Source organism: Eublepharis macularius, chromosome 14 (genome assembly GCF_028583425.1).
Source record: "Eublepharis macularius isolate TG4126 chromosome 14, MPM_Emac_v1.0, whole genome shotgun sequence".
Lineage (NCBI taxonomy): Eukaryota > Metazoa > Chordata > Lepidosauria > Squamata > Eublepharidae > Eublepharis > Eublepharis macularius.
Window position 1 is genome coordinate 38,392,658 of NC_072803.1, and position 71,261 is coordinate 38,463,918.

Sequence of the window (71,261 nt, forward strand, 5' to 3'; positions counted from 1 at the left end):
TCCCTCTGGTCACACGGCCGCTCGAAAACCGCTTTTTTGGGCAGGACCTTTTTTTCCCGCCCATTTTTTTAAAAAATTTTTAGCGTACTTTTCCGTTATTTCGATCTTGCCTTATAAAGAAACATCATTGAAGATAATGATGCCTCTCTTTCCCCCACTGACAGCACTGATGGCTCTCTCCCGTTTCTTTTTTGGAAATTTGGAAGCATGTGGGAAGCTTTCGTGGGCATTTCCTATGCAGGACAGTTCAGTGCCTGAATTTTACTGAAGTTTCACTTCCTTGGAGTGTCATTATTTCGATATTTCATAATTTCGATATTACAGTAATATAAAATTAAAAAAATAAAAAACAGTTAAAAAGGAAGTTTCGTGAGTCCGTTCTAAGGATGGATTCACCCCAAAATGATTTTTCAAACTACCAGATTTGATTCAGAAACAGCATAATCAATAAATCCAATGCTATGAAGTCAAAAACAGTCTTTTGCAGACTACGGAGCACTTGCAAGTTGAATCAGCCAATAGGAACTCTCGGAACGGCCGGAGAGACAGGAAGGGGGTGGTTTTTAAAAAAACCACGTAAATTGCGCATTGGCCCGTTCACGGCCACCGTGAAACTCCCGTTGAAAACTTGTGACCACATATTCGGGAGAAATGCGAATGAAATGCATCTGTTTAATGAGGTAATGTGACCGGCACTCGGGATTGCGTGGGGAATGCGGGGAACATGCGACTTAGAATGAGTAATGTGGATTCGACCTAGATTAGTTCCCCTGGAGAAAATGTCTGCTATGGAGGCCAGACTGTACGGCCACTGAAGCTCCTCCTTTCCCCTCCTCTCCCCAGGTTCCACCCCCAAATCTCCAGGGGGCTGACAACCCTAGGCCTTCAGGTTTAATGAGGACATACTAGTTTCTATGAGCTGACTGAACCAGCAACACTCTCTCAACTTCCTAGGGCTGAAGTATCCTGAAAGGAAAAGAAGCCCCACCTGTTCCGGGGTATTATGCAGCTAGGATTTGGTTGCAGTCTAATCCTGCAAGGAACTGTATGCAACAGAGCAGAGATCAGGCACACAGCAGCAGAAGCACGGACTGCGAGCCTGGCACGTCTTCACAGTTGTGCTGCCTCTCCGTGGGCTCGCTGTCTTTGCTACTCCCACCAGTGAGAAGAGAACCTGAAGGTCTGTCTTCAGTACACTTTGTCCTAAATCTTCTTTCCTCCAAACTTAACAAAAATAATGCACTTTCAGCACATTAGCTTGCCATTTGGTGTGCATTTTCTTGCCTTGCAAAGGTCCCACCCACATCACAGCCATTCTTCCAGTCAGCCCCTCGTGGCCACCATTTTTTGTCCTGCTCTGCCACTGCGAATCAGCAGTCGAGGTAATACAGGGATGGCAGCAGAACAGACAAGGAAGCATACAGAATGACTTGGCCTGTCTACCTTGCTGGTTCTTCCCTCCACCCCTGTACAGCTGTACTCGCAGACAAGAGATGCTGCATTGCCCTTCCCTTCCAACAGTTCTTCCTTTTTCCAGAGCTGGCACAGAAAACAGGAAGTTCTGGCCTCCAACACAGAACCTTTCAAAGTCAGTGGAGACCCAGAACTGGCCCTACCTCCCGCTCTGCTGCTCTTAGAGGCCCTCACACAAGTCTTGGAAGCATCAGCCTAGTACCTATTGCAACAATCTGAGAAGCTGAATTTGTTACACAGCTTGAGGGATAAATAGGGTTCCCATTCTCCTGCATGGGGCGGGGGATCCCCCCGATCTCACCCATTCCCCCTGTGCCCACTTACTTGGCCGGTGGGGGGGGCATGCTCCCTGGGGCGCCCCTTCCCCAGGTGGTGCAGCGTGCCCCCAGTCGAGGGGATTGCACTCCCGTGCCACGAGAGCAGGCAGCGGTGGCGCTGGGAGCGGGCAGCAGCAACAAGAGCGGCCTGCTTTCGCCACCGCCGCTGCCACCCGCTCTCACTGCCACCGCCACCACAGCCCCTTTGCACCAAATGAGTGGGACACAGCCGCCGCGGCAAGAACAGACCACACTGGCGAGGACAAGGGCCCCTTTGACCCGGGGCGCCCTTTGACCCCCACATGATGACGTCACTTCAGAAAGTGATGTCATCACACGGGGGGGAAGCCGGGGTAAGTGCCAGCTTCCAATCCCCCGCTGGGAGAGCCCAGGGACCTGGGGATCTCCCATCGAGGGACTCCAAGTCCCTGGCAACCCTAGGGATGAATGAAGAGCTTTTGTGGGCCCAAGCTACCCTCCCGGGCCACAATTTCGTATCCACTTCTGCTGCTGGCCTTAGCCCAGGGATCTCCAACCTCTTTGATCCTGTGCACAGATTTGGAATTCTGACACAGGGTGGTGGGCACAAACACAAAATGGCTACCATAGGAGGTGAAGCCAAACACACAAACACAGAGGAAGCCCAAGAGCAGGGAACCTGGCACTTAACTGGGAGTTTTTTCTTCATGGGCATAAAGTATGCATTGGACTCCTGGTGCTCCAGGAAGTGACATCATCATGTCAGCAACAGGAGTGCTCCCATGTATCATGCAGGGCCGATTCAGCTTATTTAGGGCCAAACTTGGCCCCAGAAAAGCAAGAGAGCATGCCTGCGGCCAGCATAATGATTTCACTTTGGGAAGTAACGCTGACATGCCCCACTGGGAGCATGTCTGGTGCATGCTTTCCCAGGTTGCCTGCTGCAGGCGATCACCAGGGCGTTTGCAACAGGCAAATCCCCAGGAGATTACTCACCACCAGCAGGCAACTTGGAAGCCTAGGCCAAAAAGAGTAATTTTTTAAAAAATTCACTGGGGAAAAGGAGTGAGAGAACAAAACCTACACTGTGGTGGCAGCTGCCACTTAAACTTTATTTTAATCTGCATAGCCAATCAGATTGCTAATGACCAACCAGAAGCCCTGCTTCCAATTCTAAAAACACTTGGTGAGGACCAAGAAAGGCGTTGACGGGCACCACAGTGCCCACAGGCACTACATTGGGGACCCCTGCCTTAGCCAAAGCGGAGCTCTGTTAGAGGAGTGAAGGGCCATGGGTCAAGTGCAACAACCACCCCAATACAGCGTACTCTTCCTCTACAGGTAAGGTTGCCAGCCTCCAGCTGGTGGCTGGAAATCTCCCGGAATTACCAGTGATCTCCAGCCAACAGAGATCAGTCCCCCGGAGAAAATGGTTGCTTTTGAGGGTGGACTCTATGGCATTACACCCTGCTGAGGCCCCTCTCTTCCCAAACCTCAACCACTTCAACCTCCACCCCCCCCCCCAAATCTCCAGGAATTTCCCAACCCAGAGCTGGCAACCCTATCTACAGGTGATCACAAAGAAAATTCTCCCTTTTCCTATGACTGCAGGAATCCACACATCTAATTAAGCAGACGTGGCTATGTTATATGCTTCGGTTTTCTATGCTGTGTGGGTGATCAAATGTTGGAGTGTCTGGCAAATTCCAACTCATAAATAAGGAAATAAGCTGATTTAAAATTTATATTCTAAGTTCAGAAGAAAAAGCAGAAAATTAGTTACACTTCAGAAGCTGCCTGTTTCTGCCTTTTCCTCTTACTCAGACATTTTCCTGCTCCACTAACATTTTATGTTCAAAACTCCTGATCCCAAACCTCAGTCTCAGGTCAAATCTCTTTAGTAAAATGCACTTGGAAACACTCCCATCAGAACATTTCTTTCCAGACTCAAGTCCCCCAATGCATGCTGTTATGTAATTTACAAATGAATGTATGAAGATTTTCCTATAATTAATTATATGAGAAAACGGGACCTTAAGAAGGCAGAGCTGGTTGTTGAATTGATCCATATTACAAAAAAGGCTTCTAATTTCAAAAGCAGCAGTAGAACACATTTATTAGAGCCAAGCTTTCAAGTTCATCAGAACTCATATTTATATGGCAGTTTAAAAAATTAAGCACAGGGGAGATGTTGCTGGGCAAAATGGAAAGCTCAATTCTACATATTTTAAGATGCAGCAGAGGAGGCAAGATAAAAACATTTTTAAGCATTATAGTGGGGATGGAGGGGAGGCTGCATGGTATAGCCCGATCTTGTCAAATTTTGGAAGCTAAGTTGGGTTGGTACTTGGAAGCCGGGCCATATTAACCCATGGCCGGGACCCTAGGCTTTCAGGTATTTTGGGCCCCCTCCCGCGCTTCAATCTTTCACCCCACTACAGCTGACAGCATGGCCCTGGTACAGTAGGTACTAGACCGCAGTACATAGCCCTATATCCATTTTGAGGGTCTCCTGAAGAATTCTATTCACAATTTTAAAAATATTTTTATTGAGTAGAACTCTTCAGGAAAGCACATTTGGGGGGTATAATTGTTCAATACTGTAATATTTTGAAGTGAATAATTTTCTTATTATTTATAATTTATGGATAATTGTTTTACTATAATAGACCATTTATTTCACTTCAATAAGGAAGCAGTTAATTATCTTATGAGCAGAGGTTATATAAGAGAAACAATTAATTGTAATTTATGAGGGAGGGGTGCCTCAGCAAAAAAAATTTGATGGGCCCCTAGTCCCTGCAGGGCCCCTCGGCTTCAGCCTAGTCAGCCTTATGAATAATAAGGCCCTGCTTGGATGGGTGACCACCAAGGAAGATTCTGCAGAGGAAGGCAATGGCAAACCACTTCTGCTTCTCACTTGCCTTGAAAGCCCCTTCCTGGGGTCACCATAAGTTGACTGCGACTTGACGGCACATACGCAGGCATGCTGGAGGCAAAAAAAATCTCAAGGGGGCATAGCTCATATAGAAGGTACCAGGATCAATCCCAGCACGCAGTTAAAAGGTTTAGGCTGTATGTGAAATGAAAGATTTCTAGCTGATGCCAGTTAGAATAGATCATACTGACCTTGATATACCAATTGTGTGACTCAGTATAAGGCAGTTTTATGACCAGATTTCATTTTGGGAGGCAGACTATATTCTATGCAGAGGGTTTAACCCCTGGCATCTCTAGTTAAAAGTAGCAGGTTGTAAATGACGAGAAAGATGTTGCCCTGAGACCCTGGAGAACTTCTACCGATCGCAGAAGGCCATTTTGAGCTTGATAGTCCCAGTACTAATCGGCTGTGTGTGTTCAAAGGCTAGTGGGACTAAGAAGCAGCAGCTGCTTTTCCTCTGAAAATATAAAAAGCCAGCAGTAGTTCAGATCTGTCTGGTGTCAACTGGATTATTGGAGTCCTTTGTCAGGCAACAACAGAAATATGCAGTGATTCCTATATTAACAGAGCCATAGATAGTGGTGAACTAGGTAAGGAGTAAATAGAAGAGTAGTGGCACCTTAAAAATAACACATGTATTGTGACAGAAGCTATTTTTCAAATTTCTGCTATGCGTACCCTATTGTGCTGTTTATTGAATGTCCCAGCTCTTGATCACATGAACTTACACTGTGTAATCCACCCTGGGTTTCAGTGAGAAAGGTGGAATATTAATCAATTAATTAATTAAATTGTGAGCCACAAGCCTCTCTGTTGCTTTGGCTGCAACATAACTCCATCTCCCTGAAAATTAGGCAGAGCTTCCTAATGTTTCTGTCATAAGCAACATCTCAGCATTAGATAGCACAAGGCCATTGCCCTACAGTTCCAGGATCCCCTTCCCAGATGGCTCCTCAGAAGTCTGAGGAGACAAAAAACGCATGAGGCCAAAAAAGAAGAAAAAGCAACCGTAAGTAATATTTTAATAGGCCCAACTGAAATATCATGAAGTAGGGAGAAACTTTTCCATTTACTGTTGGAGACAGATCCAAACTACCACTAGCATTTATGTTTTCAAAGGGACTGCAGCCAATGAATCTGTATCACAGTAACCTTTGCTGCAACGTTTTTTCTTTTGTCCTTCCTTAGCATGGTCTAAATTGACAGCGCCATCTTAAACAGAGTTACACCCTTCTAAGCCTATCGACTTCAATGGACTTAGAAGAATGTAACTTTGTTCAGGATTGCACAGTAAATATATGACACTGTCTCTGGTCCTGTTGTGCTGCTGTTCTGTTTGCATGATATAATTTTTTTTTAATAAGCAGCCGCACTGGAAACTAAAATGCCTTCCCTTGCAGTGGTATGCAGCGCATTTTCTCATCCATGTTTTTCTACCCCCTCCTCCCGTGCTGCAACCTGGACAAAGCACCTAGGCTTGTTCAGTTAGCAAAACAGGCGCAGTGGTTAGGGGTCTCCACCGTGCGCAATGAAGGCGTGCGGGCTGCAGCCGCAGTTTAAAGACGACAGCGGGTTACCGGTCTCACAAGCCCTTCTCCGACTCCTTCAAAGGCTGCCACGAAGGCTTCCTCCTGCCTACTCAGGACCGGAGCTCCTGCGGCCTTTCGGGAGGAGGCTCTTTCGAGGGTCCCCCGGTCTCCTGGGCGCACCTCGATGGAGTTACAAGCGAGCCTTTATTTTAATGTACACATTTGTATCGCGCTTTGCCTCCCCGCGCCGGAATCCCTGAACTAGAGCGCTGAACCCGCAACCTCTTCGCGCCTCCAGCCACGCGGCGGCAGCGTTTCCCCAGCCAGCCGGCAAAGGCGGCTTGGGGCGCCCCTTCCCGCTCCCCCCCCCCCAGGCCCTCCCCAGCGCCCTGAGCCCGACGTCTTTTGGAGCTCCGGGTCCCAGCGATGCGAGGAGGGCGGCGGAGGCGAGGTGAATAAATAACAGGAAATAAAACTTCATGAAGCAGAAAATAAAAGGCAGATTATACAGATGTGGCAATTTGAAGGATCATTGCCTCTGTCCTCTTTTTAACTGCTGCATCTGGAGTTTCCAAGCTGCAGCCAAATAAGTACGGCGGGGAGGGGGGAGGCGAAGCGCCCCCTTGGCGGCGAGGGCTCAAGCAAGGCTCTGCGCCCCGGCCGGTGCCGCCTGCAGGTCTTTGCCGCTGGTTCTCCTCCTGGCCCAGCCCCGAGAGCTTCGCCAGGGAGGGGCCGGCTTCCTTCCGCGAACGCCCCGCCGCCCGCTTCTTGCCCGAAGGCCGGACCGTTCCGGCAGCCTTGGAAACGACGCTCCAGCAGAGACGGAGACGGGGCGCCTGAGACTTCGGCCGCCTCCTCTCCTTCCCCGGGGAAGGGTCGCTCCGGGCGCCTCAGTTGCGTTCTGCCCGCGTAGGCCAAACGAGTAAGGGCGCCACTTTGGTTTCCGAAGTCCCTGCCCAGCGCCTTTGCTCCAAGGCGAGCTAGCCCCGGATCGGCCGCCACCAGGCGGGACTCGTGTCTGCATGAGCGCTCTAGCGAGGCACGTGTGAAGACAAACAGGGGCGAAGAGGTGCTGCTGGCCGTTAGGCACCCAGCCTTGTTCCAATGTGGCCATTTGCCCATCGGAAACTTGCCTAGAAGGCTGGGTGATGCCTCGAGCTCATTGTGGGAAGGTTGGCTAAGGGAAGCACTCTACATAAGCTCAGCCTCTTTTTACAGGTAGCCTGTAAATGCCCCTTTTTTGGTTCCTTTCTGCCTCTCTCTAGTAGTTCCCCTAGTTCTTCTCCCTCCAGCCCCTTGAGATGCTGCAACTCTGGGTCTGTGCTCATTGACCAACCTAAAACTATCAGGTGATTGGAGCAGAGAATAGGGCAGATCCTGTGTATGCATGGGGGAGGGAGGGGTCACTTGTTCACACATGGCATGTTTTTTGGCATTGAAAGCATTTTGAAATAGGCTGGCTGCAGTGTAAACCTGGGTTCTGGTCCCCTTGAGCTGGGGCACCCTTGCTCCTTCCTGGTGTGACCTTCCCTAGCACCAGCATTCCAGCAGCATACGCGCAGCGGCACCTGCTGATGCGGTCTATTCGGAATTCTTTTGCTTTCACCTCCCCAAAGTCCAGGGCAGCAATAGTCATGTAGCCAGCTCCAGCAGAGTCACCCATAGGTATCTTCCATTCCATCTGATACAGTGAGAAGCAGAGACCCGGGTCATGCTTACATCCAGTGCAACACTGGTGGGACACATCTATGGGGCTAGTTTTCACTAGTGCCACAGCGTGCAGCTCAGAAAGTAGGGCTTCTGCGATACCCAGGCCCAATGTAAACACAAGGTTGGCAAGATAAAAGTGTTTCCCTGTGCAACTTCATACTGGTGTGGAGTCTCGTTCGAAGTCACACAGGGAAATTTCAGCCTCCAGGTTAAATCAGGCCTTAGCTTAATCTCGCCAAGAGTGATCTGCTTGTGATAGAATTCTTTTTAGTCAAACCTGTAAAATGGAAATCAAGGGAGACATGAGGAAAAGCCACTGTCAGCAGCTGGGAAGCAGAAGACCTCCCCCCCCCACCCCCAGTGCTTCCATTTTCTCAAACCCCATCTTGCCACAGGCTTTTGCCGGGGTCAGGCCCTCTCTCCAGTTTTATCACTTGCCCAAGATCCAGAGGGAGGCTGACTGTTGATATGAGAAAGCTCTCCTGCTCTTTAGCTGCAGCTCTGTTGCCCAGGGACTTGGTAGCACAAAAGCCCAGCCTCACAGCTGTCAGGTTTCAGAGGTAGAGGAAAGAGCAGGACCTGAGTTCAGGAGCACCCAAGTCAGGCTGTTCTTGTTCTAACAGCCTGCTGGCTCCAGTTACAGTCCTTCCAAAGAGGGCTCTTGGAGCAGTTCTCCAAAACTCTGCCAGAGAGTTACTTGGTGGAACACGCCAAACTTTAAAACAGGACCTGAAGGCATGGTGGTGCTCAGACTGAAACAGGGACAACCATCTCACTCTGCTTTTGGGGCCATTCAACTGGCAAAAACACACAAGCAGGACCAGGGACAGTCCCTTGGTGCAGGAGGCACCATCCTCTGCGCTGCGTCTTCCATCCACATCCGCGTATTGCTCCCAGAGCTGCCCACCCTGGTTCTGTGAGCCCAGATGAATCACAAGAGAAGCTAGAAACCCACCCACCCACCCCCAACATCCACTGGCTGCCTCAGAAAAACCCTGCTCTGCCCAAGCAGCTCCAGATCCAGGGGACAGAGGAAGCCAGGTTGTTGGTAGCCCCGCTGAGCTTGAAATGGGTTCTGGTCGCCCCCCCCAACATCTAGTCCAGACACATGCCTGTTTACATTTATTGCACCAAGGTCCCGTCTGCCCCTACAGCAACTGAGAAACAAAGAAGTGATATGAAGCTCGGGATGAGGAATAAAGAATGCAGAGAAGGGCTTTTCCCCTCCCCGCAAGCGGGGCACTTTCCCTGAGTACAGCATCTCTACAACTTACAGGCTTAAGAAGGGCCAATGCTTTAAACTTGATCAGAGACAACCCACAGGGAGCATTCACACTGTATGGGAGGGGGCCTGCCACCCCACCACCAGTCTTATGAGTCTCTGCCAGTCTCCGTTTCCTGTGGTGCAGCACCATCTGGTGGCCAAATACTGGAAGTGCGGATATGCCTTGGTTTGAAAGCAGCGGTTCCCCTTTGTACCATTTAATGTTCCTGCCCCGAGCAGGAACCACGCCCAGAAGTCTGTGTGAAACAAGTGCTCAGGCAGGGCAGCTTTGGGGGAAGGGGGGGGGGGTCACAGCAAATGCTTGTTGCGCCTGGGGATGATTTTCCGCACTGTCCTGCGCTCTGAGATATTTCTCTTCACCTTGATCTCGGTGGGTGGCCCATCTGCATTCAGGGAGGGGCTGGAGTGTGACTTCTTCAGGCTGGGATTCTCATCGTCGGCCACGCTGGCTGCTTGCAGCTGCGCCTCCCACTGGTCAAGATCCTCACTGGCACTGGTGAGCTTCACCTCCAACAGCCTCACATAGGTTTCGTACCTTCGTTTCTGCACAAGACAAAGAGGGCAAAGTGCTGTGGCCGGAATCAATTAGACACCCCAGATGGAGCAGGAACTTAAGAGAGGGCTCTTCCCAGCACTGAGATGCACAGACCCTCGCAGCCAACCAACACTTCTTTCTCTCCAACTACACCTCTCCATTATCTCTCCGCCCCAGCAAGATGCAATGCATAAAGCAAGTTGCTTTTTATGTTTGGGGGTGTTAAAACAGGATATTCAGAATTCCAGATCAGAACCCTGAAAACAGTCAGTTCTCTGGGCAGAAAAAGTGCTGAACTGTTGCACTGTGCTTGGTGTACAATAGTCTGTTACTGGGGATGCCAAAAAGGGAAAGGACCAGAGGCCAAATGTCAGGGGCCCTGGTCATCCTGGGATCCCATGGAGCTAGGCAGGTCACATGATTTGTTTCCATATAATGTTGAGGTTGAATCTGGGCAGTGACTTTTAGTAGCTCTGCAAACAGCAAGCCATTCAGCCTGGGGAGAGGGGAGAGGAAATTCACCTCCATGGACAAGCCAGTTAATTAGCACACACACCCCGCCCCAACCAGTGATTTGGAAACGCTGACTTTGTGGCAGCTGCCTCTTCACTTTGGCAATGAACTCGTCTCTACGAGCAATGTCACCTTTCAGCAAGGTGGAATTTTACCCTGAAATAACCCTGGCAGGTTTCATGGAGCCTACTGAAGGCTCCCTTCAGGCAGTTGTGGGGCAAGAGCAAGGGGGACATGTGTGATGAGAGTAGGCAACCACGTCCCATATTAAAGAACAGCTTCCCGATGCTCTGCTATGGATAACTAGGAAGCGCTCTCCTGCCTTGGCTCTCACACACCTCATACAGCAAATACTCCTTCTTGAGTTGATACTCCTCCAGGTCCCGGCTACGCCCACGCTTGTCTGGGAGGTTTCGCTGATGCTCTAGGAGCTCATCTGAGATTTTGTCCATCCAGTCCTCGTGGGCCAGGTGCTGATCCTCCTACAGGAACAGAAATGGATTGTGATGCTGTCTCACCCTGGTGATCTGGTTCTCTCTCTACCCCAGATGAACAGAGGTGCTAGCTGGGGGAGGATATTCGTGGAGGTGCTGAGCCACCATCCGACCTCTTAGGCAGCTGGAACAACGTCATGGAACTCCAAGGAATAGCCCAGTGCGGCATGCAAGGGTACCTGCTTGATAGTATCTCCTGGTCTGGATTCTCTTCCTCCTCCTCCCATTTCTGGTTTGCAAGTTGGGCTATCACATATTTATCCCTTCCTTTCTCCCAAGGGGGCATACATGGTTCTCCCCCCACCCAACCTTGTGAAGAAGGTTAGATTAACATAAAATGACTGACCCAAGATGATCCAGTAAGTTGCATAGTTAAATGGGAATTTGAAACTGCATCTCCCAGGTCCTAATCTAACCACTACACATCACTGACTCTCAATAAACACATATGTACCCCTGCCCCCCCACCCCCACCCCCCCTGCCCTTCAGCTCACCAGGGAGTTCTTGCAGGTGGCAGTTGGGAGGATTGGTCGCACAAATTTCCGTTGAGAGCCTACCGCCGCTGGGAACGGTGGGGAGGAGAACATGGCAGCCACAAGATTGATGCGGGAAATCCATGAATTCATTTCCTCTGGAGTCCTGGAGGAAAAGAAACAGGCACCTCAACTCTGTATTAAAACCTCAATACATTTATTTAGGTATTTATTCATTTATTGTCTGCCTTTGAGAACTCGAAGCGAATTACACAGTGCCAGTCAACAGACCAGCTGCTGGGACATTCAATAAACAATACAGCAGAGAATGGACTGCAGAAATTTGAAAACAAGCAAATTTGAAACGACACATTAAATAACAAGGAAGCTACCCAGTAGGAGCATATCTACATCAACAGACAGTATCCAGTAATACAGTCTACAGTCCCTGACCTTTTGCCAAAGCATCTCCCTGAGCCATTTTTTACATGCAGCGCTATTACCTGAGTAAAAAGCCTGAGTATTTGGTGATATGTGGCTATTCTCTCTCTAGAAGAGCCCCAGTGGCCTTGGCATTCAGGCCATGGTACTTTCCTACAGAGGTGACAGTGGACATCTAGGGGGATTCAAAGTTACATCAACAGTGCAACTTACTGCAGACAGACATCCGCAAGAAGGAGACAACTTTGCCCCAACCAGCAACTCAACGGTTGTATTCTTGCAGACACAATCGTTACAGTGTGACTTAATCTCAAACTGTGATAATCTAAAGTAAAAGATGCCAAAATAGTGTATTGGGTGTCAAAAAGTGCAGTCCACTTTGTGTATGTTGATGGCTTGAAAACTGATAAAGTGGGACTTCGGTATGGCAGCTCACGACCTCCCTTGGCTCTGCAAGGAGTTAATTTAAGCCAACCCACAGCTTCTCCATCTGTGAAATGGGAACAACAGGGAGTCACTACAAGGACAAAGTCAGCAAAGACTGTGAAGTGCTCCACATGTTAATCTGCAGCAGAATCATTAATAGGAATAAAAGAGTGATGACTAGCTGACTTTTAAAGTCTCTCGCCCACTTTGGGTTTCTCATTTAGTCTTTTCTTCCCCCAAGTTTAATACAATATTCCAGTGTTGTTATGAGCCTAACATCAAACATTCAACTCTCTCTGACAACCATTAGATACTTGGGAGTGAAGAACGAAGAGATGAAACCCATCAGACTTTTGTATCCATTCTGAGGCAGTAAAAAGACCAAGTTTGATTGAAAATTATTTAGTCTATGATTGTAGAACCAGCAACATCTAATTTAGAAGAGGGGGGAAGGTGGGAATAACAGTATTTACCACTGTAGTGCCCCAAAATTATTATTTTTTTCTGTGACAAAAAGCTCTCTGCAGGACTGAGAGGAGGAGCTATACAGAGCAGAAATTGGGAAAGCGCTGCCACCTTTTGACCTGGAGACATACTTATTCCTGCATGAAGGCTTCCTGCCCCAGAGATGGTGGGAGGTGACATCTGCATGGAGGAGGACGCATAATTTGCTGAGCCCCTAGCAATGCCTAAGGTGCACCAAGGTCAGGGGATACCCACGGTGCTTGGAAGAGGAAGATGTGCCAGTCAGCCGTCTGGAGCCGAAAGACGTTGGGCCGCTTGGTGTATTTGCTGGCTCTCTCCGCCAGGGCATGATGCACCCCAATGGGATCCTCTGAGCTCAGCGTATCCAGCCGGTTCTCATCCTGTATGGAAAGCGGAAGCAAGAACCAGTGCTCATATGTCAGGCTCGATCCTGTCAGCATTAAAACTTTTGTGGAGGAGTGCAGAGAATGTCCCAGGTTTAGTGCCCCAGATTTCCCATTATCAAGGCTGGGAAAGGTCCAAGACCCTACTGCAGGAGATGGCTCTAGGCTAGGGACATGGTTTCAGTATAAGGAAGTTCCCAGTACTTATATACATTTAGGCAAGAAGATGCCATGAGAACCTCTATTAAATGTGTGCCAACAGCATTCCAGCTAATGACTGGCTACTCAGTTAGCCCGGAAGACAACTCCTGGCCACAGCATCTTTGGAAGGTGTGATATTCCCAGTATTTCGTGTGGACAAAGGGAAAACACTTCCTAATAACTCCTTCCCAGGAACAGTCCGGAGCTAAGGAAGCCAGGGAAAATGCAACCTCAGGCACTGAGCAAGACTTGTGAACTGCCACGTTGTGGCTGAGGTGGCCAATGCAACAGACAGACCCTACCATGGCCCTTGTGGAGGACATCCCTCTTCCATGGCCCTGAAATGTGCCACGCTTGTTCCTTGTGGGCCTCATCTGTGAATCCCACGTGGCTTCTCACCAGGTCTCTGGGATACACTAGGACAGGCACGTCATGGTTCTGGACCACAAGTGGCCATGATGTGGGGGGAATCACAAGGGCTCTGAGCTCACATGTCCTCCACATCTGGTGGCTGCCCAGCGAGTCATTTCTTACCTTGAAGAAATAGAGAACCATCCCTTTCAGCACAGTGTGGAATGTCTTCCAGCCTCTCTTCCCCCATGGTGCTGCAAAGGAGCAAACAGGGGTTGGATCAGGTCCCTGCCATCTCTGAAGCTCTGGCCTTCCCCCCATCTCCTGGGGCCAATCTACACAGCGCTGAGAATATGTGACTGGATTCCCCTAAACTATAATTTAATCTCAAAAAGTAGCTAGCAAGGGAGTGCAGGGGGAGGGGGGAGAGATGGATCAGGGCTGCTGCACTACAGAGGCTCTGTGAGTGTGTGTTTGTTTCTTTGCCCTGATCAAAAATACCATTCCTACCTACCCCCACCCCGCAAGCTGCTATGAGGTTAGAAAAGACAAGCATGCAGTCTTTCTTAATGGGGGGTTTAAGCATCTGGGAAGGTTTCGTTTGTGGAGAAAGAATGAATCCCTCCACCTTTCTCCAGCACTGTAGTCCCAGTCCATACCTCTGGCATCATGGGGGGGGCAGCTAAACTACTGATCAGGGAATCCAGTCACAGATTCCCAGCATCACATGAACATTCGGGCACTTGACAAAGGAGAGCCCCTCAACTTGAGGAGTTTTATGGAGTGGTGAGAAGAAGAGGAGATAAAGATATCAGGCCCGAAGTCCCCAAGATATCTTGCTCCAGGCAGTTGGGGTCAGGGAATCACTGTCAGAGACTAGAAGCCCTCACCCCACAATCTTGACTATTGTCCTGGAATGCAACCTCATGGCTCTTCACGGCCCCTGGTCCAGGTAAACTTACAAGGGGCTGATATGTCTAGCGGAAATACACATTGCGAATTACCTGGGGATGCTCAAGTGCAGGATTTTATGTGTGGTCCTCAGTTCATGTGCAGGCTCTCTCTTGCTTGGCACATGTAAATGCCACTTTCATGGGAGCTCCCTTTGTGTGACTGCAATTGCAAGTGAGTACGAACGCCAAGTCAGGAGCGCAGAGCTCCAATTCAGCTCTGTTTTTGCAGCAAAAACACTCAGGAATGGACACTGTAGAGCAAGTACTTTAGGCTCCTCTGACTTGTCCATTTGCATTTCTTTAAGGTGTGAGAAAGTCAAGATCTACATTTCAATGAATGGATGTGGGAGGTGGGGGAAGCTGGGAATTTGGAAGTTGTGTCTGGGATACTTATAGCAGTTGAGGAGGAACTGATTTTGGACACGTGAATGTACTCACACGGAGCAAACTGAAGTGGGACTGTGCGAGCGAGTGCAGGAGAAGTTGGAGAAGGGACACATAAAATGAGGTTCACTTGAGCATCCCTAGTTACTTCGTAATGTGTACTTCAACCCTGCGAGGGCCTGGCGCTCACCTTTTTTGCCATCAGCTTCAGCGTGCACCTTGCGAGTGAGGAAACCCTGATGGTACACTTTAGCACCAGGATCATGGTTGAGAGTCAGGAAAGGATTGCTTTTCTTCCGGATGGATCCGGTGGGTGGAGGTATCAGGGTGCTGGACTGCTCTTCCTCATCCCTACAGGGAAAACATGAAGACTTTTTATTTTTTAAAAAAGAAAAGAAATAGGAGTAAGCAGGGCTTTTTTTCAGCGGGAACACGGTGGAACGGAGTTCCGGCACCTCTTGAAAATGGCCATATGGCCAGTGGCAGCGCGGAGGGCAATCTAAACTCCTCTCTGTCTGGAGATCAGGAGGTGGGGCCACCAGCCATGTGACCATTTTCACTGAGGGCAATTTAAACTTTAAAAAACTCCCCCCCTTGTTCCAGTTGACCCAAAGTGACGTTATTCTGCGGTCCTGAGTTCCACTACCTCTTTTCCCAGAAACAAAGCCCTGGGAGTAAGCACAAGTTCAACAATAAACGTCAGCATTAAAACTACTTTTCTGGCATTTCTGGTCCATCCGATGGAATTCTAGCTGAGGAATTACATTCGCAAATTAAAGAGGAGCACATCTTCATATGCCTCTCAAGCCTCTGGGGATTTTCTCAACATCCATGCATCTATTTCTACCGCCAATGCTGATAGTCCCAGTGGAGGATTTGGGAGGGATTGGATTGTTGATTTAGATATTTATAACTAGCATTTCTCCTCAATGGGGACCCAAAATGGTTTATGGCAATGTTCTTCCCTCCTCCATTTTATCTTCACAACAACCCTGTGAAGTGGGTTAGGGTGAGAAAGACTAGCCTAAGACTGACCCAACGGCTTTCTGTGACAGAATAGAGATCTGAATCTATTGACAACCTGGAGGACAGTGGGAAAATATCTGAAAATTCGGAAACAAAGCAGGGACAGCATATAAATGGACTGGTGGGAAGAATGTCAACATTTGAGACTAACAGTACAATCCTTAGAACGCTTTCCTGGAAGTAAGCTCCATTGAATAGACCTTAGTAGGTTTCTGAGCAAAATTAAGGATTGCTTCCTAAATCACAGAAGAAAGAAAGAGATTAAGTAGAACCTGCGTGGAAACTAGACAAGGATAAAGATGAATCAGTGGGCAGGTAGCAGATAAAATGCTTTAGGAGAGGCAGCAACTGATGCCCGCAGGCCTGCCAACCCCTCAAGGAGAAGCTCAGGCACCCGCTCCCTTCCTGCCCAGAACTGTTTTGTTTCCAGGCACTTTTTCTGCTTCCAGCCTTCATGTGGCCTGGAAGATTTTCTGTCTCCGTGTCATATGAGAATCTACACCTATGTTCAAAAACGACTAGAGGGTCTAAATAAAGACCATGCAAGGAACTACTTTTTGTAAGGAAATCTCATCTCACTGGCAGTGGGGCTCGGAAGCAGCAGATGGACAAATCCGTTCCCTTTCACTCATCCATCTCTTTGCCACATCTCCCTTAGGAAGGGTCCACATGGTGTTGAACTTAAGCAGCCAGATTTTTGGGGAGCCAGAGAGGCCTTTCCATGCAAGATCAAGACTTTTCCTCCTTTTCTTTGTTTATCATAAAAGGACAGACCAGAGTCTTGGTCTCCCTCCCTGACCCCGCTGCCCTCCTTTGACCTAGATCCCCCCTACTGTCATGCACAGCTTACTTACACAGCCCATTCCAGTTTTTCATTGCGGATGGAATAATACAGGGCCTGGAGAGAGAGTGGAAAAAGTCTGGATGTTAGATTCCCCCCCCCCCCCCACATCCAGGCCTGCACGCCCAATATTTTTTCCCTTAAAGAGTCGCAAATAGTTAGACTGGCAGCTCCTGGAAGTCCATGATCAGTCCTCATTACCTGTTCCCAGGGCAGTGCAGGCTTCTGCCTCTAAGAAACCCTCCCCATTGTTTACCATTTCTTTTACAGGGAAAAAAAAGATTCAAGCCCTCATGGGCTCCAGCAAAATATCTGACCACCTTTGGAAAACGAGGACTCGGAAATTTAGAGAGGCTTTGGACTTTGACTTGTGGTTCTGAGTCCCTATCTTCCACCAGGACACTGCTTCCCCTCCCCAAACACGGGATATGTACTGCTTGAGGTGCATGTACCTTTAATTGTTCTTTGTGGAAGTTGCTGCCATTGTTCATGCCATTAAGGTTGGCCACAAAATCTTGACAGGTCATGCTCCGGCCAATATTCTGTTCTCACAAGCAGGCAACAGCAGGGAGGTATCCAGGCAAGGAAAAGAGAAAGGGACGTGTCAGGCTGAACGGACGCTGGCACCTATGTCAAGCTACCCAAAGAAGCAAGTTGCAACCCTCTTCCCCTTCCCTGCACACAGAGCTGACATGGGCTTGAAAGCCATCAGCCAGCACTGCCTCAATATGTGTTCTTTGCCCCACTCAGTATAGTCCCCTTCCACAATATGGCCATCAGCTAAAACCTGAACCTCCCACGAAGGCAGCCTCAATTTCAGGGTAATAAAGCCTTTCTCACAAAGCACACGGTTGTGGCTGAATTCCAGAGCTAGACACACGCCCTGTCCCTCTCCCTTGACCTTACCTGCCCATGTAAATCAGTATTGAGGAGCATGATGGCACAGGTGAGGGTGTGCACAGCATCTGTGGGAAACAGGGCAGTGTTCAGAGAAAGGTGTGGGAGACAACTCCAGGTGCCTCCTGCAGCAGCAAAAGGAGCTCTGTTTCCAGTCCATTCTAGGTAACAACTACACATGTATGGACAGAAGGCAGAGCAGGAGGCCGTGGGGTTCCCTCTGTGCCAACACTTCAAACAAACCAACCTTCTGCAGTTTAAACTCCCTCTCCCCCTCCCTCCATTTTCATTGGTTGCTGTAAGCAGCAGTGGGTACCACACATTATCCTATGAACCCAAAAGACAAGATGGGATGAGCAGAATAATGGGACCCCTTTTGGGAAGGCTCCTATTAGCTAGGTCTGGGTGCATTTTGTTCCACCCTAAAATGTACAACCAGTAGGACCAACCTATCAGGCATTTCCCTGCACCAACTTCCTCCTGCCTTTCACTGCAAACTGCTAATTTCCCCTCCAAACTTTTATTGGTTTAGGACTTTTGACTCCTTCTACACACTATGGGTGGGCCAAAGTCAAATTCACTGGAGGGTGGAAAGTGAGTGAGATGTGGGCTCACTTGCAGCACCTGTGGGAAAAGAGCTAGGCTGAAAGACTGAGCATCTTGGCAATGCATGTCAGCGAGGGGGTGCCACTGCACAAAACTTCTGTATGTCGTTTTTTACAAACAGTGAGCAGTTAGAGCTCCTGGCACATCCCACCTGCTGCATGGCACTCACAAGAACACCATGCAATCTAGGGGAAACCAGGGGGGACTGCAAAAAATGTGCACACATTGCCCCACCTGCTTATGCGCCTAAAGGTGGACAGCGAGCTTCAAGACAACACAAGAGTTTGTGCCAAGGCTCCCCACTCACTGCTGCACCCCAGGCTCTTGGGGTCCTGCTTTAGAGCTTTGCAGATAAACCCAAGCAATAAGACATGACCTGGAGTCAGATCCAAGCCTCCTAACCAAGAACTGCTACCATATCACCGAGAACACAGTGCAGTGCACAAACTCCCGCATGGGCATAGCAGATCTAGTCCATGGTTCATGTCACTTGACGGTTGTCTAAGTCTGCAGGTGCCTCACCAGGTGTGAGGAAAGCTTCAGGGTTGCAACAGTGATAACGCTGGGAGAAGTGCCTGAGGATCCTCTCCCGTTCCTGAGTCTCCCCTGTAAGCACAAAAGCCTTCAGGAACAACCTGTTGACAGGAAAAGACGATGAGAGCTCAAGAATGAGTATAGACAGATGTGAGAGGTGGAAAAAGGAGGGAGACCAAGTATTTTCCCCATGGAATTTGTTCACACGAGCAGTTAATCCTCTTGAACTAATAACCTCTCAGTATGCTTCAGTCTCTGATTGCTTTACATGACTAGGAAGGCATTCCAAGGCAAACCAAAACCCAGAGGTAACGTGCCAGTTCCCTTCTCACAATTGTCTGGGCCCAGTACAGAGCTGCTGTAGCATAGTAGTTAAGTGTTTGGACTACGAGTCAGCAGTCTGCTGGTTCGAATCCCACTACTGCCAAGAGCTCAGCAGGTGGCCTTGGCTAAGCCACTCCTTTCAGCCCCAGCTGTATTGTGGAGATAATAATGACACTGACTTTGTTCACCACACTGAGTGGTGTCTAGAAGAGCAATATATAACCACTGTTATGGTTGTTGTTATTATTCTGCACATTGCATTTGGTATGTCATGAGTGGGGTGAAGCTCCGGATATTGGGACCACAACCGTTTCAAGACCGACAGACAAAGAACAGGGCTGTTAACCCACTTTCTGATCTTCTAACAGGGCCCTGCTCTCTCCTCTATCACTCCCCTCAGCATATTACATTTGTAGCCCACATTTCTTCCAAGGAGCTCAAGCTTCCAAGGAATACATGGTTCTGGCCTCTATTCACAGCATCCATATGAGGTAGGTTAGGCTTGGGAAGAGAAAGACTGGTCCAAGGTGTGGGGGATCAGATCAAATTGCCCTAAAGAAACAATGCTCCGGTATCTGCAAACCCCAGGATTAACTGGCCCTTGACTCAAGAAGCGCAACTCTGCTCAGAATCCAAGTTTGGTTACTGCTGGCTGCTGCCCTCCTGCTGCTGCTGCTTGGCTCCACTGCCTGTGATGTCTCATCAAGGTTTTGGGACTCTCATTTGTTTTTCCTTGTTTTCGGCCACTCCCCCTGCCTCGCCAACTCCAGCCATTTCTTACTCCTCTCTCTTCTCAACCCAAAAGAAAGAACTTGCTATGGAACAGGAGCTGTAACTGCCCCACAGCACCCCACCATCATTACCTCTCCAGTCTGCTGTCACAAGATAGTTCCACGGTTAAGGCATAAACGCAGTCCCAAGGGAAGAAACATTACCTCAGAGCTTTGTCCACAGTCAGTCCACCAAACTGAAAGAACGAGAGGTAGGCCTCGGTTACCATCCTGCTGAATTCATTGCTGTGGACAAACACATGGAAAGATTGGAAAGAGCCAGGAAAAATCTGTCACCTATTCCAGCTGCAGACTTTGCTAGCTCTGCAGTTCCAGCACTGCCCACCACTCTCCATGAGCAGTAACAATGCTCTCAGCTCCTTGGGAAGTTTTTAATCCAGCTCCTTTAGGCCTACCACTCCCTTAAACACAGAGCCAAGCTACAAGTGACGCCTGACACAGGTTGGACACTTGCCAGCTCCGCTCAGGTTTTGATGGGAAATGTAGGCATCCTGGTCTTGCAGCCATAATGGAGAGCCAAGCTGTAAAACCAGGACACCTACATTTCCCATCAAAACTTGAGGGAAGCTGACAAGTGTCCAACCTGTGTCAGGCGTCACTTGTAGCTTGGCTCACAGAGGCCCTCCCAAAGTGTTCCTCCTTCACTCGGCTGTGTAGATTCTAGTTAGAAGGATGGTAAAGTTTGCCTCTGAAGGACAAAAAAGTCACTCCTCATTTACAGACTCTAATCCACTTTATTTGTTCAGTTATTTACCATTGTTTTATATATCCATCCCATCCAAAGCCTCCCAAGGTGGTTTTACAGATTAAAATCAAACATTAAGCCATAAAACCCCATAACTGCAGTTTTCAAAAGCTGACAGCAGCAAAACAGCTGAGAAGATCAGAAGCACCGCTCTAAAACTGCAGTACTGAAAGCCTTGCGGGATAGAAATGTCTTCACTTGCCTCTCGAAAGAGCAAGAGAGGGAGAGGGGGCAAGCCTCCAGGGAAGCATATTCCACAGCACAGGAATGACCACAGAAAAGGGATAAGCCAGTCTGGCCTCCACCTGCGATGGGATTCTGATCAGTGCAGAATGTAATAAGTGGAGCCATCTCCAGCACAGGAAATTCCTGGAGATTTGGAGGTGGTGCCTCGGGAAGGTGGAGTTCCGGGAGGGAAGGGAGCAACACCATACAGTCTTCCCTCCAAAGCTGCCAGTTCCTCCGGGGAATTAAACTCTATAGTCTGGGGATGATTTGTAACTCTGGGAGAATGCCAGGCTCTGTCTTGCAATTGGTCATCCAAGAGGGCTCATGTGGGAGCAGGTGGTCTCATAGATCTGCTGGACCCTGAACTGAGCTTGGAAACTCCTAGACAGACAGCAGAGTTGTTGGGACACCACTGCTCTGTAGTTGCCAGACAGCCCTCAAAGACAGCCCCATACAGAGAACATTACAGCAGTCTAACCTATACATCTCCAAGACATGAACCAAAATGGCAGTATCTTTTTGTGAATAGATCAAAGTGCTATAATCTGCCCCTGCTGACAACTGTTATTTGACGTTCCCGCAGCAATGGTTAATCCAGGAGAACCCTCAAGCTATAAACCTATTCCTTCAAGCTGTGTATGATCTCACCAAAAATAAGCACTGGACAAAAGTGAACCATGAAGCAGTGAAAGCCCCTGAGAGGTCTCAGAGCAGCAACAAAGTCACGCTGCCCATTCTATTCTCTCCTGGTTTAGGTCATCCACCAAGGCAATTTGACTTCCATAATTCTCTCTGAACTCAGACTAAAATGGATTGGGTTAGTCTGTTTCTTCCAGGGCAAACCAAAAATGGGAAATTGGAGACAGATCTATAATTATCTGGGTGGGTACAGCCCCCAATTGATTTTTTTCCCCGGCAAGGGGAAAAACTAACTACTGCCTCCTCCAGGGCAGATAGTACGTGCATTACCATCAGAATATTGAGCACTAAATTGGTTAGCCAGAGCCTCATAGATTGCAACCAGCCACAAACTACAAAACACAAAACAACCAGCCACAAAGGGCTGGGATCAAGAGGGCATGCAGAGGCCTGGACTTTTTGCAACTCTTTTCCCATGACAAGAGATAGAAAGGAGTAAGTGCACTGTAAATTCTTCCAGGCGCTCCACTGCAAGCCATTTGAATAAGCCAGCCTTCAAGAACCACAAACAATTTAAGGCCTTACTTCTTCCGGAGAAAGGATGCCACCTGCGACCTCTTGAACCCATCCAAGTGGTAGAGTCGTGCTGCTAGCCGCTGTGCCGCAGCCCGGTCTCCAGAAGTGCCATTTGTGAGGAGAAAACCATTGGGTTCTGCTGGCTCCTTGGCGTGTGGCATCTCCCCTGTTTGGCTGGGTACTCCAGCAGGTTCTTCAGAGCAACTGCAGAGAAAGAGACAGAATGGTATCAGCAGCAGTGGCAGAGCAGAGAGATTCCACGACCACCTTAGTGGTCTGCAGCTGCAAAAACACAAGACCATCATCTCTGGGGCTCCCATTATTTCTGGAGGAGCTTTCCCACCCACGCTGTTGACAGCCATCAGGTCATCCACTGAGCAGTACTGATGCTAAGCATTAATACCGAGCTGCTCAGCAATCCAAACCCAGACCAAAGATTCCTCCTCTTTAAGGAGGTCAGGGATGACCTGGGAATGCAGGGGAACATCACAGCAATCTGCTGAAGGGACGGTTGCTGAAAGCCAGCTTCCAAATCCTCTTCCACCAGTGCTGCTGCCCTGCCTCCCCAGCGAAAGGGCACCCCCACGGCTGCTAGTTTTACCCTGCCTGACAGTGCCGTGTTTCCCCTGAAGGCTTGCCTGCTGCTGCTCTCGCTGGACCAGTAGGACTCGTTCTTTGTTGGTTCCTCAGGGATGGAGCGCTGAAGGTATACACTCACTCGCAAATGCATAAGGGTTACATTCACAGAGCTCTTCCCTTCTTTGTCTGGGGGCCAAGCTAGAAATGATGAATTACACTTGAATGGCAAGTGAACAGACTCACAGGTATTCCTCCCTGTTCACTTGTGCTCCACTTGCATTCCACTCGATCGAGTGTAAGTGGAACGCAAGTGAACAGGGAGGAATACATGCGAGTCTGTTCACTTGCCATTCAAGTGTAATTCATCACTTCTAGCTTGGCCCTGAGAGGCAGTGATGGGCACAAGCCATGTCCAAATATACGTTTTTTTACACATTAATTTTTAAAAAAAATTGTTTAAAAACTTGGTTTTTGTCCCCATTGCTTGAAATTTTCTCAAAACATCAGCATCTAAATGAACTCCTCTATGAACTCAAGGGAGGAAGAAAACAATGAACAGATTGAAAGCTTTCGGATTTAATGCAAACAAATACGTTAGGGTTAAGGAAGAAAGTCCCAATAAACATTAGCCGTTTGATGGTCACAAGCCTGTCAGTTGAAACACTACAATCATGTGCACAAACACATGCACCGTGTGCAGCTTTTCCTCTCTAATTACAGGCTCCTGGCAGGCAGCAAAGAGAGGGGTTAGCCCAAGGAAATGGAGTCTGATCCTTAGAAACCACAAGGATACGCACCAGCAGAAGAGTATTAGCAGAAAGAGGAAAGCGGAAGCAAAGCGGTGGAGGAAAACTGAGGGCAACACAAAACTCTTAAGAAAGTAGCAGTTGCCTAGTCAAAAGCCTTCCGCCAAATGGCTGCTCTGTTGGCCCAAGCGCAGCCTCTAACCACAACTGGAGGATACTGAACCGAAAGTGGCCGAGGGAGACGACAGACCTGGGCTGAGAAACATTACCGTGGGGTTGCTTCAGTCTTCTCCTCTTCCTCCTCCTCTTCCAAGATCTCATCACCATGCACAGTGGGCACTTCCACCATCTCAAGCCCCTCCGCTGGGTTTTCTAGCTTCCTGTCTACACCTCCAAACGAGACCAAGTGCAAATCTGATGAAGCGACTTCCTCCTGCAGACAGGAAGTTCTTTCAGGCTCCTCCACCCTTGCGCAGGAAGAGGCCAGAGGGCTGCAGGATTGAGCTTGCGGCTTGAATTTCTCCTGCCACAGACTTGACTCTGCATCAGGGAGTGAGAAGACCTGGGTGGCAGGAGGAGTCCCTCTGATCTCCACAGGAGATGGGGGCTGGTGGTTCTCATTGGGCTCCTGCAGCAACACTGACAGAAGGGAGGTATTGGAGGCAGAAAACAGCAGGCCTTCACCTGAGGAATCTGCAGCATGGTTGGCACCTGAAGAACGGATAATGGACAAGTCAGATATACAACCTCCTCTGCTCCACGTACTCCTCACCAGTTCTGCTGTATAGCCTTGCCCTCTAGGGCAGCATGGAAGATCAGGTTAGATGGCCTATGCACCATGCTTGGTTTCTGCAATAGCATGAACGCCACCTGGCCCAGCCTCTCCCATAGAAGCCTTAAACGAGGGCTTACAGATGCTGAGGCTAAGCCAAGTAGGCTCCACTATACCCCAAGAGTCTGTGCTTGGGGTGGGAACTAGTTCATAATACAGTTTGCTGCCACATGTGGAGTTACGAGTTTAAACTCATCTGAATCTGGGGTCACATACATTTCACACTTCTGGGAGCGATTCTCAGATTTCCTGCCCTGAAATTAGAAGACGAATTGCTTCTTCTTCTTTTTTTCTTTTTTCTTTTTACTTCTAATGAGGAGCTCGGAATACGGCAATACATTTTGCATTTTTACATCCCATATCATCACCCGATTGATTTGCAAAAAAAGAGTGGTGCTGGCAGGACTCACCTGCAGGTGAAACACTTCCAGGGTGAGAATTGGCCTGTTGGTCTGCAAAGCATCCTTGGACCTAGAAGACAGAGAAGGAGAAGATGGGGGCAGCCCACGCCTTGCAAGACAACTCTAGACCCCTTGGCCCACTCTGTCTCTGCCCATTAAGATTTCTGAATGCCACTACAAGAGTTTGCCAGTATGTGCAGAAGGCTTGTTCCCACGCAACAGGGTGGATGCATACAAGCATCTGGAAAAGAGGGAGGCAGCCCATGCAGGCAGAGTTTCAAGCACTTTTTTTACAGGCCCAGCATTTGTGACTTGACCCTCACAGCCCATTCCTTCATGTGTTCGCTCAACAGTACAACCCCATCTCAGCAGATATCAGACTCATGGGTAGTTGACATTAAAGCCAGGCTTACATAAGGCCAGCATTAACCAGCCTTTAGAAAGGTGCATTGCAGAAGCAAGACTGTGAAAGTGGGCCTCTGCTGGACTCTGAACTTACCTCTATGTTCTCTTCTGTGGGGCAATCGCTTTCCAAATCCCCTTCTGTAATCACCAAAGGAGAGAAGGAGCGGTAATGAGGCATATAGGCTGGGATGGGGCATGAGGTCAGGTCAGGTAGAGAGGGAGTGTCCAGGGCCTCAGGGCTTGTTGTAACACTAGTTTGGTAAAATAGGACATTATCCTGTTTTTTAGAAACCAGCCCACTGCCCAGTATTCCCTCCTCATCTTCGACGGAAGTCCTTCCCTCTGGATGGCCCCACAAGGTTTGTCCTTCAAAACTGGTGGTTCTGGTTGGGTGAGGATTCTCCTGAAAGAGTGGATTGTCGTAAAACAAGTATTCCACCTCTTCGTCTTCGTCTTCCCCTTCGGAGGAGCCTTCCTGTTCCTCCAACCTCTCCGATAACCCCTCTGACTCCTCACTCTCACTGTCCAGGTGCAAAGGCTCATGAGAGTCCATCAAGTCCTGGGATACAGGTGTTGCTGGAACCTTCTCGGGACTAAGATAGGCAATTTTCTCTGGCTCCTTCTGCCTGTCAATCTCTCCTTGAAGGTCCATGACACACATCTGGGCTTGAAGGATACTGGCCCAGAACAGTGCCTGCGTGGTATCATCGCTGCTTTTGTCCTGATTTTTCAAGTTTTCTGAGTGAAAATCTTCTCTCTGAGGTTGCTCCATTTTCTCACAGGAGAGAGCCATACACTGGGAAGGCCCTGCAGTGCAAGTAGGAGCCAATGCTGAAAAGGGTTTCTCAGCAGGCGTTTCAGGATTGCTCCTGGCTCCCTCCAAGCTCTCCTGCATGAAATCTAAGTTCTCAATATATGAGAGGGAAGGGGGAGGCCTCACTTCACTTTGGAAAGTTTCAGAAGGCACAGGCAGGTCCTGGGCCTCCCCCAAGCTACCTCCAGTTTCACAGCTCAGCTCTCCACTTCCATAATTCGCCAGGAAGTTCATAAGGTCTGAGCTATGGGGTGGTCCAGAGTGCTCCATTCTAGCATTCACCATGGAAACTTCCAGGAATGGTCCAACTAGGCTGAGCCCTGCCCGCATCTTGTTTGCGAAGGATTAAGCAACGCAGGTTCCATGGCTCTCCTGCTTACTCTGGAAAAGAGAAAGCAAACACGAGCATGTGAGTTAACGTTTAATTAAATCCAGAGGAGTTAGCCGTGTTAGTCTGTAGCAGCAAAATAAAAAAGAGTCCAGTAGCACATTAAGACTAACCAACTTTACTGTCGCATAAGCTTTCGAGAATCACAGTTCTCTTCGTCAGATGCAAGATGCATCTGACGAAGAGAACTGTGATTCTCGAAAGCTTATGCGACAGTAAAGTTGGTTAGTCTTAAAGGTGCAACTGAACTCTTTTCCATTTAATTAAAGGAAAGCCAAAAAGCCACTGCATCTGGACTTTCTGAAAAGCCCAACCACCTGGGGAAAAACCTGCAAATGCTTGCTTTTGCAATGTAAGGGATTCAGATAATCACCGGGACAGACACAACCGAGATAGTCCAGATCCTCGGATCTGTTCTGTAACTTATACTGGCAAATCTATATAGTCAAATGCAGTAACTGCACAAAACACGATACTAGGAAAAGAGGGAGTTTTCAGCATTGTTTCAGATTTCTGTTTGTTTTCAAATTTCTACAGTCCTCAACCTATTGTATTGTTTACTGAATGTTTGTAAATGTCCCAGCCTTTGATTGTATTGACCTACACTGTATAATCCACCTTAAATCTCAGTGAAAAAAGGTGGACTATAAATAGAATAAATAAATTTTAAAAATAGTTTTGCAAACTACAGATAGAACATTAATCTGTTGCAGCTGCTTATAGCCCATTCCTCCTCGCTACAACCAACAATTTCTTAGCCAATGGGAACTGAACACCTTGAATCCAAAGTTCCATCTTAAATGGAGGTAAATTGGAGACTTGACAATCAGCCTCCATCACGACTTGGATACACTTTCCGTTTGCTAAAAGGAAAGTGCAGCTCCTCCCTTCTTTCAAGCTGCATCAAAAGAGAAATGAAAGAGCTGAAGTACCATTGACCAGACAGGTGCAAAGGAGGCTTTCATTCCTTCTATTTTTTCATCTCTATATATTCCCAAAGCATGTTGACAGTGCAGTCTCGAGTAGAGTTACAATGAGCTTAGAAGGGTGTAACTTTTTTTTTAAGGATTGCAGTGTTAATGAATTTTGCCTCTGTACATAATGGGCACCAGAACACCACTATACTCTTATCATAGGAGTAGGGGTGGATCTTGCAAAGTAGTTTTCTGCAGTGACAAGGAAACCAAAGGTCAGTGTGAATATCAGCCACAAATTCAAGCACAGAAACCAAGAGGATGAAACTGTGTGCATCAAGGCCTTGTTTGTGTTCCTAAAAGAGTTAACTATTCACAGTGAAACAGGATTTCAAAATCGAATTTGCTTCTGACCTCTGTGTAAAGAGCACTGCATAGATAGTAGCTGGGTAGCTGCCTGCCAAGTACAAGGCAAATGCTTGTTTGCAATAATATCCCTTGAAAGGAAATGCCATATGCAGAGGTATTTGCAGTTATCATAGCAAAGGTGGCTTCAACTGATCCCCGTATTTCTTCAGCAAGTATCCCAAAATCAATTATACATGTTTTTTTAAAAAAATTAGAGGACACAGATCTCATTTCCTTGCAATGTCAATATTATACAAGCAGCTATATTAGATCAGACCAAGGGATCATCTAGTTCTGCATCCTTTTACGTACACTGTATGCAGTACTGTACACAGAATTGCAAAAGCAGCCTTTCCAGAGATCTGTTCAAGGTCTTTACGATACTGGGCATTTTGTTTTTTCACTGGTGCTATGCATTAACTGTTTCCATACAGGTAATTATCTGACCCAAGTTCAATGCTGTTAGGGAGCGAGTTTTTCCCCGTTTCCCTGTAGCATTATGGTACATTCAGGTTCCTCCCAGGGTCTCTCCAGCTTTTCTACAATCTGTCTCAAACCTCCTTTGATGAGAAGGTTTTGGGGGAAATCACAGTAATATAAGGTGGTTGCCATGTGGGTGGGAAAGTTTGGATGTTCTTGCTCTCATAGTAGCCATTTCCCTTGACCCTGTCCCTACAGTGGTGATTTCTTCTCCTTGTCACTGGCAGGATTTTTTTTTTCTAAATTGGCAATTGAATATTGTTATTGCGATATGATGTTATATTGATAAGTGTAACTGGTTTTTTCAATACCTACCTTTCATTTTTTTAAAACTAAGTTTCTAGGCCTTTCCATTGCAGAGATATAAGAGGAAATGCATATCTCTGCAAGGACAAGGGCTAGAGACTTACTTTTACAAAAATGAAATCAGGAAATTCACAGAGCTCCAATATTGTTGTAAGATTATATCAAAATAATGATATTCAGTTGCTGGGTTTAAGACCCAGTGGCTGGGGAAGGGGAGGATGGCTGCTGCTGGAGGACTGGGACCGGGACAAAGGAACTGCAGGAAAATCTGCCATACAGAAGCCTCATTGTCACTGCACTGCATCAGCAGCCATGCCAGCAACAGCAAAACTACACAAGCCTGTTCCTATGGGCCAGGCTTGAGCCAATGTTCATCACTTGTTGTTAATATGAACCTCATATGTCATGTTGATGCCCACTCACCCTGTTTGTAGATTCCTATGGAGTTTTTTTGCAATCTTCCTTGCTTCTCACCAACCTGCATAACTTTGGTGCCATCTGCACCCCATGAAAGCTCATACTCTTCCACAAATTTTGTTAGTCTTATAGGTGCTACTGGACTCTTGCTCTTTTCTACTTAAAAACAGTGGCTCCGATGTGGGTAACTGCCCCACATTCTCTATAAAGAAAACCAATACAAATAATTTGTTCAGTTTCTCTGCAATCTCTTCTTCCTTTAGCTATCCTTTCACCCCCTTTGTCAACCAAGGGCCCCACCACCTCTCTAGCCAGTTTCCTTCTTCTGATATATTTAAAGAAATTGTTTGTCTTAGTGGTTTTAGCATTACAGTCCTCATATTTTCTTTTCGCCTGCCTTAACATTAAGTTACATTTGTTTGGCAGAGTCCGTGGTCCTTCTTGTTCGCCTCATTCGATCAAGACTGACTTTTTATAGGAAACCTTGCTTTTTACAGCTTCCTTCACTTTGCTCATTAACCACACCAGCATCCTCTTAGACAGTAGCTTTCCTAATCAGAGATATATGTTCTCTCTGAGCTCCCATTATTGTGTATCTAAATATTTTCCCAGCAACTTAAAGGAATCTGACCCTCCTTACCCACCCTTTCAGTTTCCTGTTGACTAACCCACTCATTCTTCAGAAGTTTCTGCTTCTGTAATCAAATACAGTCCTGCTAGACTTTTAAGGCGAGCTTTCATTCACATAAATGCTGACTCCTGTGACAACTGTTCCCTAGTATAAACTCACAGCTTATGATAGGTCTCGAGCACCACTCAGGACCAAGTACAGCATTGCCTCCCCTCAATTGCTGCTGTAGCATAGTGCTTATGTGGTTGGGCTGCAAATCAGCACTCTGCTGGTTCAAATCCGACTACTGCCATGAGCTCAGCAGGTGGTCTTGGGTAAGCTACTGCTCTCAAGCCCAGCACCCCAGCCATATTGTGCTGAGCACACTGACTTTGTTCACTGCTCTGAGTGGGGCACTGATCTGTCTTGAACAGTGGTATATAAGCACAATGTTATTACTGCTATTATTAGTTGGATCCATGTCCAAATCCTCCAAGGCCCAACCATTGTTGGCACCTAGAAATTCTGTCTCTGTCCCATTATCTGAACACATATTTAATCAGTTAATGTGATGACAGCTGAAGTCTCCCATTATTATTCCACTTTCTCCCCTGTGTGGTTTATTTCCTGTTCCATTTTAAGATCACCCTCAGAGTTCCTTAATATTAAATTACTTTTCCAGCCTGACAGTTTCACTTGTAAAATACATGCATGTGGGTTGTTGAACTATATATATTCCATTTAACGTGGAAAGGAGCCCGTTCACCTTAGGTAAACATAGGGAAGGGATTCACAGATAAACTGAATACCTTACAGAAAAACAGCAACTGAATCTGTTGGCCCCAACATGAGTCTCTGCTCAGCTGTGTGCCCCAGCCCTTTATTAATGCAAAAGTGCTATTTATTATTTTATTGATTTACATTTTAACTCATCCTTTCCCAAGGGTTTATGGTAGATCTCTATGAATGTATTGACATACAAGATACATAGCAACATGCATCGCCCCAGTTGATGCCCACCGGCCTTAAAACCCCACAACATCAGAACATGAAAACGAAGGACATCAGAGCTGAAATACTTCTCTAAAAAGCTAGAACACGAGAGAAGCCCTCTGTTCAAGGTCTGAGGACAGAAAAACTCATCAGCCCTGTATCTTCAGATAGGAGCTGATGCAGTTATCCTGTAGTGCAAAGCAGGTGTCCTCTTGCAAAGACTTCATATCCTTGTCAAGTAAAGAAGTCTAAGCAATGCTTTCTTCTAGCTTGGCACATAAGCATGCCATAAGAAGTCCTTTCCGTCATGTTCCACTTGAAGTCAATGGCTATCTTGGATAAAGTAAACACAGGCAAGCTAATACTAAGTTAGCTCATTGGTCAATCGGGCTCAGTATTATCTACCCAACAGGCAGTAGCTCTCAGGTAGAGAAAAGTCTTTCCCAATACCCGCTACCCAAAAATTTTTAAATGGAGGCGCCAGGGATTAAATCTGGAATACTGAACTATAGCTCATCTACAAAAAAAAATTCTACATGTATGGGAGACAGCTTGGAGATGTTACCAGTAGAAAATATTCTCACCAAGGCTGATTCCACATGTGGACAACTCTCCCCCTTATACTCACTGCTGCTACAAATGCAGAGTCATTCAAAGTGGAGTGTCCATACAGGAGTATTCTCCGTAACATCCCCTTGTGCCTGCAGGTTCTCCTTCCACCCTGCAGTGCTTTTTAAAAAATCAGTAATAGGCATATGACACTATAGCTATATACCTATGAGTGATTTTACAACACAATGGCAAAAAGTCCACCAATGGTGAGGGAAAGGGGATCCGGAGGGATTACAATGGATGTGGGTGAGATTCAGAAATCCCCATCTTCTTGCCCACACACTGGGCAAACCCACTTTGACTCCTATCTTTCTGGAATAATCAGAGCAAGTATGTCTGGGAAACATCAGGGGAAACCAGATACATTAGAAGGTTTGGGAGACAATGTCACGTGGGTGCTCCAGAACAACAACAACAAACTGGACCTCTTTTACAGCAGAAGGGGAACAAGAGATGGTGTTAGGATGCTGATGAAAGAAATAAAGCAATTCTATAACCTGCATTTGCTGTAGACAGGGATGGCACTAGATGTCTCAGTTTGCAAGTATGTTGGGCTTCAGTAAATCAGAGGGAGATTTGGCTGGCGGCGGCAGCTCCATTATCAGCTGGACTTTGAAAATCCAGCACAATCTGATGTCCTGATTACTCCCCTTGCTTCCACTGGTGGTGATCAGAGACAGGGCCATTTTCAGTGATGGCATCCTTATTTGGGCACTGGCTATTTTGCTTTGGGGGAGAAACTCCACCCAAGAAACCTCATTTGCCAAATATACACGGTCGTCATAACCTGCCCTGAGTTAGATTATCAAAGCAGAAACTTTTAAATCTCCAAATTTTAGGAATACATAACAGATTTTCACCAAAGCAATGAAGGGCAAGAGCCAGGCAATATTGTGGATTTTTTGGAGAAGAGTTACTCTCAAAGCCACCAAAAGGAGAAAATGAATAGAGTGTGGATCAGCACAAAAATGGTTGCAAACACAAAAGACTGTCCTTCAAAGCAAAACTGTACAAATTCTGTAACTCAGCCATTATTCATAGGATTTTTGGCCTGCGTATACTCTTCACAAGGTGATTCTCTGTGCTAAGTTCTCTAGTAAACGGCCAATCATCTTGATTGTGGAATTGTTGAACATCCCTTCTGTCTTAACTGTTTAGGAAAACTCTATCATCTAATAGTCTAGTGGCTGGGCCCTGTGCCATGTCAATCACAAAAGCAGGAAAACCAGGCCACCCACAGACAAGGCCAGGGCCTCCACATGCCTGGGGAGATGCCACCAGTATGCAGGCAAATTTCACCTTGTAAATTAGCTAAAAATAAATCAAACATGGTCAGAGGCTTGAATACAGTCCAGGAGGCACAGAATAATGAGACCAGCTGGGAATCAAAAGGGTCGGTGGGTGGGTGGAATCAGGGATCAATCCTAAACAGGTCCCACTTTCTTCAGTGGGGCTTATCCACAGGGAAGTATTTTTAGGCTTGCACTGTCACGCCTGGGAAAGATTCTGAAGGGAGAGATACTGAGGAGATGGTACACTTTCCAAATGATTTACCAATCTCAGGACCCCATGAAACCTCCATGTTCAGGAGCAGGCGACTTCTAAACGCCAGCGAGAAGGGAGACAAGCAACGGGACGGGGGCGAGGGCCACTGCCTTGCACCTGGCTAGCCAGCGCATTCCCCCCACCCCTCTACCCCCGGGCTTTGGCGCATCCAGGCAATTATTCCCCGCGGATCACTTCGGAAGGCACGGTGGGCGCCTTGCAGAGAGCGGCAACCGAGAGCGGGTCGCCAAACCCGGCTAGCGAACAAAGCCTCCCAAGGGCAGAGCTGCTGTCCTCCAGAGTGGGGGGCAAGCGCTGCTGCCGGTCCCTTTCCCTCCCTCGCCGAGAGCCCAACTTCTGCAAAGGAGGCTGGCGCGCCCCTTCGGGGCGGTCCCTGCGCGCGTCCGCAAGGCGCCGGGGCCCGCGAGAGAGGCCTGGCCCGGTACTCACCCTGCTCCCCGGGGTGCCGCCGCCTGGGCCAGCTTCTCCTGCAGCGAGTGGCGTGGAGACTCCCCTTCTGGGCGACTTCCAGCGAACGCCGCGAGAGAGGGGGAGCCGCACGGCCCGGTGCCTGCAGAGCCGAGGCCCCCGTCGGCCCGCGCCGCGTCCGAGCAGGAATCGTGTGCAAGCGCCGGCGGAGCTCTCAGTGCCTGAATCACAACTTTTGAACTCCTAGTGAAGCAGCAGCTCTCTGCTCCGTGGACCTGTAAGGGCAGGACTCGTTCCAGGCCGCTGCAATAAATGCGCTTGGCTCGCTGCTCTGGCGCTGGGGGCAGGCGTCCTTCCAAAAGCCAGCGCGTCTCACTCTCTAGCCCATCTGCACAGAATAGATGATGCGGGGCAAAATCCAGCTTCCTCCCTCTGCTGGGGTATCAGTTGCCCACGCAGCATCGAATGGGGTGCTGGGGGCCGCTGGACAATCCCGGTGACATCAAGGGCCCAGCAATACAACGCCTCCACACAGCCTTATTCGGATAACTTTTGTGATGCCGATTTTCTTCCTTTAGGGCTGAAAACTCCCCCACCGATTTATTTAACTGTGGGAGTTCTCCTGTAGCCATTGACAAACAAAAGACACCCCACACCCCATAGCAACGTCTTGTCACTGGGTATTGATAATGCTAGAATTTTTTTTAAAAAGATACTGAAGTCTGGAAAGGTTGCATTAGTCTATTATAGCCTAAACAATACGAGGCTTAGGCACCTAAAAAAATAACAAATTTATTGAGGTAGAAGACATGGTGGGTCAGAAGGTTCTTCTGCACTGGATCTGACAGAGTAATCTGTGTTTGCAAAAGCTTCTGCCCTGATAAGTTTGTTAGTCTTTAAGGTGCCACAAGATGTTTTTTTGAGACAGTAGTGATTAAAAACTTCTGTCCAGTTAGAAAACACTCCCAGGAAACCTGGTGCCCTCTGCAAGAGCAAGCCAAAGCCACACCACACATTCTTCCCCGACTTCATCTGGCCAAGGCTAACCCACCCGAAAGATACCAACAGATTCTCCACTTCAGTAACCTAAATAAAACCATCCATCACTCTGAGAATCAATGTGCCACCATCCCTTACAGCATAGTTTCCCATTCCCACCAATCACAACTCCAGTTACGATGCAATGGAGGGGGGGGCATTAAGGATCAGCTTGGAAAAGAGGTGGTCTTAATTTACATTGCCTTTAAACATCTGAAGACAAAGTTCTTCACCTGCTTGCATGACGAAAAGGACGCAAGGTCCCTAGAAGCATCAAATGGCCTAATGGATAACTCCTGCAGCAGAATGCATTAATAGACATCATGACCGACTCCCAAGACTGGGGCAGAACGCTGCATATCGGGAGGCACATCATTCGTGGACACACACTTCATTATCCTCATGCTCGTTAGATGGCAGTGCTCATGTGGAATTTGTTCCTTTCTCTGCCCTTCAGACCGACAGTGCAGCATTTTCTATAGCATTTCATCTGTTAGCACAGACCAAGGTAATTTTAATGCTTCAGAGCAGAAGGGGCCTACTGGCACAGAGCAGAACGCTCTTGTCATTTTGACCCTTAAGAACGGACCCAGTCACTCACAACAAATCTGCTGCTGAGCTCAGCCTGACTTTGGATGCCCTTAAACCAGCTCAGTTTCTCTGTTCTACATTTCTCAGCTTCTTCCCCAAGACTGGGAGTTTCACCACATACTTACCCAACCTTCCTAACAGCCAGGGCTTTACCCATTTCTTGAGTCAATGAGATGGGGCAAGCAAGCTATTTCCTGTTTGTCTACAAGGTTAAGTCCTCCTCCTGCCATATCAGGAGGAAATGGAACTGCAGGTGCAGAATACTCTTGGGGCTGAGAAGTCTTTATATTCCAGTTTGCAGAAGCACTACAACATGCAAAACTTTTGACCGCAATATTAAGTGTTTTCATATACCAGTAACAACACTGGTGGGAAAGGGAAGAGACCAGCCTGCTGGGTGCCTCAAAAGGGGAGGCAAACAGCCATCATCCTCTGCCTCTGTGCCTTCCTTGGAAAGAATGCTTCTGGGTTTGTCATAGATCACCCTGCTTTTTTTGGGGGGGGGGGGAGGCAAATATGAGCTGTCCCAGGGAAACAAATGTAGACATGTGGCTTCATGCTGGGGGCGAACTCTCTCTTTGCCCAAGTGTCTGCATCACACATCCCAGACTGGGAAAAATGTTTTGAAATGGGTCAGAGCTTTCCAAACAATCTCATGAGCAAGATTGAGCATTCATAGGAAGTGGGAGCAATAAAAAACACCAAAGCGGGGGGGGGGGGGCTGGACGTGCACAGCTGCTAGAAGGCCTTGGGCAAAACCACCATCAACCAGTGAGGCAAACTATGAATCTGGGAAGAAGCAAATGACCTGCATCAGAGTGTGATATGTGAAAAAGGCAGTGAAATGCAGAATGACTTGTACACCATGGTGCAAGAGTAATGATGTAGCAAGAGCACAACGAGGGGGGCACTCATCCAGCCCTTTGCTAAGAAAGTAAGGGAATTGATTGCACAACATCCGGGCAAGGTTTTGTTTGTGCAAGGCTAAAGAAAAACCCAAACAGGTGAAACGGGGCACAGGTGCAAGCAGAAGTAGCCAGTATATAATATTCTGCTCCCTCAATGGTTGTGCCTTTGCACAGAGATGCCATCTAACTTTTTAGATGTCCCAAAGCAGGGAGATGTTCCACAAGGTCACTGTGGCCTTTGCACGACACCTCCAGCTAAAAGTGGCTCCATCAGACAGTGGCAGTCCTGCTGAAACAACGTCCTTTCCCAAAGAGGATCCAGAGCCCAAGCAGCTCCTTTGCAGTTAAAAATATTTTTTTTAGACAGACCTGTTTTGTCACAATTTCACTCCTTGTTTTACCACCACCACCCCACCCCCAAGCATGGAAGAGGAATGTGCTTAAAATATTGCAGTGTGGCTTGGGATGGAGGAGTCAGAGCTTAATTCTTTGTTGCATCACTAGGTTCTCGACTTGGGTCAAGTTATCAAAGGTCATATTTGTCAGCATCCCAAAAGTTTTTTTCAGTGATTAAATGCACGTACTGGGGAATCACAGTCCTGCATAACAGAAGAGGAGATAAGCATAGGTTTTCCTGCTGAAGTTTTCTCAGAGGACCTGCTTGATGTTGATTCATACTGTATCATATCCTCAGACATGGGCCTTGGTGTCAGCAGGAGCACTGAGCCATAGATGGGTGCCATTCTAGCCTGGTGATCAGTCTGTGGCATAACTGAGAAAGGCAGACCCACCTCCACTGCTTCAGCCCCTATTGCTTGACTGTCAAGGATTAACTACAACTTCCCCTTCAAATCCTGCCCCTTTGGTGTGTATTCAAGGCCTGCAAACATAGAAAACAAGGAAAGAGGGAGGCGGAGTGGGAGCCTTTAGAGCTAAGCCTCAGGTGTATCCCCAGCTGCCTCTCTTTGATCAACTGAATCTTTACTCACCTCTCGTTTTGTTGGCCAAACTCCTCCTGCTTAAGTTTGTATGGTCCAGGTTGGTCAGGTTTCCTTTTTAAAATTCACAACGTTTGGTCTGGAGCAGCAAAAGGAGCAAGAATCCTATAGATCCATTTTTTGTTCAGCTACAAGATCTTCCAGACCTGCCAACGGACTAGATCTCCAGGTGAACCATAGCATTCTGGTTCTTCAGCCTTGGTAGCACTTGGTCATTAGATCTTGTGGTCGCTTATTAACGGCCCTGGTTGCCTCTCTCAATGGCACCTGGAGGGAGAAAATCTCTGCGGAAAATGTAACTCAGGCTTGAAGGAGGATGTCAGCTATTTCTCTTGCTGTTTGGATTAGGCAAATTGCTGAGCACATGAAGAAATGTCTCACTGTCCACACAACAGCGCTGCTGCAGTCTTAACAGGAAGCCACAGCTGTGAGTGAGCAGCAGAAACCACATGATCCATGGCAACTCTCTGTCCCGGCCCTCTTCCTGCCGGTGAGGAACCAGCCATGGGGAGAGACACTGAGCTGCCAGTGTGACTCTGCCAGCTGGTGAGTTCCTGCGGGTGGCACGGGTAAAGGAGGGGGAACTCTGCCAGCCCTAACTCTTCCTTATTGCCTCAGAGGCTTAACATGGCTGGGATGTTTGCAGCTAAGCAGCTGTAACACCGAACAAAGGATCTTTCTCACTGCTGTGAAACCAGCAATGGGGATGGGGGGATTTGGACCACAGCCCCTCCCTCTTAAGGCGCACTAAGTACGGTTGACACAAACAGGAGCTTTTCTTGAGTAATTTCTTTCCTTACATGCAGGGTCACGATGGAACAGCCATGGTTCTCTGTGCAGTAAGAGAAAAAGGCATAATAAGAATGGGAGGGGGCTTTAGAAAAATGACAGAGTCTGAAGTGATACTAACCGAATCACTAACCTACTTAACTGATAGAATGGAATTATGAAATGCAAAAGTCTTATACCAAAAGATGAGAAAAGGACCTACAGTATGAAATTAGATATTCTGCGTGGGAATTTTTGCACTCAGCAATGATGCAGTTAAGAAATTGGACTCTGGGATTAATAGTCTTATGGGGCCCCTCATTTAGCTGGTAATGTATACTTCAAATGCAAAGTCCTCTGCTGAGGCCATGTAGGGTTGCCAACTCCAGCCTGGTAATTTCCTGGAGATGTGGGGGGCAGTGCCTGGAGAAAGCAGAGTTTGTGGAGGAAACTCAGTGAGTCTACCCTCCAAACAGACGTAGCCACTAGGACATTGTCTAGGGTGCCAGTCCCGTCCCCGTCCCCCAGATACGGAGGGGTGCCAAGCTCTCTCTCCTGCAACATCACAGCAATCAGCAGCCCTGGGCCCCATTCCGTGGCACTGCTGCAACCAGGCATCAGGCAGCCGGGGAGGGGCTTCAGCCTGGGCCCCAGAGTGCTGGCTGCTGTGCCACAGCAAGCAAAAGCCAAAGGAGAAAGAAAAACTCTCACTGAGGGAACAAAAACCAATTACTACACATGTAAATATTTATAAAGTGCTCTAGTGCCAAAGTGCTTATAAATATCAATAAATATGCATAAATATAAATATCATAACAATGTAGAATCTCATATCGATAAGTACACAATCTAAGCAGACCAATAAATTATGTCTGCAAACAGTATATATGAAGCGGCCAAACAATGCAAAATATCGATGTATTGTCGAAGGCTTTCACGGCCGGAGAACGATGGTTGTTGTGGGTTTTCCGGGCTGTATTGCCGTGGTCTTGGCATTGTAGTTCCTGACGTTTCGCCAGCAGCTGTGGCTGGCATCTTCAGAGGTGTAGCACCAAAAGACAGAGACACTGGTGACACTGAGAGATCTCTGTCTTTTGGTGCTACACCTCTGAAGATGCCAGCCACAGCTGCTGGCGAAACGTCAGGAACTACAATGCCAAGACCACGGCAATACAGCCCGGAAAACCCACAACAACCATAATGCAAAATATCATTCAAAATATCATTCATATTTTGCATAGCTCGGCCATTTCATATATACTGTTTGCAGACATAATTTATTGGTCTGCTTAGATTGTGTACTTATTGATATGCAATTCTTCTACATTGTTATAACTATGATATTTATTGATATTTATTAGCACTTTGGCACTAGAGCGCTTTAAAAATATTTATATAGGTAGTAATTAGCTTTTGTTCCCTCCAGGAGAGTTTTTCTCTCTCCTTTGGCTTTGGGTTCTATTTGGGGGTTGCTTCCTTGCTTTTTGTGCCACAGCAAGCAGCAGTCCTGAGTGCCTGGTGCTGGGCAGCCAGGCCTTCCACCTGTTCTGGAACCTGGAGCGGTAGCTGCCATGAGTGGCAAGCAGCAATTCTGGGCACACGGATGCTGCTGCAGCCAGGCATCGGGGGGGGGGGGCAGGCCAGAGCTTTCTGCTGGAGCTAATGAGCAGTGGCTCCCAGCATCATGCTACAGAAAGCAGCCGCTCTGGGTACCACACCTGTACCCAGGGGTCATTTCGTAGAAAAAGAGCTGGAGGAACTCTGTAGCATAACTCATTAGCATATGCCACACCCCTTGCCATCACAGGAAATGTGTCATTAGCATAACTGATTTGCATATGCCACACCCCCTGGCATCATCTAATCTGGCTGTTTTGGACCCAATCCTGGCCATTCAGAGCTGAAATTGGGCCCAAAATGGCTAAAAGGGGCTGAAAATGGCCAAAAATGGGTCCAAAACGGTCAGGATCAGGCCACTGCTGAGCAGGAGAGTAATCCACCACCTGTCAGAGGCTGAAACCACCACCCAATCCAGGCCGAAACAGGCCCAAAATGGCCAATGGTCAGGTGGATGGGGCCACCTGTCATGTGACCTCTTTGGGGAACTACTGGAACTGCGTTCCTGCGCATTCCCCCTCGAAATGAGCCCTGCCTGTTCCTAGGCAGTGGGCAGCTTGGTTTTAAAATGTGTAAGTCTCTGTGCTAGGCTGGGTGTTGCACAGTGCTGGAAACAACACTCTTTCCCTAAAAAGCAAGGGTGTTTATTTAAAGTATGGGATTTGCTCAGGTCTAATAAATGGACAGCTTAAAATCCAAAAAACATGATTAAAGTGGATGAAATGATGAATGGACATTCTGTTACTCCATGCAGTTTTGTTGGGTGTTGTACAGGCAGGCAATTACAGCAGTAATTCCAAATGTTAATACTGTTCTTGTGTAGGTTAGTGAAAACGGAAACCCAGGACACTATCACAATGGTGGCTACACAGACCGCCACCAACCCACATTCCCTGTGTGCTGAGATTTGGGTTAGAGAGGGAGACAGATGGGGAGTGATGGTGGGGGAGACAGAGGTTGGCTGAAGGGGCTGACAGGAGCTGGGAAAGGTGAGGCTGCATTTGGAATGGTTCTAGTTGCTTTGTCTCCAAAATGATACAGCGGTGCTGAAAAAAGGTACAGAAAGGCGCAGAAAAATGATCAAAGGGCTGGAGAACTTTCCGTTTAAGGAAAGGAGACTGGGGCTTTTTAGATTAGAGAAAAGACAACTAAGGAGGGGCATGAAAGAGGTTTATAAAATGATTTAGAACATAGGGAACGTGAATAATTTTATTTGTTTATTTAGATATTTTTATCCTGCTTTTCTCCTCCATTTTATCTCCACAACTTTGTGAAGTGGGTTGGGTTGAGAAAGAGTGACTAGGTCAAGGCCACCCAGTGAGTTTCTGCGGTATGTGAAGATTCACATCTGGGTCTCCCAGATCCTCATCTGCCAGCTAGTACCCTACGCTGGCACACACTGTATAACAAGAACCTTTTCTTCCTTTTCCTTACTGCTAGAATGTGTAGTTATAGAGTTGCCAACCTACAGGTATGGCCTGAAGATCTCCCAAAATTGCAACTAATTTCCAAATGCTAGAGCTCAGTTCCCCAGAGAAAATGGCTGCTCTGGAGGATGGTCTCTATGGCATCATGTCCTACTGAGGTTCTTCCCCTCCCCAAAATATGCCTTCCCCAGGTTTCACCCCCGAAACTCCAGGAATTTTCGAAACTGGTGCTAAAAACCCGACAAAGATGGTCAGCAATAGATTCAGAAAGGGCAAAAGGAAGGACTTCTTCCTTCAACAAGTAGTTAAATTGTGGTATTCGCTACCACAGTGCCACTGGATGTGGAAATGGCAGCTAGTCTAGCTGGCTTTATTATTTAGTTAGTTAGTTTATTTCTATGTCCTCTCTTCATAGAGCCTGTTCAAAGTAAAGCAACAAAAAGATACCATAAAAGTAAAAACCATTTTTGAAAAACCACCATTTAAAAGGGAGATTTAAAAGAGAATTAGGCATATTCATGGAGGATAAGTTCCTTAATTGTAATCAGCCACCATGAGCAATGGGAAGCAAAATCCTTCTGAGAGCCAGTGCTGGAGGTCAACAACAAAGGCAAGCTTTGGCCTTCATGTCCTGCTTGAAGGCCTTCCAGGGGCATCTGGTTGGGCCACTGTGTGCAAAAGTCTGGACTACACGGATCATTGGTCTCACCCAGCCCAGCTGTTCTTATTTGCCAGCATCTCCTCCTTTCCTCAGGAAATCAAAGACTTAATTGCTTAATTAAGCTTAATTTGCTTAACTTTATGGCCCTTTGATTACTATTTATGACAATTAGTACTTTAAACCCTCATAGCTTTTAAAATGCAGAACAGTATTTTTTAAAATCAAACCTGTGAAGCTAAAACCCTTGGAATATTCTGGACTTGTAGAGTGAGCCTAAAATGGTAAAAGGAAAAAGTTAAGGTCTGTTTGTGGGCACAAACAGATTGTGAAATGAGGAGCCTGCCCTTCAAAGCAAACTTTTTCAACTACATCAGCGATTGTTGGATTTTTCTGTAAATTGGACAGACCATAGCTGTTTCCAAATTAAGTTAAATGGGGCTATTCTTTTTGATTTCTTGATTAACTGAAATTTCAGGCATTAAGCGCACACACAAAAAGACAATGTTTCTCCACCTGCTCTCCACCGGCGTATAATTTCACTGATAACAGACATTTCCAAAGAAACGGCTTTAGAGATTCAATCTGGACCGTTTCCACACGACTTACCTTCCTCCAGAACGTTGCGGAACATCGCGAAAAACACACAGAAGATGTCGCACAAAACTCCCGGATGATCGTGTCTTCCTGGTGCGATTTCGCGCGAGAAGACGCTATCTTCTGCGTGTTTTTCGCGACGTTCCACAACGTTCTGGAGGAAGGTAAGTCGTGTGGAAACGGCCCTGGACACAGAAACAGTGAAATATGCATGTGTGCGAAGCGACTATTTCATGCCAGAGACCCCCATATCTGTTGCTGTGTGTTCCATTTTCCCCCAATTAATAATCGTTCCAGCATGAAAAGCAACCGTTGTGACTTTCTGCTGTGACAGACTTTTATCCATCAGATTTACCTACAAGCCTGAAATTGCAGGAGTTCAGAAATTGCTGACTTCCTGATTAGTGTTGTTTTAAAAAGTAAGGTGTTATTATAGTTAATATCCTGTTTTCTGCTTCATACAGCCATCTAAGAAATTAGGCCCAGTAAGTGAATGGTCTGGAACTCTGGATGTAAAGAAGCAGCATCGATAAAGCTAAGCAACTCCAAAGAGACAGGCTAGTACCATTTTCCTGAGCTAAGAAAGGATGGATGGAAGAGTTCCTGGGTTACTCCATCTCATTTCTCGTTTGAAGATTCAGAACAATCCTTCTATAAGGAAGTGGCAATGCTATCACAGAGCATCACAGAAGAAGATCAGATTATTTTTTGCATTCGCTTTAAGCAATTAACATTTTCTGTTCTTTTGAAAATCCCATTCAGAGTACAGGGAGGACAGGTGCTAAGATGCCCTCACCAGATGCAGCATTGTCTTTAGAAAAGTATTTCTCAAGAACAGCCTTTTGCAGAAGTAGGGAACCACAGTGGTGTAGTGGTTAGAGTATCAAGAGTATGATCTGGGAGACCCAAGTTCAAATCCCTACTCTGCCATGGAAACACGCTTGATGACCCCTCTCTCCGCCTAACTACCTCATAGAGTTGTTGATATGGGGATAAAATGGAGGGGGAGAGCAATATTGTACGCTCCATTGGGAAACAGGGTTACCAGCCCGTGCCTGGTGCAGACTGGCATGAATGGCATTATGCAATGCCACAACATCATTTCTGATTGAAAACCTGGAAATTATGTCAACACATCGTGCAAAGCTCTAAGAATTCCCAGATCTCCGGTTTACCAATTCTTAGACCATCATGCAATGTGATGACATCACTTTCAGGATGGGTTTTTTTAAAAACCAGAAATAACATCACAGCATTGCACTACATTAGGGTTGCCATGGCCATGCCAGGCCATACCTGGCAATCAATGGGAGGACTGGGGACAGGATCATGTGCGCTGTTACATCACTTCCAGGGGAAACCCAGAAGTGACAGACGGTAGGTCTAGGAATTGCCAGAAAATTGTTTCCAGCAATTTCTACAGTTACCCTCAATCTCTTCTGGGTTTTCCCTGGAAGTGACCTAATGACACATGCCATTCCAATGAGACCTGGAGACGGGGGATCCTCCTCCCCAACCAGGGGACTGGCAAGACTACCCTCTGCTGTTCCCCCTCCCTTTTCGCTCCCACTGCTCATTTGGGCATTGGCAGGAGAAGGGGGCAAAGAGCAGAAGGTTGCCCACCAAAGCAGGCAACCTGGCAGCCCTATCAGGAAGAAAAGTGGAGTATAAATATCTAAATATTTCTCTGAATTAGGGAGCTCCCCAGAGTTTCCTTCCCCACAAGCAGGCCAGGCCTGACCTCTCTCCCTCTCCCTCCTTACCTTTCCTTGCTGGGCTCACTTGGGGTGAGGAATGTGTCCAGGCTCTCTTCTCAATGCCTCAGCAGCTTCACGGAACTGTCACCACACTGGGCGCCGGGCAAGGCCTCTACGGAGTTGCGTATGCAGTGCAAGAGGACTCCCAGCAGCTGCAGAGAGTGAACTGGAAGGAAACTCGAAGGTTGGGCCCGGGCAAAGGAGGAGCCCGGCAGGTTGCAGGACAGGTTTGGCAGCAATGTAACTTGCTGGCCAAGCAAAAAGCAAAGCACTCTGTCAGTTGCATTCTCAGTTGCAACAGCCTGCAATGGGACTCCAGCACATACTCATGACGATCCTGAAGCTGGAGTTTAGATAGGACGAGGCTCACAGCCCTGAGAAGGAAGAAAGAGTTGCAGCACAACCTACAGTCACAGGAGCAGAAGGTCTGCATGTGTTACAGCGTTGCTAAGTCTAGGTTTGGAGATTCCTGGATATTTGGAGGTGGAGGCTGGAGAGGTTGGGGTTTGGGGGGGGGGAGGGAACCCAGCGGGCTATAATGCTAAAGAGTTCGCCCTCAAAGCAGCCATTTCCTCTAGGGAAAGATCCCTGTCATCTGGAGATCAACTGTAGTTCTGGGAAGCCTCCAGGCTCCACCTGGAGGTTTACATACAACAAAAACCGGAGGACGCCACAGCAATGAACAATAATTATATAATAATTTATAATAAAGTGCAAAAGTGCAATAGTGTATAAACAAGGTACAAAAATTCTGGTGATACAATAAATACAATAAATACAGATACAGCGGTCTGTCGCCGAGGTAAATTATTTACAACCATACAATGATGGGCTCAACTGGAGGTGGAGAGTGCAGTAAAGGAAGGGTTGGAGAGAACCAGTCCATATGTTCATAAATGGAGTAAAAAGGACCACGCTAGCCGACGGGCTAAAGCTTCCATTTACAATTCCCGTTTCGGATCTTCTTCTTCCAGGGCTAGTCTCTAAGGGTTATTAAATATAATATAATAATAATAATCACAAATGAACCGAGTTCCTGCATATACCACCCGACTATAAACATCTAATAAAGTGAATACTCACTATCCGTAACCAACTCTCCTCACACCCCCGCCAGTGCAGAGCAAAAATTAAATCGACAGATGCAGATACTCCACGACACGCCCCACTATTTATACTAACTCCCTTGGGTTACAGAGTCTTACAGAATTAAAGGGCTCGTGCTACTCTGGACTGAAGGTATACAGCGATACAGTGAAGACAAAGATAGACACACACAAAACTGGAAAAACAAATATTTTTGGCAATTATTTCTTAGCCAAGAAAGCAGGAATAGTCAATGGAGAGGTTCAAACCCCCTGGGCTCATACTCTGGAGGGCGAAAATCCATTTGCTCTCCGATCGTAAAAGTTTAGTGGTGCAACCAGCATCCAGCACCTCCAATACCGAGACAGACAACTCCCTGGGGTCATTATGGCAAGATATAAAATGTTCAACCAAAGGAGCTTCCCTAACTTGATTTTTAATCCTAGACAGATGTTCCTGTATCCGGACACGTAACTGCCGTGTGGTGCTGCCGACGTAATTGAGGCGGCACCCGCATTGAATAATATATACCACGTTGGGAGATCTACATGTGGAAAATTTAATCGGGAAGGTTCTCCTGGGTGTTATTAAACTCGATAGGTCCACCATCAAATTACAAACGGAACAGTCACCACATGGAAAATGTCCAGAGGGAAGAGAACGACCGGGAGCAGATCTACTGAATTCCGATCTCACTAGAATATCTTTAAGGCTTCTAGTTCTCCTAAGACCCGCTAGAGGATATTGCTCACAGCCTGGGATCCCGCTCACCAAATGCCAGTGTTTCCTAATAATTTTATTTATGGCCCCTGTCATGGAAGTATATTCCAGGGACCATTTAATTCTGGAGTCTCGCTGGCGGGGTCTAGGCTGTAGGAGCGCCTCACGTGGGGTGGACGCCGCTCTCCTGATAGCTGGTCGTCTAACCTCCTCTGGGTAGCCTCTCAAAGCAAAACAAGCATCCATTGCCCGGCTATGCTGTTTGAAATCAAAATAATTGGTGGAATTCCGTCTGACTCTTAAAAATTGGCCAATGGGGATGTTACTTTTCAAACGTCTAGGGTGGAAGGAGTCATAATGTAAATATGAATTCCTGTCCGTTGGTTTTACATAAGGACGCACACCAAGAGAACCAGGTGTACGTTTGTAAATGGTGACATCTAAGTAATTAATACAACTTGTACTCCCAACCCAGGAAAACTCTATGTCCGGGTCAAGAGTATTAAGCCAATGACCAAATTCTTCCGCGGGGGTAGGGGAATCAAGAATGGCTATGACGTCATCAATGTATCGTTTGTAGAAAACAATAAACTTCTTAAAGGGATTAGACTCTGAAAAAACATGTTGCTGTTCCAAACGTGACATATAAAGATTGGCGATGCTGGGGGCCGCAGCACACCCCATTGCCACACCTTTGACCTGATAATAATAGGTATGGTCGAATCTGAAATAATTTTTTTCTAGAATAATATCCAGGAGGCTAAGCAAAAATGGGGTGGAGGGACTCTGTAAAGTCCGTGACAAAAGTGCAGTTTCTACCACGGCTCTAGCCCCCTCGTGCGGTATAGATGTATACAGAGACCTGACATCGAAGGTCATCAAATATGCTGTCTCAGGTACCTGCAAGGGTTCTAAAAGGGATATAAGGGACGTGGTGTCCTTGAGATAAGCCGCAGTCTCGATTACCAGGGGCTGGAGAAAAAAATCAATATACATAGATAGAGGCTCTAGAACCGAGTTAGAGCCCGAAATTATTGGTCTGCCGGGCGGCGGGCGCCCCGGTTTATGTACTTTTGGTAAAATATAAAAAACCGGGGTACGGGGTTGTTTATTAATTAAAGCCTCATAGGTTTTCTGATCGATCTCGTTAGAAAGTAACCCTTCTTCCAACACAATTCTAATGATCCGTTGAATGTGCACTAAGGGGTTACTGGGGATACGTTGGTAATCAGTATGGATGCTAAGCTGGCGTTCAGCCTCCTGCACATAATGGACGGTATCCTGAACTACTACGCCACCCCCCTTATCTGCAGCCTTGATTATAATGCCATCATCATCCCTCAGGGACTGTAGGGCAAGCCATTCCTGTTTGGTCAGGTTGTGGGTACAGTGAATTTTATTATGTTCCATACGGCCAATGTCCCTAAGGACGACCTGTTCAAAAGAATCGATTAATGGATCCGAAATGGACGGACAAAAAGTAGATCTAACCCTAATCCCTGTAGTTGGTGCCGGGGCCCCAGCATTATCAAAGATCCTTCTAAGTTTGATAAGTCTAATCAATTTGAAAAAATCTACACGTGTATGAAAAGCATTATAGCGTGGTGCTGGAACAAAGCCTAGCCCCTTGTTAAGAACAGTTTTCTCAACGTCCGTCAAAGCTCTCGATGACAGGTTAAATATCAAGTCCGGGTTCTGTTGTTCCTTTTGAACCGGGACGAAGGTTTCCCTAAAAAATGACCCCCCGGCTGACGAGGAATCTCGCGGTTCCTGAGTGTCCTGATACTAGTACCTTCATCTCCGGAGGTGTCTGTCTCGGATGGTTCAGTGGTCTCGTATTCAGACCCCTGTTGTAAACTACTAGCCCATGTCACCCTCTTACGGGGTTTCACAGTAATATCATCCCTCCACTGATAAATACGCCCAGTGGTGTAGTCCTTCCTATCCCTTTCAAATTTCTTAAGTTTAATTGCTTTCAGCTGTTCTTTGCTGTCAGCAATACACTGATCCAATTCAGCTTTCTTGCGATTGAACTCATCAAGAGTAACCTTGGTTTTTAAATCATCTTCCAGCTTTGCTATGTCTAGCTTTATTTTTTCAATTCAACATTAGAAGTATGAATCAGAAGTAACATCAGATCGAAAGAACACTTGTTAAGGATCGCTGCCCAACGGGTCTTGAAATCCACGTTATCTTTAAACATCCCGGCGGCTTGTGGACGCGCAAGCCCCTAGGGATGAACTTGTTAACAGAATAGTCCGTTAAAGAGGAGGTTGGCAACCCAAGATTGTTAGTGAGTGTGGCTGGTGCCACTGCTCTTACTCAGTTCTATCGTGATGCTTTACAGAACACCAGACCAAAAGATCAGGCCTCTGCTCCTAGGAGGTGCTTACAGTCTAGACTTCCACATTGCAGATGGATGGAAATAAGCCAGAAACCAGGGTCAATTGGGATGCCAACCCCCAGATGGTGCCAGGAGATCTCCCGGAATTATAACTGATCTCCAAGCCACAGAGGTGGCTGTTTCGGAGGGAGACCTCTATGGCATTTTTCCAAGCTGTGTCTCTCACCCCAAACCCCACCCTCTCCAGACTCCACCCCCAAAGTCTCAAAGAATTTCCCAACCTGGTGCTGGCAGCCCTAAATCCCATTTATTCTGTTCAGCTGCAGGTACAATGAGTTGAGAGGCAGGCAACCCAAAGTTTTCCAGACTAGGACACACGTGCTCACCCACCTTGGCACTGTGACCTTGATCCTGCAGGAAGACAGACACATCTCAGTAAGACCTTGCCTTTGATGGCTGTCCACGGTCAGCTTGCTATAAGGCCATGCTCACCCTGCAGGAAGCATTTTACAATTGCATTTTATACCACTGCTGGCTCATTATCCCTTCATCATGTTAATAGTCCAAGGTGATCATTTGCTGCTCATAGCATGAAAGCAAGAATTTCCTTTTGCGAAGAAAAAAGAGGGCTGAAAAAGCCGGCTTTCTCGTCTGTCCTGGTGCAACTGTTGCAGGCATAGAAGATGTGACTTTGCACAGGGTTGGTCTCCCAAACACCTGAGAAGTTTACAAAAGATCCTGATAGCAGATGTGCGTAAGGCTGGTAAATGAACTCACACAATCTCAGTGATTGTGGGAAATTATATCTGGAATGCCCTCCCTTTGGATATTCGCCTGGAGTGGAAATTCTTGCATTCCTGGTGCTGTTTCAACCTGACATTTTTAAGTTCAGCGCAGACCAGGCTTTTAAGTAAATAGTTCCAGGCTTTTTGGCAAGTGGGTCCCTTCCCCTGTTACCTGCCCCGCAATGTGTGATGCTGTGATTTGCAATTTGCAGTGGCACAGTTCATTCTCCCACCCCAAATTTTAAATGGCTTCTGCTGAATTGCTGGTTTTGTATCTTGTGTCATATTTAACTTCGGTCTTTCTGCCATTTTAATGATTCTGTTTTCATTGTTTTACCAAAGCCTGTCAGAATGTGCAGTAACCATTCTTACAGATAACCCCATAATACGATGACCTTGATCAACCCACTAAGGCCCAGGTCACACAAAGGATTGCCACAGTGCTTGGAAAACACACATTTGCAAGGGCGAGAATCAATCCACCTTTAGGTAAGACCCTCCCATCGTGTACTTGCTGTAAAGCCACAGGGAGAGGAAGAAGGAAAGTCTGTGTAGGGGGGGAGGCTTTTAAAAGCCTACCTGCCTCGCTCTTACCTCTTATGATTGGAACCATTCATATGACTCAGGATAAGACTGGGGTAACTGGTCCTGAAGTAAGCTGAGTCTTCCCAATCAAAGTTAAAAAAATATATTTTAAATTAGCCTTTCTCCTATGTGTTATAAGAATAGAAAACTCTCATCTGGCAAGCAGACAGAAAGGGTGAAACCTGGTTGTGCTGGTGGAAAATTGACCAGCATGTAGCTGTATTCACACTTGCAGGGGAAAGAAGGTGGCAGAGATTTGGGGTGGGAGAATGAACTGTGCCACTGCAAATTGCAAGTGGAGGATTCTGGAGGCTCACGTTGTCAAATGGCCCCTGCACTAGTAAAGTGAGCAGAAAGGGGGGGGGGGTAGAAGAGTTCTGCCTGCTATACTTGTTTTCTGTTAGCAGAGAGCATTTCAACTGGAATCTGCCTGGGTGCAGTCTATTTTTGGGGTTTCACTACTTCCTTCTCCTGCATGCGTCACCTATGAGTCCATTTCTCATAAAATTACAGTACTCTCTTTACAGCATGAAATAGACACCACACTCATTTGGTCTGTAGAGGGAGACGAAAGGCAGCGAAACAGCTTTGCAAGAACAGCAGGTGGAGATGGAGAGCATAGGCTGTGTACAGACAATCCCTCTTCCTGAGCTATAAGAATGAATTTCCTCTTACAAGGGCATGGTACCAGCCTTGATCCAGCAATGGTCCTTTGATAGCCTAATGAACAAAGACCGTAGTAATAATAACAATATAATAACATTTGATTTGTATACCGCCCTTCAGGACAACAATGCCACACTCAGGGCGGTTTACAAAGTGTGTTTAGTATTATCCTCACAACAATCACTCTGTGAGGTGGGTGGGGCTGAGAGAGCTCTGAAAGAGCTGTGACTGACCCAAGGTCACCCAGCCAGCTTCAAGCAGAGAAGGGGAGGAATCAAACCTGGTTCTCCAGATTAAAGTCCTACTGCTCTTAACCACTACACCAAACTGGCTCTCAGGGAGGTCCTCACTGAAGCCATTTCCCCTGGGCTCATGCAGCAAACCAGTTTCCCTGGCATCATTAAAATATTGGTAAGCGTAAAGTTGATTCTGGTTAGTGATTCCTTTCCTGTATTTCTTTATCTTTCTGGAATGTTAAGAGCTGATCAAGCCTGTTCTCCCTCTCATCGTACAGGCATCTAATCAGCAACCATTCCCTTTGAACTCCAGTTTGGGAGGTAGCATGAGCCTGTAGGGCTGCAAGCACTGCCAGTCAGAGATGCCCATATCGATGTGCATGGAATGTGCATGGAATGGATCAGTGAGCTGTCTATTTCAGAGATAGCCCGTTCAATCCAAGATAACACCAAGATGGCCTGTTGCTCTCGGATGGAGGCTGCAAGGCATGGGGAGGGTGTGTGGGTGTAACCTTCTAGAGGCTGTCCCAAATCATCCAACCAAGAGTGCCCTATATACACAATTTGCTTTAATATGGTTATAAAGGGATTGTTTAAAGCTCCTCTGGACCCTTAATGAATGTTTCTCTGCATTGCACAAATTGATAACTCCCCCTGGATACAAGAAAGGAGAACCATTGTGTTCTGATGGTAAAACAGAAAGGCAAACAGAAGAAAAAGCAAGATTTATTCCCAAGTAACCTCTTCTCCTATTAATCTTTAAACAATTGTTTCTAGAAGTACAGAGCAGCAAAGCTTGTGAAATAAGGTAGATGGGCAGGAGTGCTGGGCTGCCGGCTGACCATACCCTTGTCAGGTTAATGTCAGAAGATCCACTGACATTTCCTCAGTGCGGGCCTGTTGTTTGAAGATGGTTTCTTGATAACTCTACCCAGTATCCATTGGAGCTCGTTTGGAAAATGTCCAAGGATAATTCCACAACTTCTTTGTTCATTCATTTGCATTTGATAAAGTGGGCGCTGTCTGCTGCAACATCTGTGTTGTGTAATGGTTATAGTGTCAGACTAGGATCTGGATTTGGGTCCAATGGCATCTTAGAGACCAAAAAGATTTTCACGGTATAAGTTTTCGAAAGCTAGAGACAGGGAGGAGGGGAGATCCCCGAGCCTTTATATAACCCTCAGGAGGTGGATGGGGTGAAGCAAGGAAGGGAGTTGGGATGTAAAGGTACAATGTAGCTTGATTAGGGCAGAAGCATCTGTAGTGAGATAAGAATCCGATGTCTCTATTCTACTGCAGACCAACACGGCTACCTACCTGAGAGTTGGATCTGGGAGGCCCTGGTTCAAATCCCCATTCTGCTATGAAAGCTTGCTGGGTGACCTTGGGCCAGTCACACACTTTCAGTCCAACCTACCTCACAGGGTTGTTGTGAGGATGAAATGGAGGAAAGGAGAAGGATGTAAGCCGCTTTGGGTCCCCATTGTGGATAAGAAGGGGGTATAAATGAAGTGGGTGGATGGATGGATGGATGGATGGATGGATGGATGGATGGATGGATGGATGGATGGATGGATGGAACAACTGTGTTAGTCTTTAAGGTGCCACAGAGGACACTGGCTGCAGACTAACATGGTTACCCTGCTGGAAGCTGTCCATGAAATGTGACAATGAACGAGTTCTTCATAATATTTAACCTGATTCTACTACTTTTAGTTTGCTGATTGCCTCTGTTGCTACCCTCCGGAAGATAACTACTTCCTGAACCTCTGCTGCAATCTTTTGGGTCTCTTTTGTCTTTGCAGCTTCTCCTGAAAAAGTCGTGCATTGCATATACATATACCTAGATACTGTCTTTGCAGAGTTAAACAAATGAGGGAAGGGGGATCCAGAAACAAGTTTAGAAACTACATATGCAAAATGGCACCCTATCAGATCCAGTCGCTGCCACAGAGTAAGTTCACAGAGCTGGATCACTAGGCTGTTAGTGCCAGGGTAGTGACTCGCAATTCATGCATATCTCTGCAGTGCTCAAAACATGTCCTCTCAAGGTGAGTTGTAATAACAACATATATAAACAAACTAAGGACAGGTTTTTTAAAAAGATCGCATAACTCGCACCCACTATTCTCAAATTATTTCTCTGCCTCTTGCAAAGGGTAGCCCTCGTACTCTTCAATTCGACCTCCTAGTTCTTCCCTCCCTACACCTATAGACGCAAGGATGCTTTTTGCATCTGTCTCGCCTGAAACATTCGTTGCTCTCAAACCACGCTTTCCCCATTCCCCCTTCCTCAGCACTGACAAGATGGCACTCTTTTCTCATGAAGCCTGAAGTTTCCAGATACATATGGAATCCATCTTGAAATAAAACGGATTTTAGTCATGGGAGAAGCAAAAGTTTGTGAAAGTTCTTCTGAGACAAGGAGCTGACACAAGGTCAACAAGACCTTTAGCGTGCTTTGCCTTGGGAAACCAGTCCTACCAAGTCATTATGTTCTATATAAAATTGCTTTTCTTTTCAGAAGACAAGATAATAACCCTAATGTAAAATATTGTCTGGAACTGAAATTCCGTATATAAATATATGTTCAGGGGACTTGTAAGTAGACTTTCTTTGATACACCAACAGTGCCTTCTGCCAGATCTTGAAAAGGATTGTCAAGTTTCACAAAATATAAGGAAGAAATAGGACAGGTATGAATTAAAGCATATAAGCTTTTAGTAGATTTACAAATGCATTGTAGATGTTACAACCAAAATAGTTTGAAATTAAGATCATCTTTGGACTGTGATGTTAAAAACATCTATCAGTGAAATCCTAACCAGAGTTACTTCAAGCCTATTGAAATCATTGGGCTTAGACTGGAGTAACTCTGTTTAGGATTTCACTGTGACTTACCTGTTGGTTTTTTGATATACAGCAGTTAAGGACTTCAGTGAAAGTTTGAAGGTTGGAGAAAAGATCAAAAAACCTTCTGTACTGTGTTGATATTTTGACAACTGAATTTTAAAAAAACCCTCCGAAGACAAGTAGCTAATTATATAGGGGTGTCTGGAAAACCCTTAAAAGTCAAAGAATTGCTGGTCAAGAGAATTTAATAATAGGCAGAATGTTAGATGAGTCTAGTCTAGCTAGGCTATCTGGACTGAAGATCCACTGGAACCATCCTGAAGTCTTGAACCTCTGCCGAGGCCTCTGAATAGGTAGCTATGGATATCTATGCTTTATAGGCATGGAATAACATAGTAACTTAGCTTTAAATTGGAATGCACAGGAGGGTGTTTATGGAGGCAAAAACAAAAGTGTAGGCCTAATTCAATTCTATTTCCATGAAACCATGTACATTCCCTGCTTCCTTGTCACCTTCTGCTCTGTTTCAATAAACTGCTTCATTTGTTTTAATTAGAGTCTGTTTTCTTCTTTACTAGTCCAGCGTTTGCCAACTGAGCAGCTACGAACACCTCATTTTCAAGAATTAGTTCCCTGGGCTATTTACGGTCGAAATAAAAGTCAGTGATCACAGCTCCTCCCAAGTGGCTGGTGAGCATGAGGGGTTTGTGAGTCTCAGCTGAGGAAGAGAGGTACCACCCAGGGTGGGTGGCTGATTCGAATGTGTGGGTGCTGCCATTGTAAGACTTGAAGAAAGTAAACCGTTTGGCCTCCTCCCCGTTGGTAAAAAGATAAATGAAGTCTGTATCCTGTGAGAAAACAAAGTGAGAGACTGACATGACCACCTGCAAATCAGGGACCGTACCAAACGGGAGGTAAATCTGAAAGGCAGGGCTGTACTGTGCTAGAAGTCATGTGAGTTGGCCTGGGAAGCAGCAGAGCAAGCTACAGGGAAAATTTGGCACATATGGAGAAGAAACAGACAACTGGCTCATCTTCATTATGACCATCAGAGGGAGGTTAATTCAGCCAGCTCTCTCAATGAACATGGGTTTTGCTCTTGGCTTGTTGGATATGTCGAGAAGGCCCTGGCAGGTTGAGAGCAAGGGGTCCCCCAAGCTCACCTCCAGTTGCAGTTTGGGTTCATCCTCGTTACCACATGAGATGCCCTGGCTGCCCCCTTTGACCCCCAAGATCAGAGGGAATCTCTTGCGATCCAGGGACCTGTTAGGAAGCACACTGAGGGCCTCTGCAGACAAGAACAAAGAAGAAAGGGAATTCATTATACCATCCTATTCTGTTGCAGAGGCCAGTCCAGATGGTCCTCTTTGTACAGTAGAAGATGCTCAGCTATTCAGGCATCTTCCCCGAGGGATGTACTTCCATATTGGCAAACCACATTTTCCCTGCAATAAACTACCTTTTTTGTTGACCGGAAAATGCAACTAACTTTTCTGTTAGCACTTTTATGGGGATGACAAATGCTGTATGGGTGAGAGTTACAGAAGTGTCAAACACACCTATTGGATAGTGTCCACAACATCTCGAAGAACAAGAAAAACACCTCTTCCTGCCAAATCTCATAGTTTTGTGTACTTTCTAAAAGTTCTGATGAAGGGAGCTTTGACTCTTGAAAGCTCATACCATAGAAATCTAGTTGGTCTTTGAAGGGCTGCTGGATCCAACTCGTGCTCTTCTACTATAGGCCAGCACAGCTACCCATCTGAAACTATCTTCCAAAAGTTCTATTTATCTTTAGTTACTTTTTAAATCTGTACAGGCCAAGTGTTCATGGTGGTGATCTGTCATGTGTAGGAAGGCTATTCTGGCCTAGGGTTGCCAGTTCCAGGTTGTGAAATTCCTGGAGATTTTTTTTTGGGGGGGGGGGACCTGGAGAGGGCAGGGTTTGGGGAAGGGAGGGATCTCAGCAGAGTATAATGCCATGGAGTTCACCCTCTAAAGAAGCCATTTTCTCCATGGGAATTGATCTCTGTGGCTTGGAGATCAGTTGTAGTTCTGGAAGATCTCCAGACATCACCTGGAGGTTGGTAACACTCTTCTGGCCCCTTGGGGGGTGGGGGGAGAGAGGCAGCAAATTCCAGCAAAGCTTCCCCTACCACATGCAGCAACCCTGGGTCTTTTTTTCATTCAAGGCAAGATGGCCTGCCCTCTCCTCTAGCACAGGTCTAGCCTAATTTTTTGAATTAAGAAGTCTTGTTTCACCTCCCTATTAGTGAAAATGACAACAGTCCATGCAAGGCACTACTCCTGCGTATATGTTCTGGGAACATGTGTTTGGAATGTCCAGCGTCCCAGCTTCTTTTGGATTAGAAACCTAACCCATTAAATCAGGTTGGGGGGACAACATAAAAATTGCTGATTTTGGATAGGGAATCCTGTGCAATCTGACCTTTAGGATTGGATTTAAACCAGTGGTCAGTTATGTGCCTTGCAAATAGAATACTGTTAGGTATTTAACTGCTCTGAATGCATATGGCTTTGCCTGATCAGCTATTCTTGATGGTCCAGAGCTAAGAGTTGTCTCTTCAGCAGGCAAAACTGAAGCAGGATATCTGTGTTTTTAAATTTGCAAATAGCCATATTGACTCCTGTGAAATCCTGAAAAGAAATTCCATGTAATACCTTTTATTAGGGCCAACCGAAATGATACAATACATGTTAGCCCAGAGAAGAACTGCTCATTCTCAAAGTCAGCGGGTGGTATCCTGCACCGTATGTGTGCAGAAGGCACACTGAGTTTTCCTGTGTTGATCTCTATTGCTGCAGTTCTTTCCGTCTGTCAGAAAGGTCATTCCTGGGTCTGCAGGATCCATGCATAAAAACAGCCATGAGGGGTTGGAATAAGGAGGGGCAAGCTAATGAAATTACACACACACACACCAGCTGCATTTGTGGAAGACAAGTGATGTGGGAAAATGATGACACCTTCCACATATGGAATGGAAGGATACTGATCAATGCTTCTGAAGCCAGACACTGAGCCTGTGCAGAGAGGATACTTGATTAATGTGAAAGACAGTTAATCTCAAGTATAAGGGACAAAAAATAGGATGTTCAGAAGATGCTCAAATCAGAGACACTGGGTCTCTGGTGTTTTAGCTCTGGCTGATCATTCTTTCCTTTGGTTAAGAACCCAAAATGGTTGACTGATGTTTTATCATGTGAGCTAATGGTTAAGGGATGGTTTCCTGATAAGTCGGGAAACTGGATTTGAATGATTTACCTATTAGAGCTTGCAGAAGATTCCCCCAACCATCTGAAGAAGGTTTGGTGTGTCTGTGTGAAAAAAACAGTAGCTAGCAGTTCAGGAAGGGCCAGAGAGGTGGCCAAAAAGTTGAGAATTGGCCAAAAGCTGAGAGTTGGCCAAAAGTGATGCACCTATGAAGTTCTGATATGGGATGTAAATCTGCTGCCTCGTAACTCTTGGCTTCCACCTGTGCTCTACTTGTACATTTGTGAATATTACAAACCACCATACATCCCCAATGCTCTTTCATCCAGAGGAATTAAAATCTGGTGGTGCTTTCCTGACAAAACTTCTCATTGGTTGGGGAAGTAGGAAATTTGTAATGCTTGTAATGTGAGACTCCCTTCTATACCCAAGATTTTAGGGCCAGATGATGGCAGTAGAAGAGCAAAAGAGCCCTGACTGAGGCAACCAACCTTCTTGAGCAGAGTTGTCATCGCCTTGTAGAAAAGCTACCATGAGGTTGTTGTCCTGTAGATAAAGGCTCTTATGGTCAATATCTCGGAGGCTATAACTACGTGGTTCTATAGCTGCAAAGAGAACTTCTGGTCTTGTTGTAGTAAGTGTACCAGGGGGTGGCAGTTGCGGTGGTGGTAGCAGAAAAGGTGGTGGTAAAAGTGGCTCTGGAATAACAAGACAGGACACACAAACTTGGAATCTGTCGTTTGCAGGGAGCCCCAGTAAATATCTAGTTCAAGCCTTCTGGAAACTGGATTCAGCGGATGTTTGACCAATCTTCTGAAAATCTCCACAGAAATAGAAGTTGTAGGTAAACCATATTTGTCTATGGGAAAAATCCAACAGTATCTATATGTGAATGGTTATATTCGTGCTACGTGACATCTTTTCTATACCTGGCTGGATCTAGTTTATTTCATCTCCTCTGCTCGTCATACCAATTTCACCGTTTGCTTCTATGTGGGGGGACAAAACCACACCAGAAACAGCAGCAAGTAACCAAGGAGCAGAAGGAATAGTATCTGCATGACCTGAACCTGTCTTGCTCACTGCTGCCTTGTCCTCTTGTCCTTCTGTAGCACAGAGGAGACTGAAATCATGGCACCACTGCCATAGCCTAGCCCTTCCCATTCCCTCGCCCAGCTGAGCCACAGTCCAAAGCTACACCACAGCTCAGCTGGGAAAAGAAAAACATCTTTAAAAGCCCCAAAGGGGGGATTCAGAGTTAGTTCCACCCCTTTACAGTACTGGTCACAGATGAAGTGTCCACATGGATGCTCTGTTGCAGCCATCCTGCAGTTGCTCCTCTGAACCCAATCAAGGACATTTTCCTTTTATCCAGCCCCAAATCATGTCATAATAATTTACTCCAATTGTTTTGTGTTCAACTCCCAATGGTTAGACCTGGAGTACACAACTCAAACAGTTGGAGGAGGACATAAGGGGTCTTGACTGGAGTCTCATAAGGGTGTCTGGTTCCATTATGGCCTATGTTAACTCTTGAGGGGGTGGGGAGAGAACACCACCTCCCAGCTGTTCTCTGGGACAAGAGGTGGCATTCTCACCCACCATCCTGGGAAATTTCTCCCCTGTATCCCAGAGGCTTATGTTGGCAAATCCTATGATGCTGCAGATAAATTTCTTGTGCTTTCATGTGCCTTGGGGGAACCCCCCCCCCCACACACACACCCATTACATCCCAGGCACTTGCAAATGGAAGTTCTTGCGATTGAATGGGGACATTTCCAAGGGGTTCAGCATGCCATCTTTCAGCTGGGAAACAATGCTTACTCTCACCACCACTCCACAAAATTTCATAAGGGGTAAAGCAAGAAGTTTCCAGGAGAAAGGGGGAGGGATTAGAAGGCCAACTCCCAAGGAGTGAGTATGCTGATCTCTAGTTCCCCAGGCAACTTCTTACCCCAGCCCAGTGGAATATGGCCAGAAAGGAGGGTTCCACTGCGGGGGGAGGTCCTGTTTGGGTGCTGCATGCTGACTGTGAACCATACATAGTGGTCCCTCCCACCCCAAGGTTGAATGATCAGTTCCCTCTTTCTCTTCCTGACGCCCTTTTTCAGTATTCATCTTTACTTTATTGCCCTTGAACATACACCAGAAGAATCAAGGCCAATACCTGTACCAAAGAGCTCTTCAAACCAGTCCACCATATCTTGGTCAACCACAATTCCTTTGGCAGCTGTCACCTTTGATTTTTCTCCTGAATCTCTTGTAAATAGATACTGCTTGATCTGTGGTTTGTAGACAGAGTTCTGTAACTGGAGAGAGAGATTGGTGTCTCTGAATGGCTGTGTTTTCTGTCCTCCAGACTAGATGGACCTGTTCAGATTCCCCATGGATAATAATCCCCTTCCCCTTTACAACCTTAGGTACATCCAGCATCACACTAGAATGTCCTGTCTAACATCCAAAAACAAATACTATGTAATACCGTTTATTAGGATAAACACAAATATCACAAAGCACTGCACACGTTTCTGAGTTTTCCAAAGCTCTACACAACAGGCTGGAGTTTTAAGGGTGGGGGTATATTTTCAGGCTGTGAATCCCATCTGGAATGCTGATCGTGTATGTAGAGTCAGAATGATAGTGGTGGCATTAGATCTTTGCCTTCTGGGGAGGGGAGGCAAAAATTTGTCTTAAGAACATGGTCTGAAACATAACATGCCCCCTTTTTAATATCTGGTCAGATTAATGGTTTGGAGAACTCAAAAGCTTGCACAATGATTTGTGTTATTTTGGTTGATCCTAGTGAAAGGCTTTATGTGGCTTTTGTTTATGGACTAATGGACAACCTGCAACCTGTTCAGGAAGTCTCTGAGATGATGTGAACAGAAAGTAGACTCCTACTTAATAATCTATGTGTGTCACTTCATTTTGTGGTATAAAAATGGTGAATGATTCATGCATCTTTTAGCCCCCTCCTAAGCACTGGCTTGAGCGTTTAGGATGACAACTAAGCCCTACACTGGTGTGTCCCTGAGCTACAACAGTATGTATCTGGAAATACACCCATGGCAAGTTGTACCAGTGCCACATCAGGGTAAGAGCTCTACTGGCACAGAATGGGGTGGCATTAGGGGTGTGCTGTGAGTGGCATGGGACTTGGTCCACTTTCTAATCCTCTTCAGTCCTAAATACTCTCCAAACACTAGCGTAACATTGTGTGTTATGTGCCATGAAGTCGCCTCCGACTTATGGCGACCCTGTGAATGAAAGGCCTCCAAAATGTCCTACCATTAACAGTCTTGCTCAGATTCGCTCTCTTACCTTGGAAACCCTACAATCGGCATAAGGTTACACCAGCAAAAATCCTTGCATACCCCGTAGAGGCCCATGCTAGGGAAAAACAAAGCATCCCTCCACTTGCCTCCTTGCCCCTAAGCCCCAGCACAGCTTGAGATACTGACTAAGCAGTCTCACACCCCATAGCACCCAGTCATACCCCTCTCTCAGCCCCATATAACCCTAGAGAAGACATATAGAGCTCAGGTACCAGGGCACACAGCATGGGGCTGTATTTTTCTGGCCCATGTCATGCATACTTAAAGCACAGAGACTCACATTTTTGTGGCTGGAAATGCACCTAAAGGGCATTTAGAACCAAAGAAAGAGCATTTGGCACAAGCAGCTAAATGAGACAACAAAAATTGTGCTGCATTTGCCTGTCACTGCTCTGCTCAGAAACCTACAGGTACTCCATCCTGGGACAAAGACACCAAAGGGGAGGTCCTGCTCATCCAACAGGGATGCAAGGACAATGCACCCCACATAGGTAAGCAGGGAAGTCTTGCAAACTTCTCTCCCTGTCTCCTTGAATTCACTCTGTGTATTGCCCCCAATGATCCTGACTCCACAACAGCTGATAGCAGTAAGTGTGTACAATGCTGAGGTTGGGGAAGGGAGGAATGGCCTTATACTGAGCCGGACCATTGGTCTACGATCAGTGGAGAGGGAAACTAGCTTGAAGTCACTGACAGCCAAACTACAAGTGACGTCTTACACAGGTTGGACACTAGTCGGCTTCCCTCAAGTTTTGATGGGAAATGTAGGCATCCTGGTCTTGCAGCTGTAGTGGAGAGCCAAGTTGTAAAACCAGGGTGCCTACATTTCCCATCAAAACTTGAGGGAAGCCGACTAGTGTCCAACCTGTGTAAGACGTCACTTGTAGTTTGGCTCTTAGCTTCTTGGCTGAGTGGGGATTTGCTCCTGGGCCTCCCAGCTCCTAGTCCAAAATTCTAACTACTGCATCACAATGGCTGTCAAATATTTGAGATGGGGATTGAGAGAGAATGGCTTGCCTAAGGCCACCCAGTGTGAGTGTGGCAAGATACCTTGCAAAAGGCCATGTGACGCAAGAACAGGCTGTGAGATTTCTATGTAAAACTCAGATATAACCAAGATAAGCGCAGTGACTGTGCTACAGAAATAATGAATGATCATACTTGGGTGTTACATAGGAATAGTCACAGACTATGTTACTTGCATTTCATATTCTGTTTACATTTCTCTCTATATAATTATGAATATCCAGTTGGGAAGCGTTGGATTCAACTGGGAAGGCTCAAGCACCTCTCCTCCTGCCTGTCCATCCCTACACCCACCAAGTCCCATTGAGACAAGTACATGGGAATGTATTTACCTGGCACTATAATTGAGTCTGGTGATCTTCTGGGCTTTTCTCTTGGTGATCTGAAGGGACTAATGTACTGGATGAGAAGGTGGACTTAGCCTCCCCACCCTCCACCCCTGCTTAAATTCTTAGTAATGCATCACAAAGGTTGCAATCCTAAAAACATTCCCTTGAGAGAAAGCCCTGGACTGTTTCACATTAGAAAATTTTTCAGATTATTCCTTCCTTGTGAAATGTTTCGATATCCTGTCTATCCTCCTGTCTTATCTGAAAGACTCCGTGAAAGAACTCCCAGATCATAAGTCACTGCCGCCTGGGCCATGTGATAGGAAAGTACGCAACCAATAGTATACCGTGTTGTGATTTACAAACAGCATTGACATTAATACTTCCTAGACAGAATTGCCTTCCATCTAGTGGGAATCGGGTACAGTGAAGGCCAAGCTAGATGTGCAACAGACCTTGGCTTGTCCTACAGGCATCTTGAAATTCACGGGTTGTTCACAACCTGCCTATTGAGACAGAAACAGTTCTTAGTTATAGACAGGTCTTTTTTTCAGCGGGAACATGGTGGAATGGGGTTCCAGCACCTCTTAAAAATGGTCACATGGCCAGTGACTCCACCCCCCCGATCTCCAGACAGAGGAGAGTTTAGATTGCCCTCCGCACTGCCAAGGGCAATCTAAACTCCCCTCTGTCTGGAGATCAGGGGGCAGGGCCACCGACCATGTGACCATTTTCACCAAGGGCAATTTAAACTTTAAAAAAACTCCCCCCTTGTTCCAGCTGACCCAAAGTGATGTCATTGTGCAGTCTTGAGTTCCACCACCTCTTTTCCCAGAAAAAAGCCCTAGTTATAGATCCTAACAAAGCTTTTCTGTGAAACTATCCTGATGCATGAATGGATTGTCCCCTTGTCTATTTTTTTAAAACTGAAAAATAACAGCTGGCAGAGATTGGGTAGGAATTGCAGTGCAGGGGGAGGGGAATTTAAGGTTTTCCCTGTGGAGCCTAATGGATCCATTAGGATTCCTAATGCACGGTGGGATTTGTGAAACTAATTGGTGACTTTACCAGGGATATTGTGAAGACCTGTAAAACCAGGCTTCTGGGGTAATAGACGGAGTGTTCTCTCTCTCCCTCAGGCAGGAATGCAGCTCTATGATTTACTACAGTGCTGGAGGAAACAAAGAGATGTGAGAGGTCTTGAACAGGGTTGACAGAAAACTTGGGCCAGATCCAATAGAGCACACTGGAAGATTTATTAAGCAGTGATGTGGTAGTAGTACAGAGATCATAGTTCTCACTTCAGCTGCCTGGCATCCCATCAATTATTTAAGCCAATTCAAAACTTAACAACTCCGGGGTCTGAGTCCCAGATAGTGATTTGGTTATTGGCTGTTTTTGTTTTTTTGTTTTTTTAAAAATTTTATTGGATTAGATATCATTAAATTGTACATTACAATCAGTTTCCTTTGATTTTTCCAATTCTAACCCCCTCCCTTTCCCCCCCCTTTTGTTGACTTCCAACAGTTTTTCCAACCCCTTGTCCCTTTTCCCTTTCTCATTTCAAATTTATTCTATCTATCAAACGTAAACTTTCACTTTCTTCTAAGCTTATCTATATAACACAGTGCTCCTTCTGTCTTCCTACTTACTTTAACAACTAAATAATGCATAACTAAATAATACATTCTTGGCATATTTTCTTTTAATAATAATCATTTAACTAATTTTGGTACTCTATACTCTATCTTATAATCTCATCTTCAATATGGGACAAACAATTTATCCCTCATTTAGCATAATTTTGTATACTTCTATAAACAGTACATTCAATATAAGTCAACCAATTTAACTTATACTCTATATATTACTTTTTCTACATATCTTATCTTCATACTGTTTTAATTATATAATTATATAATTCTTCCATTATGCAACTATCCACTAGGGATGTGCGTTTCGGCATTCAGAATGCCGAAAGAATGCCGAAACAAAAGTGTTTCGGCTTCTTTCAGGGAATGCCGAAACGTTTCGGGGAATCCCGAAACGTTTCGGGTAGCCGAAAGAAAAAAGCCGAAACGTTTCGGGATTCTTTCGTCTTTCATTCGGCTTTTCAATGGGAAAATGCCTCCGTCTTCCCGGACGTCTGGGGGAGGCATCTTCCCACCGAATAAGCCCACAATTGGTGGGGACCTTCCTCTAACCCTTCTCTAACAACCACCCAAGTTTCAGACAGATTGGACTTTGGGGGGCCATGTTATGGCCCCCCAAAGCAGGTCCCCCCATCCTCCCATAAAGGAGCATCTTCTTCATTATTTCCTATGGGGAAAAAATGAAGAAGCAGGCTTCCTTTGCCAGGGGTGGCATTTTGCATGCAAAATGCCCCCTTACCCTCAGGGGCCCTTCTCCCACCCCTCCTCCCACCCCCCACCAAGGCTCAGCCTGCTCCCACTTGGGGGGGCCATTTAATGGCCTCCCCAAGTAGGTGCTCTAATCTCTACCACTGACAGCTGGGGGAGGCTTGTGTTGCCAGGGGTGGCATTTTGCATGCAAAATGCCCCCCAACCCTCTGGGGCCCTTCTCCCACCCCTCCTCCCACCCCCCCACCAAGGCTCAGCCTGCTCCCACTTGGGGGGGCCATTTCATGGCCTCCCCAAGTAGGTCCTCTCAGCCCCTAAATTCCACCCCTTACAGCTCCACACAAACCCAATTCCCCCCAGCTGCCACACACAGACCCAAATCCCCACATTAGCCCCTCACAGACCCAAATCCACCCCCACCTGCCCCACACCCATAACCCCAGGAACAGGCTGGCAAAGGCCAGCCCTCTCCCTTTGTTCCCTATGCTGGGAACTTCTAAACTCTCTTTCCCTGGGCAATTCTGCACAGCCCAGGGGTGCCACAATGGTGGGCACACTTCTGAGTGCCAGCTGGTCCCTGTGAAAGAGCACCTGAACCACAGACACCCTCCCTCAAATTCCCCCACCACCTACAGAGATGGCTGGCCAGCCAGCCCCATTGTTCCCTATGATGGGAACCAACTGCACAACAAAGAATAAAACAAGAACAACACAAAATAAAGTTTTTTAAAAATTATTTTCTCCCTTCCAAAGTACAAGTAGGCAAAGCATTATGACACATAACACCAGCAGTCCCCCACACAGAAAAATAACACAACTCACTTAACATCAGAGAATCACAAAGCACGATTCCTGTCAAAAACACTTTATTTCTTGAACAGCTTTAGGCTACACAGCAGGGGGGGAACACCAAAGGGCATGGCAGCAGTATCTTACACAAAAATAACACAACTCACTTAACATCAGAGAATCACAAAAGCACAATTCCTGTCAAAAACACTTTATTTCTTGAACAGCTTTAGGCTACACAGCAGGGGGGGAACACCAAAGGGCATGGAAGCAGTATCTTACACAAAAATAACACAACTCACTTAACATCAGAGAATCACAAAAACACAATTCCTGGCAAAAACACTTTATTTCTTGAACAGCTTTAGGCTACACAGCAGGGGGGGAACACCAAAGGGCATGGAAGCAGTATCTTACACAAAAATAACACAACTCACTTAACATCAGAGAATCACAAAAACACAATTCCTGGCAAAAACACTTTATTTCTTGAACAGCTTTAGGTTACACAGTAGGAGGGCACAAAAGGGCATGATAGCAATGTACTACAAAAAATAATACAACCCACTTCACCGTTTTTGACAGCAATTGTGTTTGTGTGATTCTCTGATGTGAAGTGAGTTGTGTTATTTTTGTGTAGTACACTGCTTTCCTGCTCTGTGGTGCCTTCCTACTGTGTAACCTAAAGCAGTTACAGAAATAAAGTGCTTTTGACAGCAATTTTTTGGGGTGATTCTTTAATGTGAAGTGAGTTGTGTTATTTTTGTGTAAGATACTGCTTCCATGCCCTTTGGTGTCCCCCCCCTGCTGTGTAGCCTAAAGCTGTTCAAGAAATAAAGTGTTTTTGACAGGAATTGTGCTTTTGTGATTCTCTGATGTTAAGTGAGTTGTGTTATTTTTGTGTAAGATACTGCTGCCAAGCCCTTTGGTGTTCCCCCCTGCTGTGTAACCTAAAGCTGTTCAAGAAATAAAGTGTTTTTGACAGGAATCGTGCTTTGTGATTCTCTGATGTTAAGTGAGTTGTGTTATTTTTCTGTGTGGGGGACTGCTGGTGTAATGTGTCATAATGCTTTGCCTACTTGTACTTTGGAAGGGAGAAAATAATTTTTTAAAAACTTTATTTTGTGTTGTTCTTGTTTTATTCTTTGTTGTGCAGTTGGTTCCCATCATAGGGAACAATGGGGCTGGCTGGCCAGCTATCTCTGTAGGTGGTGGGGGAATTTGAGGGAGGGTGTCTGTGGTTCAGGTGTTCTTTCACAGGGACCAGCTGGCACTCAGAAGTGTGCCCACCATTGTGGCACCCCTGGGCTGTGCAGAATTGCCCAGGGAAAGAGAGTTTAGAAGTTCCCAGCATAGGGAACAAAGGGAGAGGGCTGGCCTTTGCCAGCCTGTTCCTGGGGTTATGGGTGTGGGGCAGGTGGGGGTGGATTTGGGTCTGTGAGGGGCTAATGTGGGGATTTGGGTCTGTGTGCGGCAGCTGGGGGGGAATTGGGTTTGTGTGGGGCTGTAAGGGGTGGACTTTAGGGGCTGAGAGGACCTACTTGGGGAGGCCATGAAATGGCCCCCCCAAGTGGGAGCAGTCTGAGCCTTGGTGTGGGGTGGGAGGAAGGGTGGGAGAAGGGCCCCAGAGGGCTGGGGGGCATTTTGCATGCAAAATGCCACCCCTGGCAACACAAGCCTCCCCCAGCTGTCAGTGGTAGAGATTAGAGCACCTACTTGGGGAGGCCATGAAATGGCCCCCCCAAGTGGGAGCAGGCTGAGCCTTGGTGGGGGGTGGGAGGAGGGGTGGGAGAAGGGCCCCAGAGGGTTGGGGGGCATTTTGCATGCAAAATGCCACCCCTGGCAACACAAGCCTCCCCCAGCTGTCAGTGGTAGAGATTAGAGCACCTACTTGGGGAGGCCATGAAATGGCCCCCCCAAGTGGGAGCAGGCTGAGCCTTGGTGGGGGGTGGGAGGAGGGGTGGGAGAAGGGCCCCTGAGGGTAAGGGGGCATTTTGCATGCAAAATGCCACCCCTGGCAAAGGAAGCCTGCTTCTTCATTTTTTCCCCATAGGAAATAATGAAGAAGATGCTCCTTTATGGGAGGATGGGGGGACCTGCTTTGGGGGGCCATAACATGGCCCCCCAAAGTCCAATCTGTCTGAAACTTGGGTGGTTGTTAGAGAAGGGTTAGAGGAAGGTCCCCACCAATTTTGGGCTTATTCGGTGGGAAAATGCCTCCTCCAGGCGTCCTGGAAGACGGAGGCATTTTCCCATAGAAAAAAGCCGAAAGAATGCCGAAATAATGCCGAAAGAATCCCGAATCCCGAATCCCGAAAGAGATTCTTGTTTCGGCTTTCAGCTTTAACGATAGAGAATTTTCTTTCGGCTTTCTACTTTCGGCTATAGCCGAAAATTTTTGGCTTGCACACCCCTACTATCCACCAAAAATAGTCAACCAATTTGACCCATATATACCTCCAAACTAAGTCAATCAACTTAATACATGATCTATACATCAATATATATTTTCCCACCTTGCTTAAATTTCTTCATTGCAATTATAAAATTATCTCCATTATACGATTATTGCCAGAAATGAAATTAATTAGTTTCTATCCTTATAGTTAGTTAATTTCTATCATTATAATTCTTATAATAACACCTATAATACTTAATGCTATATATAATAGTCTAATAAAATAGTTGCTTAGAAATTCTCATTTAACTCTCCTCCCCCTGGTAAAGTCACCTCCCTCTACTTTTATTGTATTTCAGTAATTTTCAAACTGCCACAGTTCTCCTCCCACCTCCCATTTCTTCACTAGATATTGTTTCAGCTTCTCCCAATCCGTGTTAAACTGTCCTGGATCAAGGTCTCTCAGTTTCCTTGTCATTTTGTCCATTTCCGCCATGTACAGCAATTTATTGGCTGTGTTTTTGTATGCGGTGATTCTTTGGTAATAAAAATATCTCACCCAATCCATGTTGGCAAGAGCCGGGTACTGTGAAAGCCAATGCCTGCAGTTTGGGCCCCTGCCTCTCTTGTCTGTTGAAATGTGTTAAGAACTAATAATAATAATAATAATAATAATAATAATAATAATAATAATAATAGATTTATATACCACCCTTCAGGAAAACTTAACACCGACTCAGAGTGGTTTACAAAGTGTGTTGTTATTATCCCCACAACAATCACCCTGTGAGGTGGGTGAGGCAGAGAGAGTTCTGGAAGAGCTGTGACTGACCCAAGGTTACCCAACTGGCTTCAAATGGAGGAATGGGGAATCAACCCCGGTTCTCCAGATTAGAGTCCTGCCGCTCCTAAACACTACACCAAACTGGCTTTCATGTGCAGTAGGGTATGAAACAAATCAATTCCCCTTTAATAGACAGGGACTTCCCAGGACCTCTCCAAGATGCAGTGGTCCATTTGTTGTAGAAGCACTCTTTAATACTGACTCTGAAGTTGTACGAATTTTTGCCTGACAGCAATTTCCACTTATATGAAATAGAAAACATGGCTTGGAATGAGAAAAACTTGGGTAGGCATCATAAGCAAATTGGCATTCGTCTGCAGGTGCCCTTTTCCAAAATGGTCACCAGTTATATTCCTTCCCTCATGACCCATGGCAACTCCATCCAGAAAACATCAGCAGGAACTGGTCCAACCTTTTGAAAAGTCACAAATGCTGAGAGAAGCCACCTATAATTGCACCTCATAATTTCATTGTTAAGCCACAAGACTGTAGCTTTCCGGTTCTTGGATTTCAATGGAAATGGCTATGCCAGTTATACTAAATTCCAAAGAAAAAAATCCATTGACCCAGTGAAAGAAAGCAAAGTTTTTCAGTTTTGCTTCATATTCATCAGTCAGTAAGCATGCTAGGTAAACTTAAAGCAAAATCATTATGAAGAGCATCACAAGTACTTAGAAAATAAATGATGCTGTGAAAAGCAAGAAGAGAATCACCTACAGTGATTCTCAAGGTTGACCTATCACCAACCAACTGCTGTGTTATCAGAACTGGAGAAAACATTAGAGATCACAGACTACATATTCACAAGGACATTTCCACTTACAGCATGTGTTGCTGTTGACTTTATGTCTGCAGTTAAGTGGAAAATAAGCAGACATTTCATCAAGCTTGAAGACATGTTGGAAAGTGTGTTGCAGTACTGTACTCGCGTTTGTGATATAAGCAGCAGATCTGACTTCATTCACAAACGCTATACTGAAAACTCCACTGAAGAATGGAGGCAGAGGCCATCTGTGTCAAATCTGATAGAAATAATGACAGGCGTTTCTATCCAGCTTCAGAAAATTTTGTTTGTCCTAAATCATGTGAGCAGCTGCAAAGAAAGGAGGGGCAGACATGTTAATTAAACAATCACTACTGATGTATTACTGGTGGGTGGAGTAGCAAGAAATTACTGTGACTATCTGGAAGATTTCTGGAGGCTTACAAAAGGTCTTTCTAGAAGAGACAGATATTTAAATAGTCCCTCATGTTCCCAATGTAGTAGTTTCAGGCACGAAGAATCCTCATGCTATCTAATGGCCAGATATGGTAGTACAGTATGGTAGCATATTATTACTTACTCTTTGTAAGTAATTGTATTAGAAATGTAGACGAGGAGGTGTAAAACAATCATTTTACAATTTATATACAATATACAACAGTACTTAATATATATCTTGTTTTAAGCTACTTCTAATGTCTTTCAGTTTAATATATATTGAGATAACCGTATCTTCTTTATACCTTCCTAGGAAAGCTTATGATTCCAATATTCAATAAAAGGTAACCAATACTGAACAAAAAGGGCTTGTATATTTATCTTTTAAAAGTCATTTTTAAACACCGAAAGCTTAGCTATTAGCATAACACACCATGGCTGATTCCAGACGGCCCTCCCCATCCCGAAACGTCGCGTGTCGTCGCGCGGAAAACGCAAAATACAGTAACAATGCAGCTTGCAATTTAACAGATATGATGGAAACAAATAGGAGAAGATCGGGGGAAATAATGCACAAAATACGGGCCTGTCATAGAATGCGTAACTGTTGCACTATGTTTGGCAATTGTATCAACTACACCTGACCCAAACGCAAGGAAAAGAACACTGTCCTAGCAGTGTCTTCAGCAGCAGAGTACAAAAGGCATTACCTGAGATTTCTTTCGCCAAGAGGTCAGCCTCCTCTTCCTGCATGCTCCAAGCACCAGCTCTCTTGGTTCACCAGCTATTTATGGCCTCCCAGAAGCAGGCAGAAGGCATGTCACACTTCTTACAATCATCTCCAAAATGGTAGTGCAACAGGCAAGTGACTAGGTGAGCCCCAGCTTCAATGAGAGTTAACGCAACAGTTGTACAATGTCTTTTCACTTCCTTAAGAGAACAGGGAAACTCAACAGGTGGTTAGCAGACAATAAATGTGCAGCCACAAACTGAAATGAAGAAGAGCATGACATTCTCGGCATTCGAAGATTTTTATCTGTAGCCTTGTTTCCTGATTGAAAAAGGACTGAAAGCAGTGGTAAAGACAAAATGTAAAAGATTTGAAGGGGAAACTGCAATAATCCAAGTGTGGCCATTATAATGACCATTAGAAAGAAGTCTGAAAGAAGAGAGACTGATCATCTACCCAAAGGCCAGACCCAAGAGAAGCCAGGAGAGAAAGCAAAAGCAGACAGCTCTTGAGAGGAACATTGACGTCATACGCCATTTTCTCCTTCTCTGTCAGCAATCATGGGAACAGACTTACCCCCAAACCATTCCACTCCCACCAGTTGTTGAAATCTGCAGTGTGCTTTATCAGATTCTTGCAGTGCCATCTTGAACTAGTGACACTGAGGGTCCCCAACATGGTGCCTGTGGACACAGTTGCACCAGCCGATACCTTTCCTGGTGCCCACCAAGTGTTTTAAGAAAGTGGGTGGGGCCATATGGGGCTTTCACTGAATATGGCATCTGATTAGCCATTGGAGATTTGATTAGCTGTACAGATTTTAAAAACATTGCTTTGGCCGAAGCTGCTTCCGCTGCACAAGGATCTTCACTGAATGATGGAAGGTAAGCTATAGCCGCCATTTTGTAGCTTGCTCCGCCTCCTGCAGGAGCCAATTTGTGGCAACTATTTTGCACTGCACCCACCATACTGTGTCAGGATTCCAAATGTGCCAGCAGGCTCCAAAGAGTTGGAGACCCCAGAGTTACACCTTTTTAAGCCCATTTACTTCAATCGATTTAGAGAAGCAGATCTCTACTTAAGATATCACAATCCAAAGAACCCTAACCCTTTCCTTGGAGTAATCCCTATTGAATAGACCTGAATAAGTTTTTTAGTAGATCTGCTTAGGATTGCTGTCAGTAACCTGCCATCTTGGAAGGAAGGACCCATCACTGTGGAGATCAGTTGCCTTCCTCATAATCACCTGGCTCCTCTCTTTCCACGCCCCCCCCCACCACACATACATAAGTCCAGGGCTTTTTTTCTGGGAAAAGAGGTGGTGGAACTCAGTGGGTTGCCCTCAGAGAAAATGGTCACATGGCTGGTGCCCCCCCCCCCGATCTCCAGAAAGAGGGGAGTTTAGATTGCTCTCCGCGCCACTCGGCAGCACGGAGGGCAATCTAAACTCCCCTCTGTCTGGAGATCAGGGGGCGGGGCCACCAGCCATGTGTCCATTTTCAAGAGGTCCCGGAACTCCGTTCCACCGCGTTCCAGCTGAAAAAAAGCCCTGCATAAGTCCATCTCTGAGGATTCTTTCCCTAAATAAAAGGATTCCCTTTTATTTTCTTCAGGTTCTGTCCTTGCTTTCCACCTGGTGGAAAATTCTTGACTCTGGGTAGAGGCTGTAGCTCAGTGGTAGAAAATCTGCTTTGCATACAGAGCACATTGCCAATTAAAAGGATCAGGTGGGAGACACAATGTAACTAGGGTTCCCAGGTGCCTGCCAGTGGCGGGCAAACTCCTGGGGATTTGCCCCCTCATCCACCAATCACCCAGCAATTGATGGGAGGTGGCAAGCTCCCAGAGATTGCCCGCCACCAGCAGGCACCTCAGGAACATGTGCCATGTGCACACTCCCAACAGACCTGGCAACGACACTTCCGGAATGGACATTGTCATTAGGGTTACCAGGTGCCTGCTGGTGGTGGGCAAACTCCCAGGGATTTGCCCCCTCATCTAGAGGGAAAGCCTCCAGCAGGCACCTCCGGAGTGCACGCTATATGCGCGCTCCCAACCAGCATAGCAACGTCGCTTCTTGAAGTGATATCATCGTGCTACCCATGGGAGCATTCCTGCACTTCATTTGGGGCCAATTTGCAAGTCCAAGCTGGAGACAGAGAGTCTCAAGAGCAGTAGCCTGGAAAAGCACACAGGGGAAGAGGCAGCCCTGAGCTTCTTCTATAAGTGAACATTTTGGACTTTGTAGTACTGGACACCACGTGTTAGGGCTTGCCTTTGTTCGGCCACTGAAGAGCCTGTCTTTACAAATATTCAGAAATGTTCATAGTAATTGTGATTATGTTATATCTGTTTGTTACTTTGAACACTATCATATTTTGAGTGTTTTCTTTGTAAAGCAATCTCATGGTTATTTGCTAAG

General features: G+C 46.4%; 2 protein-coding genes across 3 annotated transcripts; both read right to left on the bottom strand.

Annotated features, from left to right (window-relative positions):
• Nucleotides 1–9,056: 9,056 nt before the first annotated feature.
• On the bottom strand, nt 9,057–43,539 carry PSD4 (pleckstrin and Sec7 domain containing 4). Of its 2 annotated transcripts, XM_054997545.1 has the most exons (17): nt 43,327–43,539; nt 36,488–37,328; nt 25,140–26,240; nt 24,650–24,710; nt 23,677–24,118; nt 22,092–22,286; nt 20,039–20,119; nt 18,768–18,880; nt 17,649–17,707; nt 17,195–17,284; nt 16,756–16,799; nt 15,066–15,226; nt 13,722–13,792; nt 12,838–12,983; nt 11,272–11,416; nt 10,621–10,764; nt 9,057–9,777 (listed from the first exon to the last, which is right to left on the bottom strand). In XM_054997545.1, exons 3-17 carry the CDS (start codon nt 26,187–26,189, stop codon nt 9,523–9,525), a joined length of 3,057 nt encoding a protein of 1,018 aa, XP_054853520.1. In that variant the 5' UTR covers nt 26,190–26,240; nt 36,488–37,328; nt 43,327–43,539; the 3' UTR covers nt 9,057–9,522. The 2 variants fall into 2 exon arrangements, with proteins under 2 accessions (XP_054853520.1, XP_054853521.1); XM_054997546.1 differs by lacking the exons at nt 36,488–37,328; nt 43,327–43,539 and adding an exon at nt 32,983–33,278.
• Nucleotides 43,540–53,233: 9,694 nt separating this feature from the next.
• Nucleotides 53,234–68,862, bottom strand: LOC129341890 (interleukin-1 family member 10-like). The gene is made up of 4 exons (XM_054997248.1): nt 68,820–68,862; nt 56,319–56,525; nt 53,759–53,883; nt 53,234–53,443 (listed from the first exon to the last, which is right to left on the bottom strand). Exons 1-4 carry the CDS (start codon nt 68,860–68,862, stop codon nt 53,234–53,236), a joined length of 585 nt encoding a protein of 194 aa, XP_054853223.1.
• Between the last annotated feature and the right edge of the window lie 2,399 nt (nt 68,863–71,261).

Bases quoted from the DNA above. Each gene is read 5' to 3' on its own strand.
- PSD4 (XM_054997545.1), bottom strand. From the start codon at position 26,189: ATGCGGGCAGGGCTCAGCCTAGTTGGACCATTCCTGGAAGTTTCCATG. The intron at 11,417-12,837 runs GTGGGTATCCCC...CTTTTCCTCCAG, and splicing joins ATCTTCCTCTTCCAAGCACC to GACTCCAGAGGAAATGAATT. The intron at 9,778-10,620 runs GTGTGTGAGAGC...TGTCTTGTGCAG, and splicing joins AGGAGTATTTGCTGTATGAG to AAACGAAGGTACGAAACCTA.
- LOC129341890 (XM_054997248.1), bottom strand. From the start codon at position 68,862: ATGCAGGAAGAGGAGGCTGACCTCTTGGCGAAAGAAATCTCAG. The intron at 56,526-68,819 runs GTAATGCCTTTT...TTGTTATTCCAG, and splicing joins CTTGGCGAAAGAAATCTCAG to AGCCACTTTTACCACCACCT. The intron at 53,444-53,758 runs GTGAGCTTGGGG...GTTTTCTCACAG, and splicing joins AACCCAAACTGCAACTGGAG to GATACAGACTTCATTTATCT.